Here is a 72,089-nt window from a genome sequence, read left to right on the forward strand (position 1 = left end):
GTACATTTGCAACAATTAGGCTAAGTGCATCCTGCTCTCCTCTCCTCCTCTCTAAAATACAACATAAGATGCTGGAAGCGTGGTGTTATTATAGTGTTTTATAGAGTGTGTCAGAATGATATTGTGTTTATGATGGCTGCACATTAAAGTCCAGTGTGTGGTATAAAGCTCTTGGATCCACATGTTAATTACAGCGCACTGTCAAATTTACTGGTTGAACATCATTGACAGAACAGCTGATCCAGCAGTTCCTATTTTCCTCATGTTAGACCTGTCAAATAACATTACATGGCAAAACAATGCAGCCATTTATGTGAAGTGTTTTGGTGACAAGTTTTCTTATCTTAAAATACAGCCAAATGTTTCACTCATCCTAAAGTACAGTCCACAGCGTGAGCCTCCGACACAGACACATTGTGATGTTTTGTTTCATTGTCAGAGTTTCAGAATTTAATTGAAGTAAAAACTCAGTAAATGCTTGAAAGCTTAAAACATATATATAGGTCAATAATATTGACATAGTAAACATATATAAATATTTCTAATTAATTACAATTAGTGTAATGTTATGTTTGACTGAGATCATTAATATGATGGGTCATGACTGCTCCTTATAGCACCGCTATCACAGGGAGGCTTGTACGTTTATAAGTCATGAACCATTTAATTATATGTAGTCACTGTGGCAGGATAGAGACCTGTGGGTGAGCCTGCCTAATTGGCAACATCATAGCCAACCACTAGGGTCGCACCGTTCTATAAAAGGGGTCGATCCCTCCCGGCCAGTTCTCTCTCGCTGCTCCTGACGGTGACGTCATTTCCGGGTCGGACCTTTGCGCGTGGACAGGTATTGCGGTTTGTCTGTTCACCTGCTGCTTTTGGCTCATGTGGCAGGGAGTTAATATCTGTGTGTCATGCAGAGCGGCTGACTTGGGGCTTCCAGAGACTCCTGTGTATGTGTCACCTAGATGGCCTGCTGCGGTGAGTTTCTCTCCCTCTCTGTAAACTAAATAATTGCTTGATTGTAGGTGAACGCCAGTAGCTGCGCGATTCTCTCCCTCTTTCTTTGGTGTGTCATATCCAGCCAACCCTGCTAACGGTATGTAGCCTCCAGCATTCCTAATTGTTGTAAGCAAGTGTGAATGTGTAGTTGATTATTTGTCAGGTCCTTAGATCCCAGCCGCCCAAGAGTGTATGAGCGTCGTTTGCCGAACCATGCGCAAGTGACGTCGGCATCAGCTGATCGTGTGCGCCGGATTTAAAGGGACAGATCGCCACAGCTACGGGGGCTACTGCTGCTTTGTCTTACTGCTTTTTGTCTTACCGCTGCTTTGTCTTACCGCTTTGTCTCCACTCTTTGTCTCTGTACTGCTGCTTTGTCGTACCGCAGCTTTGACCACTGCTTTGTTTGCAGCTCTGTTTTCCTTATTTTATGTGTTGCTTTTGGTGCAATGCTTTCTGTTTTGCTTTTCATGCGTTTGCTTTGCACCAATGTTTTAATTGGCATTTAACGCACCTATTTTAATGACGTGATTGAATAGTGGGGTTAGATCCTCTCTACATTGTTTTATTTCATTTTTGTCCTCATTAGTTTATTCAGTTTCTTTGTTTGCTTACTTAGTTATTTAATTTCTTTGGTTTTGATATTTTGGTTGGGCAAAGGGCTATTCTTCCAGTATTTGTCTTTATTTCTTTCATTTGTGGTTGCTAGTTTGTATTGTTTAGTTGCTGATTTGTATGTAAGTTTGGGATATTCTGTTCATTGAATTTTGTTGTGACCCCACTTATTTCTTTTTGTTTTCCTCTTTAGTTGCTGAGGTCCGGTGGTGGTGGTGGTAACCTGGTGGCGGGGTCCCCCCCTTCTCATGTGCTGTGCTTCCCTGGGTTCTGGCTCTCCTCACTGAGTGCGTGCTGTGTGTGACTGTCACGTGTGCCTGGGTGTTTATATTTTTGGTTGGGGATTCTCTGCATCAGTCAGTAGCCCACGCACCCCGGTAAGCCTCAGCTTTAAATTAGTTCCCCCCTGTTGATTTGTCCCCATGTGAGTGGTGTTTTTAAGTGTTTTAAATTAATTTGTCAAAATAAAGTACATGTATTTTTGATTGGAACGTGTCTACCGTTTTGAGTAAAACGAACTGCGTGCCTTAAAGGTGAGCTTTGTTGAAACTTACTTCCTGGGGTGAAATTCCCCAGGTGGCGTTGTCGGTTTAGTGTACAATCTGACCAGAAACTCTTATACTTCTACTTCAACCCCCAATCCCGTGTCCCCCTCACACGCCACATTACAAAGAAAAAAAAGATCTTGCACAGGACACCAAACTCATTGCAAAAATCTAGCAATTTACAATTTATGATGACAGAAATGTCATATAAAAACTACAGTATGTAAGAAATTGTTGTAAATGCACACCCATAATCATGCAGGCAATTAAACTTTTCTGCTGATCAGCTGTTAAGGAAACAAATTCAACACATTTGTTAGACTTCAATTATACTCAATATGCACTTTGATGAGAAGCACTGGATGTAAACATAATTTTCTGTACACACAGAAATGCCACATGGCACCTAAAAGTCAAAATTAGCATATGGTATTGGCAATTGGCAGTTTTTTTTTTTTGTTTTTTGTTTTTTGATTTTGCTGAGTCTCATGTCACAAGACTACTTGTGTGTAAGTTACTTGATTCAAGAAAACTTGAGCTCATGTGGTGTGTGTGTATGTGAGGCTGGGGGTTGGGTTTTGTGTGTGCTCTCTCTGACAGTGGTGTGGCTTGCGGGTTGGAGGAGGAGCTGGCTGCACACACCTGTGCCTGATCTTCATCAGGAGCTTACATAAGGTGGGCCCGCCTGTGTTCTCGCTGCCAGATTGTCACCGCTTTGTGGTAGATCGTATGCTAGTGCCTCAGAGAATTTTCGCTTGCGATTTCCTATACTTACCTGTGTTTTTCTATGTTCAGGATCCAGCTCGTTACCCTCAAGCCACCCAGCACCTGTACCAGTCAGCTCGAGCCACCGCTGTGCCACACGGCCTCCCTTCCTCGCCGCCTGCTTGCTTGCTTGCCTCCCCAGTCTTCCCTGTGTCTGGAGACACCACCTCTACCTACGCTTCCCCCCCTAACCGCTGCCTCAATAAACCTTCACCTAGTCACCTTTCCAACGTCTGTTTGTCTGCATTTGGGGTCCAGCTCCCTAGCCACGTCACAGAACAATCTGGCCAACTATGGACCCAGCAGACCAAGACGCTCTTCAGCAAGCCCTCACCACCCAAGGAATATTGCTTGGAAGGCATGACCGATTACTCGCTGATGTCATGAGCTCCCTGCAGGATTTGAATTCCAGCGTGGCCTCAATTGCCTCTCAGCTGTCCACTCGGACTCCCCCAGTAGCAGTGAGTAACCCTGCCCCCACTCCAGCCGAAACACACCCGTCCTCAGCAGTTAAGGAACCTTTTGTTCCTCCCCCAGAGCATTATTCAGGCGATGTAGGCTCATGTGGCCGATTTCTTTTACAGTGCTCTTTGGTTTTCGATCAGCAACCTTCTAGTTATCCTTCTGATAAATCTTGCATAGCGTATATAATTAATTTACTTAGAGGGAAAGTGGGTCAGTGGGCAACTGCGTTGTGGGAGGGTAGATCCAGTGTCCTAGAGTCGTATGGTTCTTTTATCTCCGAGCTACGCAGAGTGTTTGACCATCCCGTCCAGGGCCGGGAAGCAGAAAAACGTCTGCTGTCCCTACATCAGGGGTCCTCATCTGTTGCTAGCTTCTCCATAGATTTCCGTATCTTAGCCGCAGAGTGTGGGTGGGACACCAGGGCATTACAAGCAGTTTTTGTTAAAGGACTCTCCGATGATGTAAAGGGCAAATTAGCTACTCGGGATGAGCCTAACTCGTTAGACGAGCTTATCTCCTTGGCTATCAGGGTAGACAACCGGCTGAGGGAAAGAAGCAGAGAGAGAACCAGCAAGGCCCGAGTGACTGTTCCGCCTGAGTACCATGACCTGGCAGCTGTTTTCAGTAAAGATCCGGCTCTGTCTCTCCCTCCCCACCGACCCTACGATTGTGCTATGGACCTCCTCCCAGGTGCCAAATACCCCGTTAGCCGTCTCTACAACCTGTCCCGTCCCGAGAAAGAGGTCATGGAGCAATATATTAACTCATCTCTGGCAGCAGGTCTAATCCATCCCTCTTCCTCCCCACTTGGAGGTGTTTTTTTCTTTGTTGAGAAAAGGACAAAATTCTTCGCCCATGCATTGACTTCCGAGGGTTAAATGACATCACTGTGAAGAACAAATATCCTCTCCCCTTTATCGATCCCTCTTTTGAACCCTTATGTTATGCCAGAGTTTTCTCCAAGCTCGACCTCCGCAATGCTTACCATTTGGTCCAGATTCGTGAAGGAGATGATTGGAAGACAGCATTTAACACCCCGTTAGGCCACTTTGAATATCTGGTGATGCCATTCGGTCTCACCAATGCGCCTGCTGTCTTCCAAGCCCTAATCAATGATGTCCTCCGAGACATGTTAAACCATTTTGTTTTTGTTTATCTGGATGATATTCTCATCTTTTCCCACACGCAGGAAGACCACGTCCAGCATGTCCGCCTGGTTCTGCAGCGCCTCCTGGAGAACAGGTTATATGTAAAGCCAGAGAAGTGTGAATTTTATCAGTCGGCAGTCAGTTTCCTGGGCTACATTGTGGCACAAGGTCAGCTTAAACCAGATCCAGCCAAGATAAGAGCAGTAGCAGAGTGGCCAACACCCTCCTCTCACAAACAACTGCAGCACTTTCTTGGTTTTGCCAATTTTTATCGCAGGTTCATTCGAAATTACAGTAAAGTAGCAGTCCCTCTGACTCTACTCACTTCCTCCAATGTCCCATTCACATGGCCTGCTGAAGCAGAACTGGCTTTTCTTCAACTCAAGACATTATTTACCAGTGCTCCGGTGCTCCTCCACCCTGATCCTTCCAGACAGTTTGTGCTGGAAGTGGATGCCTCAGAATTAGGAGTGGGGGCTGTCCTCTCTCAGCGAGATCCAGAGGCTAACAAACTTCATCCCTGTGCTTTTTTCTCCAGGTGACTCTCTGCTGCAGAACAAAACTATGATGTTGGTAATCGGGAACTGTTGGCTATTGTGTTGGCATTACAGGAGTGGAGACACTGGCTGGAAGGAGCTGAACACCCTTTTCTCATCTGGACAGACCATAAGAATCTGGCTTACCTTCATTCTGCCAAACGTCTCAATTCCCGTCAAGCTCGCTGGTCCCTGTTCCTTAGCCGCTTTAATTTCATGCTCTCATATCGTCCAGGTTCTCGTAATCTCAAACCTGATGCTCTCTCTCGCCAGTTCTCCCCAGATTCATCTTCACAGGAGTCAGTACCCATCCTTCCCTCCTCTAGTTTTGCGGGAGCAGTGCAGTGGGAGATTGAGTCCGTGGTCAGAGCAGCCCAACAGACCCACCCTGATCCTGGTGGTGGCCCGGCTAATCGTCTATTTGTTCCCGAGACGGTTCGCTCCTGAGTGTTGCAATGGGGACATGCGTCTACACTCACCTGCCATCCAGGGTTTCAGCGAACCCTTCAATTCCTCCAGCAGCGTTTCTGGTGGCCGGGCATGACACGGGACACTAGGGAGTTTGTGGCTGCCTGCTCTGTCTGTGCCCGAGGTAAAGCCTCTTATCGTCCTCCAGCTGGTCTGCTACATCCTCTACCCATCCCGAGCCGTCCTTGGTCACATATTGCCATGGACTTCATCACTGGTCTACCACCATCTGGAGGTAACACTGTCATCCTCACTATAATAGACTGTTTCTCTAAATCGGTTCATTTTGTTCCCCTCCCTAAGTTACCCACTGCTCTCGAGACTGCGGACCTCCTTGTGTCACACGTTTTCAGGATTCACGGTTTCCCAGTGGACATGGTTTCTGACAGAGGCCCCTAATTTACCTCTCAAGTGTGGCAGGCTTTTTGCACAGCTATCGGAGCGACCTCCAGTCTAACTTCTGGTTACCACCCTCAATCTAACGCCCAGACAGAGCGGGCCAACCAGGATTTGGAAGCAGCCCTCCGGTGTGTCTCTGCCAGACATCCCTCTTCATAGAGTTCCCAGCTGCCATGGATTGAATATGCCCACAACTCCCTTGTCAGCTCGGCCACAGGTATGTAACCATTCATGGCAGCTAATGGTTTTCAGCCACCTCTGTTCCCCACCCAGGAGCGTGAGGTAGCAGTGCCCTCGGTCCGTGCTCACCTCCGCCGAGTTCAAGAGGTGTGGAAAGCCACCCGAGCAGCCTGGGCAAAGGTATGGTTATCCCCCTGCAGCTGGAGTCACGGAAGCTTGCACCCCGCTATGTTGGTCCGTTTGAAGTTCAGAGGGTAATTAATCCATCCGTGGTGAGACTGAAGTTACCTGAGTCTATGAACATTCACCTGACATTCCATGTGTCTCTGCTCAAGCCTGTGTCCTCCAGCTCCCTTAGCCCTCCGGCCGAAACCCCCTCCTCCCGCCCTGACCATTGATGGCCATCCTGCCTTCGTGGTGCACAAGATCTTGGCTGTGAGGCGTAGGGGGCGTGGTTTTCAGTACCTCGTTGACTGGGAGGGGTATGGTCCGGATCCTGGATTTCTCGGCGACTCATTCTGAGCCCTCAGTTATTGAAGGACTTCTATCGTGAGTTTCCCCCTAAGCATGGGAAGATGCCTGGAGGCGTCATTTAGAGGGGGGGTACTGTGGTGTGTGTGTATGTGAGGCTGGGGGTTGGATTTTGTGTGTGCTCTCTCTGACAGTATCGGTGTGGCTTGCGGGTTGGAGGAGGAGCTGGCTGCACACACCTGTGCCTGATCTTCATCAGGAGCTTACATAAGGTGGGCCCACCTGTGTTCTCGCTGCCAGATTGTCACCGCTTTGTGGTAGATCGTATGCTAGTGCCTCAGAGAATTTTCGCTTGCGATTTCCTATACTTACCTGTGTTTTTCTATGTTCAGGATCCAGCTCGTTACCCTCAAGCCACCCAGCACCTGTACCAGTCAGCTCGAGCCACCGCTGTGCCACACGGCCTCCCTTCCTCGCCGCCTGCTTGCTTGCTTGCCTCCCCAGTCTTCCCTGTGTCTGGAGACACCACCTCTACCTACGCTTCCCCCCCTAACCGTTGCCTCAATAAACCTTCACCTAGTCACCTTTCCAACGTCTGTTTGTCTGCATTTTGGGTCCAGCTCCCTAGCCACGTCACAGCTCACTTGATGAGATGAGATGAGAGTGTCTTCCATTTCATTTTGCTGGTGATTGTGGTACCCAGAAACTTAAGGGACAATACCACCTTTACAGCTGCATTGTTGATGACCAAAGGGGATATGGGATATTTACTTCCAGAAGTCCATGACCATCTCCATCAGCTTGCTGATGTTGAGCTCTGGGTTATCATCTGTATATCATGTTGCCCATTGTGACACAGTGTTCTTGTAGTCCAACTCATCATTGATGAGGCCTATAGGACTGTGGTGTCATTAGCAAAGTTGACGAGTTTGAAGGAAGGGTGGCTGGAAGATCCGATATTGGTTGTAGAAAGCGGGGTAGACAGGTAGCTGCCAAGCTTCACCTGTTGCTTCCTGCTGGTTAGGAAGTCCATAATCAATTCCCAGCTGGGGCGGGGTACCTGCAGTTGTAGCAGCCTGATGTGCAGATGGTAGGGGAGGATAGTATTAAAGACTGAATGAAAGTCCACAGAGCTCTGACATCGGTGCTCGGTGTGCCCAGGTACCGAAGTATGTTGTAGAGGCTGAGGTTGGCAGCATTGTCCATGGAGTGGCTGGCTCTGTGTGAACTGTAAAGGGTCCAGAAGCAGAACATTGATTGGTTTTAGGAAGGACAGGATGAGTCCTTTAAGGCACTACATGAGAACATGTCGGACCAAAGGAATGTAGATTGATGAATGTATTTTTGAGTTTGGGGTGAACTGTCCCTTTAACTCTGATGGACGTCTCTTCGGTATTACAGTGGAACCTAGTTGCTAAACTCAGAATGCTAGAACTTATAATATTCAGCAGCCAGGAACACATGTTGCTCCATGTATACTGGATGTGTAACTTGGCCACTGTTTAAGGCAAAAAAAAAATGTCATTGATTACAGCTTGCTGTGCTGCCCCCAAGAGACCAAAAAATAATTTAATGAAGGTTTAATACTTTTTATTTTACACTCAGTTTTTCAGGATTAAACTTTGCGTTCCATTTTCCTTTGAGGGACTTTATCTTTTTACTTAAAGGCAGAATGAGTAGGACTTCTTGGTTGCAGTTTGGAAGCACAACAAAGTTTGCCCCTCCTCCCCATCTTGTAGCTTCCACTTGGATACATGCTTACAATCTGGCACCTGGTCCTGCCCTCCCACCCTACACACTATTTACTGGGATACACACACTACCCAAAAGACTGGCATCCCAAAACATCCCAAATACAGCAAAATAAGAAAAGATGGCATTTTCTCTCCATATAAAGTCACCGCCATACACCTCTAGTGGGTCATAAGTGATGATTGAAAGGGAGAGAGAGAGATTTTTTTAATGAAATCGTACTCATTCCATCTTTAATTTCCTTAAATGCAGATTGAGTAGGCCTGCCCATCACTGCATCACTCCAAAAACCCGCTCTTCTTCCCTCCTCTCTTATACTACATTGTAGTTCAATTTCAGTATTTTCACTGTTGTTTTTCATTTTTTCCTTTACCTGTCTTCATCCCCTCTTCTTTTCTCTCACGATGTCCTTCCTCCTTTGCTTATTCTCTCTCTATCTCAAATGAATCATGTTGAAGCTTGGCTTCATACGCTGCTGATGGAAGCCCTGTGGCATGCACACATATTGCATACATTCATCACTGCTAAAACTGAAGTTAGACACACAAAGCTACACACATAATAATCCATTTGCTCATGCATACTGTATGTTTGTGTATAAAAACTGTGATGAAAGTAGATACATGTGATGAAACACATTGTGTAATCCACAGTATAACTGAAATGTAACAACTGTCCTCAGTAGGAGAGGAGGCTGGCCCAACCGGTCGACCACACCCTGCAGTGATGCAAACTCAAACTAGACAGACAGGGTGGAACAGACAGGAGACAAGAGGAGGAGAAAAACACAGGAGCACAAAGGGGAAAAGGAGGGAAGACTGCAGGTCTCCACAATGCTTTCCAAGTAGCTTCCCCAACACTGATGTGTTCTCTGTTGATGTGTTGCTGCCTTATGTAAATGTTATAATATGTTATGATATACTGTAAGTTTGTTGCCAAATAAATGCTGTTGAGATGACTAACCCTTGTCTCACTCTGTGGATTAATCACATTTAATTTAATAATAACCTACATTGTGGGGTAGGTTATTCCTTCCAAAGCACATGTTGGCCTATATCTCGTTTTAATTCCCATTTGGAGTCAATAAACACGTCCATCTTTTGAAATATGTATTTCTTTTTTGTAAGATGTGTTGCTTTAGTGTGATATATATTTTAGGTCATACTACTCACCCCTAGGTAGAACCTGTAGTGGTGGACCATCAGTATTTCTCTTTGGAACTTACTGTACTCTCAGCGTACTTTTGCTCTGGTCAAAAATTAAGTCTAACATGTCTTCAGTCACTTAAGATTGGATATGTGTTTTTCCTTTGAAGCCTTAGGAGTTCCATCACTAGTGCAATCTACAAAACAGAAAAGAGATAACTCATCTTTAAACCTGATAAGACAGAATCTGTCAAAATGTATCCAGCATTTTATGTTGGTGTGGGCTTATAAGGATAGAAGGTCTTGCCTGGAACTGTTTATATTCCAGCAGAGCTGCAGAGCCCAACCAAATATGGGTGTGCCAAAGAACACCGTTTATGCTTAATAAGATAATGTTGCTTTAAGTTGTAGTCAGTTTCTTAAAAATACATGTGAACATTTAACTCCAGCAAAAACAGACACTCTCTCAATATGCCAATGGGTCTCTACATTCCTCTGCTTCTTCAAGAAGCCCCAAGAATAAATTAAACTGTCAAAGGGATAACGAAAATTTCACAAGAGTACGTTCAATGATAGACTAGAGAGCACTCAAACATAGTTGTTCTTCAAGACACAAATGAGCATGTTCAGAGTGTTTGAAGTCCATTCAGAATTTGGAATGTTGAATCACAGTGTCATGGAACTGCCTGTATTAGAACTGAAGGCCTCATGTCTTCACCAAGGAAACACTTTTCACTTTTCTTTTAAATTGACATGTGTATGTGTGTGTACATAAGAGAAAGGACACCAGTTGTAACCACAGATCATTGGCCAGCTTACAGCAGCCGCCTATGACATCATCACTGAAGGATAGGTCAATACTAATGAGGTCATAAGGAGGGGGAAAAATCTGATTATGGTCCCCAGTTCATGAACAATATATTTCTAATAAAAACTAGCTTGTACACAAGGAGAAAATGCCGGAGAGAGAGACAGAGAGAGGGGGGAGGAGAGAGAGAGAAGATATGAGGATAAAAGTAAAGGAAATGTGAAGGGAATGTGAAGAGCAGAAAGGGCTGATGGAAGTTGTAATTGTGAAGTATGTGATAATGAATCAGCAGCTTAACAAATGAAGGACCATACTGACTAACTAGATATTAGTAATTAAAACACTGTACGCTGTTGTCCCCATCAGTCCTGCTATAATAAACCTCCCCTCTCATGCCTCTAGGCTATTATAGCTTATTTGAAAAGGAACAGATACAAGTATGAAAGTCAACCAGCTGCTTTATTGGATTAAAAGTACAAGCAAATCACAGGTGCACAACAGCCGCAGACCATGTTCAAAATTCCACTATAAACACCATGAGAGAGTTATTCAAAAAGTTTTGAGATTATATAAGAGCACTGCCGTTCATGTTGTGCAGATTTCAATTCAGTCGATGAATAGACACAGTAAATCAAAGGATTGTACTGTAAAATGCACACATTCTGTACAGGTTTTAAATGTGCAATATGGCAGAATTTTAGTTAAAAGGTTCGAAAATTATCTCAAAGAAACAAAAATTAGTAACATAGTGTGAAGAAATTGTTTTTTTGATATTCCTAAGTATATTTTCGTCTGTGTATAATCACATGAAAATGGCGCATGCTCTGCTGCTCTGTACGTCTGTCTGCCTCGTGTAACTGTTGGTGTTTGCCTTGTGGAACTGTTCGTGTTTGTCATTTGTCAATTGTCTAGTTACTTTTCAGTTCTGCTTGTCATTATGTGGATCACTGGCACAAAGCAACATGGATCATATTAATTATGGCTTATCTGTGGATCAGATGCCGAGGTTGACCTCGACAACCTCGCCATTCTCTGGGCAGACCGTACGAAGGAGTGGGGTCTGTATGTATGTCAACAACAGGTGGTGTAACAACATTAAGATCCATAGCAAGACCTGTACTCCAAATGTGAAGATGTTGACACTGAGGGGAGGGGAAACACACTGGACTTATGTAATGGAAACATAACTGATGCTTACATCTCATGTGCCCAGCCACGTGGTTTATCTGACCACAATGTTGTCTTCCTATCTCCATACTACAGAACGGAAATGAAACGTCCCTAGTCCCAGACCTACAGTGTCTGCCAGTGGACAGACAGGGACAGTATTGTGCAATTGCAGGGCTCATTCGCCTGCACAGACTGGAACATTTTCTCGGTTGGAAGTCTGAATGACTTATGACAGATATTAAATTCTGCGTCTCTATGACAATCTCAGTTATATTTTTCAAGAAATATCCAAACTCAAAGCCTTAGATTACTCAACGTATCATGTACACCCTTTAGAGAAAAACCGAAAGCCTTTCAACTGCAGGACAGTGTTTCTCTAAAAATCACAAACGCCAAATCAAAAATGAAATCTTTAAAGCCAAACTCAAGTATAAGGAAAAACTTGAACTGGAAATCAGCACCACGAAAACAAGACAAGCTTTTCAGAAAGTTAGAACACTGACTGCTCAGGATCCAAAACCCAAGTTAGCTGCAATAACTAATTCTTTTGCCGAAAACTTGAACACCTTCTACACTCAATTTGACACCATGACTGCTCAAATGAATGTAAAGCATTACTGGAGGCCCTCCCCATCCCCCCTAGTCAACACACCTTGCTCCCTTCACTGTGGAGAATGTACACCGGCAGCTGAACCACTGTACCCTGGGGAAAGTACCAGGGTACAAACAGATGGTATCCAGGCACGGATGCTGAAGGAGTGTGCCACAGAGTTCTCATCTATCATGCACTCCTTCTTCTATGGGGTCCTACAGGATTCAGAACCAAACCACGACGGCCCAGTTGCACTCACCTCAATAATCATGAAATGCCTGGAGAAGCTGGTTCTCACCATCATCCTTGCTACTGTCAAACCACCCTCAGACCCAAACACCTACAAGGCCAAAAGGGAGACCATAATCCATTAGAGTGGGCATCACAACATCCTTATCCTCCATCAGCAACAATGGAGCCCCACAAGGTTTTGTCCTGAGCCCTTTCCCGTTTACCCTCAACACCAATGACTGTGTCAGCCGCTCACCCATTATCCAATACCTACCTACCTACACATACCTAACAATAACACCTTTGCTGTAAGCTACCATGGCTTCATCTCCCATCTCACACAGTGGTGCATGGCCACCTGCAGTTTAATGTTTCCAAAACAAAACAACTGTCCTTCAACTTCTCCAGCACACGCAGATGAACCTCAAACCCAACCCACACCCACATCAGCATCAATGCTGAGGTTGTTGGAATGGCGGAGATCTTCAAATATCTCGGACTTACCCTGGAGTTTTGACTCCCCCACCTTCTGCTGCTACTCTACAAAATAGCCCAACCCATCCTCCTTTACTGCTCCCCCCGCTTCTTTAATATGCCGTCAAACCCTAACAGGTACAGACTGACACAAATCACACATAAGGCCGCCAAGATCATTGGCCTGCCAACCCCCAACCTCCAAGACCTCAACAGCACAGCCACTGCACACAGCGAACACACCAAAGCACTTGACCCCAGTCACCCCCTCAACCCACACTTTGTACTCCTCCCACCTGGTCACCTTAACAGGTTGCTATTATAAAAAAAAGTGAAATTCAGCAGGAGTTTTGTCCCCTTTGCTGTAACAGAGCTGAATAGAAGATCCAAACTGTAATGGGCCTGAATTTGTGTGTTTGTGTATGTAATAATATATCTAATGTAATGCTCGTAATGAGCAGGTGGCCTAGCTACCATGGTGTGAATTGGTGAATGCAGACTTGTGCCGTAAAAGTGCTTTGAGTGATTGATTGTCAGACTAGAAAAGTGCTATTTAAATACAGTCCATTTATCATTTATCATACAAGATACTTTGACAGATGTAGACAATAACACAAACTAACCCAATGAACTGGAAGGCCACGCCCACCACTCCAGGTAGGCTAATATTAATGCTTGTGGGACACCTATTTAATAAATCGGGGACTTGATTTGATATTGGCAAAAACAAAACATTATCATTAAGATGTGACACAGAAAACTCAAAATCAAAAGCAATCTGTATAATAAGAACGTAGTACAAAGGAATGCAGTATAAAGAAAACATGCTGAAAATCTGTTCTTTTCTTGAGATACTTGTGATGCCAGAGAAGATGAACAACCACATAAAAAGCAGTATGACTTGCATGTGTGCCCGTGCAAAAAAAGAAAATTCAAAACAAAAACACACCTGGTCTTACCTGACATGAAGAAGTCTGCTTGTCTTTATTTAATCAAAAGCCTATGGGTGTTCATTCCTCCAGTTTTTAAAACATCCACATTTCTTTGTGTTGACCATTGAACAAAAGCAGTTGGCGCTGAACTTGTTCGCTAAAACTGAAACTAAAAAAATAAGCCTGGGAAGCTTTTAGTGTAATTTAAGACTACATTACACAGAGGCTAAAAATACATTGAAAGCTGAACACACTAAGATACTTAAAAATATTTCTTCTATAAAGTTACCTGCATGTTGAGCCAATACATACCCTGGCTTGGCCCTGGTCCTAAGCAATATATTTGTATGTTACCACACAATATTGCTGGAAGGCTACTGGATATAAAATGTGATGTTTTCAAACAGTTACCTCTGCTTCCTTTCAGACTGCTAATGTGCACAACTGACTTGTCCATCCTGAACAAATATTCAGCTGTGGGTCCCAGGCAGACTGCTACAAACATCTGTTTTCCTGTAAACATTAAGGCATGCAATCTGCTCCACGGTAAAACATTAAATTAATGATAACAAAAGGAGGAAGTTAGGACAGCAAACCAAGTTCTACACTGGTGCGAAATCACACTCACAAACACAGACAAACAAACAAAAAAAACACAGCCATGTTTTCCATCACATTTCCTGGAGACTTACCTACAGATAAACCTTACACGAAATTTAACCCAAGTCTTCACCGAAACACTTGTTTTACAGTACAAGTCACTCAGAATTGCTACACACAACACAACTCTTTGGCTGCCACCTGGCTGGGATCCCGTTCCCAGTCATTTTCCAGTGAATGAGAGTCTCCCCTCTTTCTCCTCCTGGGGTGTGTCTCAGTTCTACTTTAAACATTGTAACAGTTGAAATTGTGGAATGTACCTTTAACCCATGAGTTAGTTGAGCAGCGCTCTCACCAACAACGGATACCAGCGACCAAGCTCCCGCTTTACTTTTCACCTCTCAACTCAACAGCAACGTTAGGGTTCGTGTGGACACTATTTTATTTCATGTATGATGAGATAGTAGCCGTACAACCGGGCTTTGTAAGGTTGATGTGTGATTATTATAATAAACAACGAGCATTGTGGAAACCTCAGACGAGTGTGATTGTGCACTTTTGGTCGTCTTCGCTGACTCCAACGCTCTCAAACACATCATTAACCAGGCAGCACGGACCCAAACCTTCCAACATGCCTAATCATTTAATTGCAGACTGTCACAATGAGATGGTGCTTGTTTCCACAGTACACTGCAAACTCATGTTTCTTTATTTAGATTAGGACAGACTAACAGTACTGTCTGGAACTCCATTAATGTTTGCCACGTGTCACTAGTTATTATTAATGTATTCATCAGAATCAAACCTGAAATTATCCTCACATCAAGATGGCACTGTGGTTGGCAGACTCGGCAGCACCGAGCAGCACTCTCTGGTGTTTTCTTTGTTTCAGCTGAAAGACACTACAGAAGTCAATGGAGGATGCAGTCAGCATGGGACTGAATTACATCCCGCAGCACCTCGACCACAGAGGGACATAATGCAACGATCCTGTTTGTAGACCACAGCTTGGCTTTCAACAGGGTCATCCCAGTAATCTTCCACTCAAGACTTACCCAGCTTACTGTGCCATCCTCCACCTGTCAGTGGATAACAAACTTCCTGACAGAGAAGAAAGAGCAGAGGCTGTGAAAAATCACATCCTGCACCAGGACCATTAGCACTGGAGCACCTCAGGAATGTGTGCTCTCAACCCTGCTCTTCTCCCTCTATGACTGCACCTCAGGAGACCTACCTGTTTAACTCCTGAAGTTTGTAGATGATACAGTAGTCACTACAAGATGGTGATGAGTCAGCATACAGATGGGAGGACAAAGAGCTGGTCCTCTGGTGCAGTGAGAACAACATGGAGCTGAACATGCTTAAAACTGTGAAGAGGAGTGGACTTCAGGAGAAGCCTCTCAACACTGTCCCATATTCCCATCCTCAACAACACTGTTTCGGTTATGGAAACTTTAAGGTCTCTGGGATCCAAAGTCTCCCAGGGCCTAAGGTGGCCTTCAAACATAGCCTCAATCATTAAGAAGACACAACAAAGGATGTACTTCCTGCATCAGCTCACCAGCTGATCTAGAATGCAGCAGCATGTGTTCTGACAAAGACTAAGAAGCTAAATATCTCTCCCATATTAGCCCCTCTGCACTGGTTCCCTGTTAAATCTAGAATAGAATTTAAAATACTAATCATTCCCAACAAAGTCCTAAATGGTCAGGCACCATCATATCTTAAAGAGTTCAAAGTACCCTTTAGCCCTCTAGAACACTGCGTTCCAAGAATGCAGACTTACTTGTGGTCCTTAAAGTCTCCAAAAGTAGAATTTGAACCAGAGCCTTCAGCTTTCAAGCTCCTCTCCTGTGGAACCATCTTCCAGGGTGGCAGACACCCTCTCTACATTTGAGACTCTAAAGCTAAAAACTTTCCTCTTTTTTAAAGATTGCAGTTAGGGTTGGCTCAGACTAGTCATGCGTTTTGGGCTTGGACTGCCAGGGAACTTCCCATGATACACTGAGCTTCTCTTTCCTTCCCTCTCTATTTGTATGCATTCTTGTCTCAGAAATGCATGATACTAACTTGGCTTTTCCCATGGAGTCTTTGTGTTCTCTAATCTTGCAGCCTCCAATGGTTCATGGTCTCGACAACTACCATCGCCCTGCATGACTACGTCTGTTATTTTATTAGTGATATTGCTATTATTGTCACATATACTATCATGCACATAATATTATTTTATTTTTAGTTTAATTTCTATTATTATTATAGCTGTTATTATTGTTGTCATCACTGTGCAGCTCTCTCTCTCTCTTTCTTGTTGGAATTGTGTCTCTGTACATTAAAAAGTAAGGTCTAGACATGTTTTATATGGAAAGTGTCATGTGACAATCTTTGTTGTTCCAGACATGCTCAGTATACTGTATATATTCACTCTCTCACATACACACACACTCACAAAGCACACAGCCTGTGGCAGCAGCAACCTTGGCATCTGTTGCCCACTGAGTCAGCCTGCTGGAGCTGGAGTCAATTATAAACACATTAGACTCTGTTTCCCATAACACACAATGACAGAAATACCTGTACATGATTGCACACACATAAACAAAGCCCACTAACACCATATATACTGCATTATTACTTCTCACTCAGTTGGAAAAGAAAGGGGAGATGATGACAATAGAAAGATGGAGAGAAAGAGAGGGAGAAAGAGATGTGGGGGGAGGAAAAAGAAAGAAAGAGCCAACAAAAATGTACACACAAAAACAAGAAGCTGTTTTACTTTTGGTCAGCCTGTCTTCAGAAGTAATCCAATCTCTCCTAATACAAGCTGAGTGTACTTTTCACATTTGGCATGAATAAAGATTGACTTCGAAGCTGAGTAAATCATAAACAAAACATCTTCAGTCTAGTAATCTTATAAAACTCAATTTGTTGAAGAACCCACTTGTAAAATCACAGACATGCATCCAATTCCCACCAGACCCTAAATGCTAAAAGTACGCGCCCTCGAAGACGGCGGCTTTGGATTAAATGTAGCTGACAGGCTGAATAGAAAAGAATATCTCTGTCTTTCTGTGGGGATTCTTCCATTAACGAACTCGACAAGCCGTCACGAAGGAGGCACATGAAGGCGTATGGCATAAAGCTGCTTCAGTGTGAGATCACATGTGCATCTTTAAGCGTTACAAGAATGTGTGTGTGTGTTTGCTATGTACTGTATGTGGGTGTATGCCTCTTTGAGAAATCTGTGTGTGTCAGAGGGAACATTTCTCCCCAGAGCAGGTGCAGAGCAGATCTTTAGCATTTTTCAGTGAGTGTGTGTGTGTCTGACAGCTGACAAACAAGTTTCACTCCCCCCGAGACTGACTGACGGGAGGACTGAGGAAGAATAAAGAACACACACACACACACACACACACACACACACACACACACAGGTACAGATTCCAACGATACAGGTACACAAAGAGACAGTTAAACTTGTTACAGAAGGTTGTTATCACATCTGAAAATTATTCACAATTACAGATTAGGAAGACAGAATTCACAGAAAATTAGAGAAGAGTTGATGCATGAACGTATGCACCAGAAAAAATGTGCACAGAAATACACACAGAGAAATCATCCGCAGCACACACACATAGCTGGTGGGTGTATATGGCGGCCTGTCATATTTAAGAAGGCTTTATGATCACACTGCTGTCAATCAATATGTGTGTGTGTGTGTGTGTGTGTGTGTGTGTGTGTGTGTATGAGGATCAAAATTGAATGATCCAACAGTCAAAACACAGGGAAGCTGGAGGGCTCCAGCATCTTTCTGTGTGTTTGTATGTATTTTTGACCTCACCAGTGTTTGCTCACTTAGTTTCTTTAAATCTCTGGTAAACAAGGATGAAATGTTTTTGACACAAAGACATTTGGTTGAAGCCTTGGTCAGCAGTTCATTCAGTCAGAAGTCCGCGTCAGTCAAAGCTGTTTACCAACAGTTGAACATGTCACCATGAAACCAGTGCTGGCTCCAACATCAGCTGGCGGTCCTCAAGTCCAGTAGGCTACACTGAGGTTCACCTGCATAGCATCTTTCACTACTACTCCAATGAATGACCATCCCTAATGTCCCAAGTGTCAGACATACTACTACTAACCCATTTCTGTTATAGTAATTTTACTGACAAAACAATGTCACCTCAATGTCCATTCAGTAGCTGTTCTGGAGCTTTTGACCATATCACATCCAGATATTCTCGGCAGTTTAAGGATTCTTTTTCCTCTCACTGTAGCAGTATTTTGTTCTCCTGTATCTTTGCTTTGTCCTTCGACTCTCTCTCATGGCTACAACAGTCTGAAGAGTGCAACAGAACCACAGCCTCCTTTGGTCTTAACAATAATGCTACCAGGAGCCCCATGCCTCTCTCATCGTCAGCTGAGGTAATCCAGTCTCATGTGAGACAACTGTGATGGTGTCAAACAGATCTGAGAGATCCTTGCTCAGAGGACAACGGGCCACTTCCTCCAGCCATGCTTGGGACGAGCAGAAGACTTATGGGCTGTTTACCCACTAGAGTTACATTTTTTATTAGTTAAGTTGTGAATGAAGCTGAAAATCAAAACTGTAATGTATTTTTGTTAGATTGCTTTTTGGTCTAAAATTACCTGAACACAATCTAAATCCATATATTTCATTTTGGTGTTTTCAAAAGTAATACAGATATCTGAATCTGGTTTACAGTGACTTCAATTTCTGGCCTAATTCTATTTGCTTCTATTAGTTTTATCAATGATAATGTAAAATCTGAGCAGACAGGCCACAGAAGAGCTTTTAGTGCAGAGGGAGCTGCATGTGTGTATGTCTTCATAAATACATGATGTCTGCACCATATCCAGTGTTGACCAGTTTGTTATTTTGCTTGTCACAGGCAGTGTGTGGCTGGTCGTTGCAATTCCCAGGTCATCAAATACCATTTTGTCACACCCCTTGGCGTCTCATGAAGATGCACAAGATACTCTTTAGCATTTGTATGAGACAAACTAACTCCAATGTAAACCCATTCATGGCATGTTATGTTCACGGCAAGTATATGGACTCAAACACTGTGACACAGACAAAGAAGCTGGAGAAGGGAGTTTAAACAGTTTAACAGCCTTTTCCTCAGATTGTCAGAGTCTGTGGAAGAGAATCAATCCATAGAGCAGGCAAACAGGTCAGAGGTATCGTATCCAAAAGAAAATCCAGGGAAGACAGGTCCGAAAGAGCATCCAAGCTGTTACTCACGATGCAGACAGGCATAGGCTGGAGCATGTGGCAGGCATCTGAGCACAGAGGACAAGACTAGGTGGGCAGGTGGGCAGGTGGGCAGGCGGGCAGACAAAAAGGCAAGAAGTTCATTGGGTCGATCATTGCATTACCAAATAGGTGAACAGACGATTCAACCAATGCTGGTGAGGAGACGTTGATGCAGCTTGATTGAATGATTGAGATCAGGTGTGCTCAGGAGAGGAGGGGCTGGGCCACACCTGTCAGTCATGCCCTGCAGTTAAACACACACATGGGGTACATCCCATTTCTCAAAATTGCATCCTCGTTTCCCTCACTTGCGTCTTTTCCTTGCGTCTTAGTCCCTCCCACCAGGGATGCATGAGAGGACGCAAGGAAACCACGCAAGGAGAGAAGAAACGAGGAAACATGTTTTATGAGAATTGAGACGTCCTTTCCTCTGAAGCGTCACGTGAAGCGACGTCTGTTTCTGATGACGCGACACAGCTGGAGCTGCTGCAGTTACCGTTATATTCACACCCCCACCGCCCCCCGCCCTCGATATATTTACATTTCATACTTATATTTACATTGTTAAAAAGTCTCCAGCACTAGCAAGTAAATATGAAACACTTTTATTAACACACATGAGAATTAATGAGTTCATTCTTGGCTGGACGCCTCTTCCAGGTGAACAGGTGTCATTTTCTGACCTGAACTTTATCAGCCTCGCTGTGTCTTCTGTCCCGTTCAATGAGACACATTTCAGACCTGTTAGTGAAGAGAAACCTACGAGCCATGAAACACATTATTTCACTCAGATAACACGCAGAAAAAGTGACGAGAGGCCGATGTGTTAGTGTTAGAACAGGTTGTAGATTAAAGACTGCTGAGTGGAGACAAAACTGGAGACAGATGTTTTAATGTCTGACGCTGAACGCAGAAATCAGCTGCTGCGGGACTTTTACCCATCAGTAGAAATAATAGCGGTAAACCAAACTCTGTCTCCAGCTACGTCTCTCTCAGGTCTGGGATATTCCGTCTCTTCTCCACATTTGACATGATTTCTCTGAATATCTGTAAAGAAATAAGTTTCCCTGCCTGCCGACCTGCGCACATTGAGAGGCGGTTGTTACGCAACGTAAGTGTTTTGCTTTCAGAGCCGCTGCGCAGTGAGAGCGATGACAGACGAGAGTAGACTCATTTTAAATCAATAAATATGTTTTAATCACTATTTTGTGTCACTTTGTATTGAATGCTTTAGTAGTGAGCAGAGTTCAAAGCGGGATAATAGTGAGCAGGTTCCTATGGTCCCTGCTCACTATACATCATCTCTTACGTGATTGAAACATGACGGATCCTCATGTTCTTGTATTATCGCTCTTTGGAGAACGTAACTTTAAGTTAGGCTCATCTGAATTACAGCCATTCACTGCAGGATATTTACACTAGCGCACTTTCTCCACCTCGTTCAAACGTGCCAGCTGTGGGGGCGGAGTCTTCATACCGTTCAGTTGACAGACTTCCGGGTAGGATGCACTGATGTATCCTCGCTCATAGCTCCTCCGAGAGCCCTCCTCGCTCCTCGATCCTCGCTCCTCAGAGCCGCAATTTTCGCTTTGGGACGGCCGGCAATATGGCGGACCAGAAGTACTTCCGGTTCGAGCGAGGATCGAGGAGCGAGGAAACGACAATTTTGAGAAATGAGATCCACCCATGGACCTGTGGTAGCGTTCCTTCTTACAGAGTGGTTGCAGCAGTCTGTTGCTGAAGGGGGGCGGGGGTAGTCAATGATTGATGTCAGCTTTGCTAACATCCTCCTCTCATCTGCATTCTCAGTGGTGTCCAGAGGGCAGTCCAGTTTGTTCTTGAAGTGCATGCTCAGGTATTTGTACTTCCCCACAATCTCAGTGTCCATACCCTGGATGCTCACTGGTGTGATCTGTGATCCCTTTACCATCTCCTTGGTCTTGCTGGCGTTGATGTGCAGGTGATTCAAGTAACGCCGTCTGGTCTCTTGAAAAACAGGTTCAGCTCATTTGCCCATTCCCTATATCCAGATTCTGGGCCCCTGCCGTTCTCGCTGCTGTGCCCTGAGGTGGTTTTTAAGCCCCTCCAAACCTCTCTGGCTTTGTTCCCCTGCAGTCAGTCCTCCACCTCCATCCTGACCTTTCACCAAGGAGACCAAGGGTTCGTGTTACCTGACTGACCAAAAGTTTACGTACATGAGTTCAGTCACATAACCTCCATAAACATACTTATGTCAACTCAATCCTTGATATTTTTTCCAAACCTAACCAAGCTGCAACCATTACAAAATGTTAACAGGTTAGAAAGGTTTTCTGGCAGGCACACTGTCTGTATGAGACAGGCATGACAAACTGTTGTTGGTATTTGACAGCCTGGGAATGAAAACAGGTTGTGTGCACATATGCATGTATTCTTTGTATGTTTAGATTTGTATTTATATGCACCTTTACTAAGTGTGTGTGTGTATATGTGTGTGAGAGAAAGACAACACAGGAATGAATAAGAATCCCTCACTCCTTCTATTAGGTGTCCGAGGATGCAGCATAGTGCCCTGGGAGAAAATATGTTTGTGTGTGTGTGTCTGTGTGTGCGTGTCTCTGTGTGTGACAGTGTGAATGTGATAAGTAATATGGCAGTGTCATAGAGAAAGCCATTGTAACCTTTATACAGCTCTTTACACTGTCACTTCCGATAAAAACACACCTCCATCACCTGGAGAGGGAAAAGAGAGGGAGGAGGGAGAGAAACAAGGAGAGGAGCTGGGAGAGGGCAGAAAGAAAGGTGGAAGAAAGAGGGAGGTGTGGGGGAAGAGGATGATAAAAGAGAGGAGGAGGCAAAGCATTTTAAAAAAGAAATTGGACAGAAGGAGGCAGTGTGCAAAGTAAGATGGTACAGACAAAAGGACAACGGAACGAAAAGGAGACAGGAAAAAATTAACTGAGGAGGACAGATGGACAGACTTAAAATGACAAAGAGGTGACAAAATATGGAACGGAAGTACTGAGGGGGGAGAGCAATAGATGGGGATGCTTCATATTTTCACAAGGTCAAGTGTGGAAATGGGCTCATACTTGCTGTGCATTCTCCTCTCATCACATGCTGTCAGCTGGCCTGCTGTCCAGTAAAAATGAAATGAGCGAATGGAAAGGAACACCGAAAGACCCAGGGAGAGCAATAGAAAGCAATGGTGAGTGGTGGAAAGTAAGAAGGGAAGATGAGAAGAAGGATGCAGAGGGATGAGGTAAACTTGTGTGTGGAAACGAAATAGACTAAAAATCTATATGAAATAGATTCAAGATTCAAAAACTTTATTGTCCATTAATGCAGGCAATCATGGATCATCAATCATTTGTCTTTTGCTGGTGCATGGGCATCAAATCAATCCAAAAAAAACAAAAAAACAACAACCTCTAAATATAGAATGCTGTATGCTGGCTCAGCTCAGTGAGTCCATAGGTTGGCTCCTTAGTTGCAAATGATTTCTTAAAACAGCATTTCAATGCTCTTGAACCTCTGTCCCGATGGCATAATCTCAAAAACGGTATCAGGGATGTTTCATCGCAGATTTTGTTCGTCATTCTGTTTATTGTGTTTGCATAATGTTTTGAGAGCTGGGTCAGTGTGCAACCTGTGATTTTGGAGAGTTTGGCTTCGTTCCTCACAGACAAGTGGCAAAGGGGGAAAGACACAATGTTGAAGGTTAATAGCCTTTCAATCGTCCATTGGTTGACACTGCTCAGATCTCCTTTTTTTTTTTTACACTGAACCCTCTTGGTTTCTGCAGCAGCAAAAGTTGCTGGTGGGCCTTTTTATAAACAGCCTTGCCATTCCCCGAGAAAGAGTGGGTTTAGTCTATTTCAGTGCCAGGGTACTTCAAACTGTCTTAGTGATTAATCTGCACTGGTAGTGGTAGTGGGTAGGGCATGGTGGTCCTGTTGTCTCCTGGGTTAATCGCCTTGGATTTATTTACGTTGAGTTTAAGATTGCTTTTATCAAACCACTCAGCTCTGCAACATAGTCTACAAACAGTGCAAAGAACACTGGTCAGCCAAGGTACCAGAGCCATATTATCTGCGTACTTCACAAAGATTAGGTAATTGTATGTGTATCTGATCTCATTGGTAAAAATATGGGAAAACGGGAAAGACTACAGTCCTGAGGGACCCCTGTAACAGAGAGAAACATCAGTTCAGATGACATGACATGACTCAGTTATGTAAAAAGTCTTTGATACATAAAACCAAGGCGGAGAGAATGTGCAGGTTACAAAGACCCTTGAAAAGTGTATTTGCACGCATGGTGTTAAAAGCTGAAAAGCCCATGTATAAAACTGCATATGCATATGATACAGCATGAAGAGGTGTCAGGCTTGCATCACCTACTCCCCTTTTTGCCCTGTATGCAAACTGCAATGGGTACATTTGGTATAATGTCTGCTTGACATCTAAGAAAGTGAGGACGTGCAAAGTCTTGAACACTCACCGGCATTTAATGAACTGGTAACACATACTCAACACATGGAAAACACACACTAATTCAAGTACTTCAAAGTCTTGAGGTACACACCACTCTGTGGGTTGTGTCATCTTTTTTGTGCCCTGCATTGCACTGTGTCCCGTTAATCAAATACATGACTATTTTTTGTCTCTGTACACAGTATTAGTTTTGAGCCACCCTATACAGCTGAGCTTGTCTTTACACTTGTGACAGTCTCATCTGCCCCGGTTCTATCTTAAAGCTTAGGAGTTTTTTTTTTTCAGTGTCAAGAGTAACAATCCATTCATCCAGGCTTGCTACCTCACTAGCTTCTCACATAAACTGAAACTGTCCCATACTTTCTATGACCTCATCCAGTGTCCAAGGTCATCCCATTTTACATGTACACTTAAAAGAAGGACATTTCGTTTAACATAGTGCTGGTTGTTTCAACACTTACCGCAGTTCTGGACACTTTTAGGAATGCTTCTTCCTTCTCATGCAGTGTTTCCTTTCCAGCTTTGCTCCCCATGCCATCTTTCAACGTGAACATTAACTACTTGCAGCTCTGGTGGCTGGGACTGGGAGCATATTTGTTTAGCAACCTTCTTGGGCTGGCGCACTTGCTAAATAACTTGCTAGCATCAAGTCTGCGGTGAGCTGGAACTTCAGATACAACTCCTTATCTCTAATGCCCATGACGTATAACAAATATGGGAGGGCACTCAGAAGGTCTGGCACAATCAGTGATGTTAACAGTTTTTTACAATTGCTTACACTCTAAAAAATAACACACAGTTAGTGAAACCCGAGAGTGAAGGAGCAAAACCTCAGCCCAGAGCTGCACAACAATGAGCACATTATCAGCCTCACACTACACACACTTCTCTACATTAGACACTGAAATCGAACATGATGTCACTTCCTTACCATTTCAAGGCATTACCTTTCAACAGAACAGAGGTTTGGGTGTCATCCCCCAGCAGCCTAATCCTATGGCAGCATAGCTAAGGGCTGATCCAAGGCAAGCCTGAGCCAGCCCTGAATGTAAGCTTTATCAAAAAGGAAAGTTTTGAGCCTGCTCTTAAATGTAGAGAGGGTGTCTGCTTCCCAGACAATAGCTGGAAGATGGTTCCACAGGAGAGGAGATGATAGCTATAGGTTCTGGCTCCCATTCTGGTTTTAGAGACTTTAGGAACCACAAGTAAGCCTGCATTCTGGGATTGCAATGTTCTACTGGGGTAATAGGGTACTATGAGCTCTTTAAGATAAGATGGTGCCTGACCATTTAATGCTTTGTAGGTAAGGAGAAGGATTTTAAATTCTATTCGAGATTTTACAGGCAGCCAGTGGAGAGCGGCTAATATCGAAGAAATATGGTCTCTTTTCCTGGTTTTTGTCAGAACACGTGCCGCAGCATTCTGGATTAGTTGAAGAGTATTTAGCAACGAATTGGGACAGCCTGATAGTAAGAAATTGCAATAATCCAGCTGGAAGTAAGAAATGCGTGGACTAGTTTTTCTGCATCATTTTGAGACAGGAAGTGCCTGATTTGCCATGCACTGCTTTACACCGGTGGACGTGGAACTTATCAAGAAAGTTGTCTGTGAGTTAAAATCCTCTACCTGTGCTCTTGATCCCATTCCAACTTATTTAAAAATGGGTTCTAACTGTTTAGCAGAGGAGATTTTAACAAAACTTAATCACTCACTGTTCACAGGCACCTTTCTATTGGGAAAGTATGGGAAAGGACTGGAGCACTTTACACATGAGGTATAAAGACAAACTAGCACAGACTGACAGAACACAAACTTAAATGCACTAGGGAGGGAATGTTAAGAAAGGACAGGTGAAACAAATCAACAATCACAAGGCAAAAAAACACAGGAAGTGACGCAAAAAATGACATATGACAAAAACATTTTCAACATCAAACAGGAAATAACTAAACTAACACTCAAAGCCATGGCAGACATTTAACACAAAACTTTTGGTTTTGTGAAATGTTTTTGTATTTTGTGAAATGTCAGGTTTTTTTTTTCTATGTTGTGTTTCCTGAAATGTCATTGTGTTTCACGGCAGTCCATCCAATATGTCAAAGGACATTTAACTAACAACCCCAAATGTGAGCCTTGTGGTGGTGCTACAGGAAAAGTGGGGGGATCACTGAAGACCTTAGGCTCCATCCCCTTGTAACCATGGAAGTCTGTGCAAAATGTTGTGGCAGTCCATCTTGTACATGTTGAGATATTTAAAGGACAAGTAAAAACTGTAACCTGCTTGTGGTGCAACATGACAAGTCAGGAATTATGAAAGTCATTAGCATTCATCATCTGTGAACCAAAATTTCGTGCCAATCCATCTAACAGCTGTTGAGATATTTCACCAAAGTGGTACACCAACCAACAGACTGACCTACCTACCTACTGAACAACACTGCCATCCTAAGAGCCAGGCTGCTAGCATGGCTAAAGATAAGTGATTGAATCTGAAAGGGGCCTGAGGAAAGTCATACATTGCCCAAAATAGACCTGAGGTTAATAGCACCTTATACAAAATGACGAACAGACCCAAAATAGAGACAGACCTGGAAACAGCATGATGTTCCACCAATTAATGAGCAGTGGTGAAAAGAACATGTCCCCCACCATTCACACTCTTTGTCTCTCCTTTCGCTTCAATAATGATTTCCATGCACCTCGTGATCAGAGCTTATGGAAAGGCACTCAGGTGTTACATAGTGACAAACAGACCTGAGGCCCATGGCAATAAAACCAGACTGTACACAGGCAGATAACTTCAGCGCAGCCCGACTGAGGTCTCAGTTACCACGAACTGAGTAGAACTATGAAGATGCAAATACGCACAGCTCATCTTGTGGTGATAATTGAAAAAAAGTTTTACTTTGGGATTTCTTGTCTCTATGACTCTGTTTTTGTTTTTTGGACTGTCACCCTGACCAAATTACTTTTGAAATGACTACAAAGAAAGAGAAAGAATAGTTTTCATCCTACCTTATTGACAATACAGCTGCAGAGTGGTGCAGAGAAATAGCAGGACCATTTAATAACAAGAGTTTCTAAGATTTCTAAATCCACACAGGGTTATGTGGAAAGTGCATGCCCATACTAACATTTTAACATCAGCATCTCTGTCAGCACCACATGAACCTTTTCTCCAGCTTCAGTCACGTTCACGCACTGTCCATGACTGATGTAGAATCCAGTGTTTCCAAAAATATTGACCTGCTGTTCAGAAAAAGAAGCCCAATTTTTATTCCTCATTTACATTTGGGACAAAATGGAGAATTTGTGACATATAATCTCCCTCACAGCTGATGGGTTTTGTGAAGCAGCAACTTGAGAAAAATGAGTTTTAATGATATGTTATGCCTCCTTCCTGCTTTAATATTTTACTGTACATGCTTACAAGATGCAGTGTTTGCTGCAATGCAGGTAAAATAGAGGAAGAGGAGAGAAAACAATGTGATACACACATCTCTACGGGCACATAGACATGATTTGAAGGAATAATGACAGAAGATCATAGTCTATAGCAATTTTTTTTTCCTAATTCACCAGGCCTGAGATATCGGTGAAGGTCATGAATCGATGAATCAGGTGACATTTTATATTTAGTCAAGATAATTCTTTTCAAACCAACTAAATGTGTGACTAATAAAAGCTGCCCACATAAGAGAAAGGTACTGTAATGATAATATCATGTATAGCCAGTGAAAGAGTACATACTTTTGTCAAGGCTGTACATCTGCACATCTTCTGTCATTGTTATTGTGTTTTTTTAAAAAAAGAAAAACTATTTCCAAAAAGACAATTTTTTCCATGTCTTTCAAAAACACTATTGTTCCAATAAATTGCTTTAGTTATACATGCATTTGTTGCCTTGAAGAGACTTGAGAGGTGAACAGTGTTTGTTTGAATGGTTTTTAATAATACATGTCCCACTGGCCACATAAAGCGACAGACACAGAAGTTCTGTCCAAATTTGTGTTTAAGCCACTAAAATTCAGCTATGGATTAAAAGGTGAAGTGATATGAGAATGAATTTACATTCAAAAACCTTTCTGTTAATTCAAATGGAATATTAACATAATTTGATATTGCCATTCACTTCAGACAACCTGTTACGTTTCAATCACACCATAACCAAACTTACCTTCCACCATGCCTCCTCGACCTTCAGTCTGATCCTATAACAAAATGGTGGAACTACTGCACGTTGAATTTAAATTCATTAATACAGTCCTGAATAAGGTTAGCCTGCAAATGAGTTTTTCTTGTTAGCTTAGGGTCTATCCTTTCTCATTTCATAATGTGAGGATTGTGAAGCTCTTTCACACTGTAACAATGATTAAGAACTCCACAAATAAAGATGACTATTTACTGTTCTATTAAGTTGTTCTATGATCAGTAATAAATGAATTATTTAGTACATAATACAAAAATTATCTGCTGCAGGGACATACATGATAAATCACAACCAGCTTAAAAAGGTCAACTATGTTACCTGTATGAAGAACCAAGCCATTACAAATCAGAAAGGCTGCGTAATTTTAATCTTTACATTTCCCCTCGGTTAGCAATGCCCCTAAACCACTGACCCGTCAGACTCTCATAAATAACACATTTGAAGGACAGATAATCCTTTGAATCACGTCAATAAATACATGAGCCAGTGAGGTAAGTAGCTAAACTATAATGCAGCAGATGTAAGCACCTCAGCTAGAACAACTTGTGCTACAGCTGGGCTATGAGACTTTAGTACAAATAAGCTGTTTCAGTGAATCAAAGCACAAGCAAAGTTCTACACAAGTGCACTTATTCATTCTGGGTTTTTGTTGTTTTTTTAAGTTGTTTTTAACAATCATCACTTTGTGATAATTATTTAGGCCGTCCAGAAATAGCTTAGCATAAAAATGGCAGTTACATGTTTATGTACAAATAACCATTATCAAATTCAAAGAGAACAATTACAACCAACCTTTAAAAAAATGAAGCTCTTCACTGACTTAATGAACACTGACCAATGTGATCCTAGAATGTCGCCATCTATGTTGGCCACAACACAGAGTTATAACTTAGCAATTTTGGTGTTGTTGTCACTATTTAGTATATCTGATTAATACACTAAAGACACACAATTTTATAAAACAAACAGTCTGACATTCTGGATTATACGTGTGTTTACGTTTTGGCAGAGAGCAGGATGAGAAGATCAATACCATTCTCAACTAATTATCAAATTTAAAGCCAGAGCCTGCAGGCGTTTACTTTAGTGCAAAAATGGAAAAAGGAGGAAGCAGCTGGTCTGGCTCTGTTCAGGAAAAAAAAAATCCGACGAGCACCTCGAAAACTCACTAATTAACATGTGATATGTTGTTCATTTGTTCATTTTTTTGGCTGGACCAGTAAGTAGCAATACCTGGAGAGAACTCTCTCTCTGTATTTTCTTTCTCTGAAAGAACAAATGCTTGTGATGACATATGAATATGCTGGTGACTGTGAAAACTCCTTCAGGCACTTAATGTGAGGTTTCAAGACATGAAAAGCAAACAAAACGAACTGAACATATGTGCTACGCTGCTTAATGCCTAATGTGGAACCAGCTGATGTGCCTGACAGCCTAAGACATGAAATAATTGAGGTGCAAAGCAATGACCTGCTAGAAGTTTTTTTTCAAAACGAACTATTTCAGGCTCAGAAGGCAGAAGATCCTTGGTTCAAATCCTGGCCTCAGCAGTCTACATGTCGAAGTATCCTTGGCCAAGATACTGAACCCCAAATTGCTCCTAATGCTGTACATTGGTGTGTGAGTGTGTTAATGCTCGTAATGAGCAGGTGGCCTAGCTACCATTGTGTAAATGGTTGAATGCAGCACTTTGAGTGGTTGTCAGACTAGAAAAGCGCTACATAAATACACTTCATATTCCATTTACTCTCTCCAAAACCCTGTTTCACATGCACATAACCACTATATAATGAAGAGAACTCAGCTAATCAAGTTTTGGTCATTATTTGACCAAGGTAAAAACCTTGGTCAAATAATGAAACTTCTTCCTATTCTGTAGCATACCTATGTAATGAACGTACTGAACTACACATGGGGAAGATGCACAGGTATGGATGACTGTTTATGAAGTGCTGAGAAAATGGCCTTAAAGCTAATAAAGAAGTTAGAGTCACATTAGCTGAGCTGAATCCTGCGAGGTCAGCATACAGACAGCAACAGAGACTTCACAGGAGACAGTACTTTTGTAAGTGATCCAATTACCTCTGGCACATTGATTCATATGACAAGTTAAAAACTTTTGGTGTGTGTATTAAGGGATGCATCGACAGCTACTCCTGGAAAATAATTTGGCTGAATACCTACAAAATCAGCAGTGACCTGAAAGTTATTGGAGGCTATTTTGCAGAAGCTCCAGAAACACTAAATAGCTGTCCCAAACTTGTGTGCATAGACCATGTTGTGTTTGAAACAGGAGTAAACAGACCCAAATGCTAAAACTCAGACACAGAGGCACGTAAAAAGTACGTAAAAAGTCAATGGGTTTTTCATGAGTGAATCTGGGAGATTCACACACTGAAGCTGACGAGTAAGCAGAGAGAGGACAGGCCGAGAGGGAATCCAGTTCCAGATTACTCACAGTTCATACTGACAGGGCGTAGGCTGGAGCACGAGGTCAGCACCTGAGCACAGAGAACAGGAGTCGGGGAGGCAGACAGACAGGCAGGCAAGGCAAAAATTCGCAAAAAGGTACTTGGAAGATTGTTATCACTTAGGTGAACAGACGATTTGACAAATACTGGGATTTTACGTATCCTGTAAATTTAACTTATATGTCACAAATAAAGTTGTCTCAGGACACTTTCCATATAGAGTTGGTACAGACCATACTCTTTACCTCTTTATTTACAGACACCCAACAATTCCCCCTTGACCAAGCACTTGGCAACAGTGGTGAGGAAGAATTTCCTTTTAACAGGCAGAAACCTCAAGCAGAACCAGGCTTTTGTGGGTTTGTTGTTAAAGAGAAGGATTTTAAATTCTATTCTGGATTTTACAAGGCACCAATGCTGAACAGCTAATATCAGAGAAATATGATCTCTTTTCCTTGTTTTTGTCAGAACAGGTGCTGCAGCATCCTGGATCTGGAGAGTATTAAGCAACAAATTGGGGCAGCCTAAAGAATTGCAATAATCCAGCCTGGAAGTAATAAATGTGTGGACTAGTTTTTCTGCATTGTGTCAAGATAGGATGTGCCTGATTTTTACAAAAAGGCAGTCCAAGGCCAGCACCAGTGTATCCAGAGTTGCTATATCATCAGAAGGTGAGTTTCTAAGGTGTTTAGGGCCAAGTACTGTAAGTTCCATTTGGTTTGAATTTAGATTCAAAAAGTAGCCAGCAGGTCTTTAAGACACGCTTGAAGTTTAGTTAACTGATAGGTTTCATCCAGCTTCATTGATATATATAACTGGTATCATCTGCATAGCAATGAAAATTTATAGTCTTTCCTGATAATATTGGAGCAAGAGCACACATGGGGCAAATGCTATCAGTCCAAGCACAAACACACACACACACACACACACACACACACACACACACACACACACACATACACACACACTTGCAGAACTCCATGACTAACTTGGAGGACTAGGATGCACAGAGGAGTCATCATTAACATGTACAAACTCAAATCAGTCTGCAAAGTAGGAAAACAGAATTTAAACCAGCTTAGTGCAGTTCCTTTAATGCCAAGTAAGTGTTCCAATCTCTGCAATAGGATACTGTGGTCAATGGTGTCGAATGCAGCACCAAGATCTAACAAGACTAGTACAGAGACAAGTCCTTTGATGCAATTTGAAGGTCATTTGTAACTTTAACCAGTGCTGTCTCTGTGCTATGATGCACTCTACATCCTGACTGGAAATCCTCAAGTAAACTGTTGTTCTGAAGAAAGTCACACAGCTGATTGCTGACTGCTTTCGCAAGGATTTTAGAGAGAGAGGGGAGGTTAGTTATAAATCTGTAGTTGGATAAAAACCCTGGATCAATAAGAGGCCTTTCAAGAACAGGTTTAATTGCAGCTACTTTAAACTGTGGTACATAACCTGTTGACAAGTTGATCAAATGATTAAATGTCACAAAAACAAAATAAAGAGTGTGAATTAGGCCGGTTTCCATCAACTGCTTTGGAGCAAATAAACTAGACTACATAATCCATAGTTTTGTCAGAAGTGGGCAGTATAAACTATGTTATGCATGGCTGTAATAAACAGAGTTGAGGAAGTAGGTGCAAACCAGAAACAATTCAATTCAATTCATTCAATTTTAATGTATATAGCATAAAAGAGAGGTCTTCGATCGTTGTGTGCATGTTTTTATATTTTGGAAACATCCTGGCAGACGCCAACAGCGGAAACAGCTTCCTCTTCTCTCGGAGCTGAAACAGCTGATTAGCAATGTGTGTGTAATGTTTGCTACTCTAGAGATGTTTCCATTAAGCGCATTAATTCTTTTTTGAAAAATGCAAAAACCACCTCAAGCGAGCCTAAAAACTTCGAGAAATTGAGGACAGTGTTTCCATCCGACGTTTTGTAGTGCGATATTTCAAAATGTGCATTAAAATATGATAATGGAAACACAGCTAGGGAGGCTGGGTTGAAATAAACTTAAAACCCAGCATAAAATGTTTTTTTTTAACCCTTTCATGTGACATGTGAGGAAAAGCCTTCATCACATAAAGACAACTGTCCTGGGGTGGAGGCCCAGGGGGTATTTTACTACAACAGATATGGAAGAGGGTATTAATTGAGCTTGGGCCATGTATTTCTCATGTTGTGGGGACATAAATCTATTTACATAGTCACAATGTTGGGGCTTGTCTTCCTTATACGGACATAATGCATGTAATGCCCGTAATGTAAATCATTAACTTTTAGGGTGTAGACTTTGGCTACAGGAAATGAATGTTAGTCTATGTAATGTCCCCAAAATGATGGAAATGTGTGTGTGTGTGTGTGTGTTTCTGAGAAAGAGAGGTGATGTGAGTAAGAAGAAGGGGGTGAAGAGAGAGAAAAGAATGCAGAGACAGACAGATGCAGAGAGAGAGAGAATCATGCTGAAGGGAATAACAGTGAGTGATGCTCATTAAAACTGATTATTAAAGCAGCAACACTGAAGAGCTGCATTCAGGCATAGCCACAACATCCCAAATGTGTTTGTGTGTGCATGTGTTTGTGCATCTGTTGTTACTATAAACAGATCAGCCTCAGAAGTATTGGTGAGAATGCACACGGTTAAAACATACAGCTGATTTTCATAAATTAAACATTTATCCTGTTCTCAGATTGTTTCAGTGCAGAGTCACACTTCCTCTTGTGCCTGTGCTATTGTGTGTATGATTGAGCAATGCATGTCACATCATCCAACAGCTGTTGCCAAAGTGCACTCGAGCAAGGCACTTCAGTCAGGCCCCTCAATTGCCTCATTGCTAAATGCGGGAACATGAATCACGCTGATCCAGCAGGGAATGTGTGCAAGAACTGTTCTGTAAAAAGGGACTGTAAGTGTAGTTGCATTTACAGTATAATAAAACCACAGTTGAGGTATTATACAAATATTAGTTGGAATTAAAGAATTAAAATGGATTCAGATTGCAAACATCATTGTAGGCAGGGGCTGTGTTGGTGAGGGCATGTTGTTTAAGGTACTGATTAGAGGTCTTTATGGGTACACCCAAACATAAGGGCCTGAGACCCAATCTGGGAACCATATGGACATAGATCCACGTCATATATGGTCAATAAGGTCCAGATCGAGTTCCGTCCTATTACCATGGGTCCTGGGTCTGTTTAACATTATACCTGAGTGGATCCGAGAAGTTTCAGCCGTGAGCCGTGTGTGTGTGTGTGTTGGTGTGTGTGTGTGTGTGTGTTTTTGTGTTTGTTTGTGTGCTTGTATTGTAACATTACGATGAAAAAGTGTGGATATAAGGTGAAAAAAAACACAAGAACCACAACAGACGAGTCTCAGCTAGCACAGCACAGATGATGCCAATTAGCAATGTTAATGTTAGCAGCAGTGGTAATCCACAAGCAATTGTTATATTAATTTATAAGGGCAAACAGTCAGCATTGTATTTATTATGCTAGATGCAACAAAACTGTAAAGCTGATTTTAGACAATTCTCATTTGTCATTTGTCATCTGTCACTGTGACAGCACATGGACTTTTAAGATAAAATAATGAGTGAATTAGCCATGCTGTTTTTTTAATCAGCAAAAGAGGAGTAATACAAAACCTGTGCTCCATACAAAACCCACAGTTCAGCTACTAATGAATGAGTCCTTATCTCAACAAAAAAAGTCTTCTTCAGGACCCCAGAAGGCAAAGAAAAAATACTCAGTTTGAGACCCAAGACAGTAGTTTACAGTAGAAAAACAGAAAATAAATCTGAGTGATGCCTCTTGCATCTAATGGAAAAGGTTCCTGATTATTTGTACTCTCCATAGAGTGGGTGAAATACTGAAATCAAATACTGATCAAGTAACACTCTCAGGAAGGACTGGACATTTTCCATTGGTGCATAACATTAGACATGCACATTTTCTGAATTTATAAATATTCAGTGGGCCAGATGGGAATGTGGTGGGCTGGATGTGACTTGCGGGCCGCCAGTTGATGACATGGGCCCTGTCTGGATTGACTTGCTGTTCGATTCAAATGCGGACTGGAGTCCGGACATTGAAAAGGCCTGGCTTATCAGACACTAAAACACTGCACAAAGGCTTGTACTACTCACATACAGAGTTAGAAAGTTATCACACTAGTTCCTTTCTTCACGACATCTGAGATATAAACAGCAGAAAAAACAGAATGTGATTGGTGTCACATAGACTGCGTTGCAGCAAACGTTGTGCCTTGTACAACTATTTTGCTGGACAACCATTGCATTGTTTTATTCTGCCACAGGATTGTCTCCACTCCAATGATGAGTCCAAGATGGCGCCGCACGAGTTGCAGCCAGTTACAGCAGCTCCGATCATTTTTCTCTGTTTAAGTGTTTTCTTGTGTGTTTCTCGTCTTTTTTCCTTCACTAGTCTCGGTCGATCGTGCGTTCCTACGGATGTACAACTGGTGAGACTAGTGATTTGCTTTTTACTCTTTTGTGGACGCAATTGCGTGATCCATTCAGCCACGGCTCCATTGTTTACACTCAGGACCAGCTGTTAGCGCTGAACAACACTGGGGTACTCCCAGCGGAAAGACCGGAGATCTCCGGGAGATAAGGAGACAGAGAAGGGGATGCAGAGTTGGAGTTAAGTGCCGGGACAAGCGACAACGTTATAAACCATCCATACCATCTCTTTTGATGGGGAATGTAAGATCTCTTGCTAACAAGATGGAAAAGCTAACAGCGCTAACTATACTGCAGCGAGAGTATCGGAAGTTTAGCGTCATGTGTTTCAGAGAGATGTGGTTGAACGAACTCACGTCGGACACGCATGTCTCTTAGGATTATTTTCATCTGCTGTGAGCAGACAGGCGAGCGACAGAGTGCTGTTAGAGGAAGGGTGGAGGCATGGCGATATTTGTGAACAAGAGATGGTATAATCCAGCACATATGAGTGTAAAGGAGCAGCGCTGCACAAGAGACATTGAGCTGCTAGCTGTTAGCATCCGGCCGTATTATTTGCCGAGAGAGTTCTCGCATGTCATCGCGGTAACTGTAAGTGACCTTTTCCCTGCAGTAGTGGATCTGAATGTTTATAATCAGACAAGAACAAATTAGGACAAACGGAGCAAAAAATGTACAACTGTGAAAGTTTAAAGTGACTTTTGCCCTGCAGTAGTGGATTTGGATGTTTTGTAATCAGAGAATAACAGAGGTTATTGCACATTATAACTGTACAGTGGAGTTGTACAGTCTGACAGCGGTGGGAATAAATGACCTGCGGTAGCGCTCCTTCCTGCACTGAGGGAGTCTCAGTCTGCCACTGAAGGAGCTGCTCAGCTCCTCTACAGCCCGATGCAGTGGGTGAGAGCTGTTGTCCATGATGGCTGTGAGCTTGGCCATCAGCCTCCTCTCACCCAGCTCCTCCACAGAGTCCAGTGGGCAGCCCAGGACAGAGCTGGTCATCTTGACCAGTTTGTTTAGTCTCTTCCTGTCTGTGCTGCCCGGGTTCCAGCAGACAACAGCATAGAGGATAGCAGAGGCTGCCACAGAGTCATAAAAAGTCCTGAGCAGGGGTCTGCACACTCCGAAGGACCTCAGTCTCCTCAGGAGATGGAGGCGACTCTGGCCCCTCTTGTACAGGGCGTCAGTGTTGTGAGACCAGTCCAGTTTATTGTTAAGACGAACACTTGAAACTATCCACTGTCTCAATGTCCTCCCGCTGGATGTTCACTGGTGAGTGTGGTAGTGTCCTCCTTCTGAAGTCAACCACCATCTCCTTTGTTTTACTGGTGTTCAAGCACAGGTGGTTGCACTCACACCAGTCCACAAAATCCATAATGACTGACCGGTACTCCAGAATTTCTAAAGATGGCAGCTGTCCGTGCTGTAGGTGAAGTCCGAGGTGTAGATGGTGAAGAGGAAAGGTGAGAGGATGGTGCCCTGGGGTGCTCCCGTTCTGCAGACTACCACCTCTGACTCACAGCTGCACATTCGTATGTACTGTGGAACGGCCAGTGAGGCAGTCGATGGTCCAGGCAGCAAGATGTCTATCCACTCCCACGTCCTCCAGCTTCCCCCTCAGCAGTGCTGGTCTTATGGTGTTGAAAGCACTGGAGAAGTCAAAGAACATAACCCTGACAGCGCAGTCGGCGGTCTCCAGATGGGTGAGCGCCCGTTGCAGCAGGTAGATGACGGCGTCCTCTACCCTGATGTCAGGCCTGTAGGCAAACTGCAGCAGGTCCAGGGTGGAGCTCACCACAGAGTGGAGGTGGCTGAGGAGGAGCCTCCCAATTTCTTATTGTCACAATTCGGGAGTCAGAGGCTCAGGTGCAGACACAAAACTCGGCAGACACAAGAAGGGCATATAAGATTTATATATAAGATATATATAATATAAGATTTATTTACAACACAAAACGCTGTGCAGGTCAGGCATAGGAAAAAACCAAAATATAATCAACTGAAAACCAACACAGTCCGCTAACAGGCTGCTGGACAATTATAAAGGTGAACTACCTAACACTATACTAAACCTAACCAGAACTGAGATACTAAATAACTAACACAAAATCCCTTACCTAGGTTTATTGTAAGGATGAACAGAAATGGTCAAGCGCAAGCACACTGGGGATAGCGAAAGAGCCAGAGATGATGGACTGGAATGGAGGGCAGGAAAAACTCCTGGATGGCGGAGGGCGAGGGTAGATGAAGGTGGTACAGGAGCCAGTAGAAGCAGCAGAGCAGGTTGTGAAATGGCAGGTGATGAGATGCAGCGCGGAGGAGGGTATCTGGATTACAAATAAACCAAGGTTAGAGCAGAACCATTCACAAGCCAGAGGACCAAAAGTGCTAGGCATATGCAGACAGACTGACAAAAGAACTTTTACGATCCGGCGTTGAGTCGTGGGCAGCTGGCTTCTTATAACGAAGGTTGGAGTGTGAATAATGGAGGGCCAATCCTCGCCGCAGCTGTAATCATCAGTTGATTCAGGCTTGGAAACAGGTGCGCCCCCAGCCAGTCAGAATGAGCAGGATCAGGATAACAAAATGCTCCACTAGATGGAGCCCGAAGTGGAGGGCATGACACTTATCTTATCTTTTCATATCTTATCTTCACCCAGTACATCAAATGCCACATCAGAGACAATAAAACACTGGATTTACTGAATGCAAACACCAAGGATGCTTACAGCTCTTCACCCCTCCCCCCACTGGGCAGATCTGATCACAACCTGGTTCATCTGCTACCTACTTACAGACCATTGATGAGTAAACAAGAGGATGTGTATTACAGGGGAATGATCTGGAATACAGGGAAGTTATCGCTAACTTTGCCGGCTGGTGTGGACTAAACCACCTGCACATAAACGCCAGCAAGACTAAGAAGATTCTGATTGACTTCTGCAGGAAAGCAACAAAGACTACACCCGTGTGCATCCAGGGATTTGACATTGAGATCGTGGAGGAGTACAAATACCTGGGAGTACACCTAAACAATAAACTGGACTGGTCCACTGACACTGATGCCCTGTACAGGAAGGGCCAAAGTCGTCTCCACCTGCTGAGAAGACTGAGGTCCTTTGGAGTTTGTAGGACATTACTGAGGACTTTCTATGACTCTGTGGTTCATCTGTAGTCCTTTACGCAGTGGTCTTCTGGGGCTGTGAAAGCTCTGAGAGGGACAGAAAGAGACTTAACAAACTGGTCATAAGAGCTGGCTCTGTCCTGGACTGCCCTCTGGACACCACTGAGGATGTAGGTGAGAGGAAGATGTTATTCAAGCTGACATCTATCATAAACAACAAGAAGGAACGCTAACGCAGGTCCTTCATTCCATCAACTGTCAGATTATTCAACTCCAGCATCACTCAACAAAAGACTGTGTTGATGTTGTTTGCCAAATAATTTGTTGTTTTTTTTCTCGTCATTTATGCCAACATACGCTCATATCCTTACAATGCAATGTTGCATATTTTTAACTGTTGTGTGTATATTATATTCTTCTGTGCAATAGTATTAACACTATTTATTGTTATTTTTGATGAGAGTGCTGAGATTTTTCACACAGAACCGAAGTCGGTTTGAACATGGCCTTAGGTCAACATTTGGGGATATTTGCTCACTTTGTAAGAGCAATCTGATAATTTTGGCACCATATAATCAATCAACTCTTATGTCTGTGCATTAACCTCGAGCTGGAGCTGGGAGGTGATAAGCCTAGCTTAGCCAAAGGACTGGAAGCAGGAAGGGTACTGTATACCATACTGAAAGCCACAAATGGAATCACCTCACAAAGCTTCACATTTTACTGAGGAACAAAAGTGCTCATCCTCTCCATCTTTCCTTAGCATCTTCATTGAACCACTCGCTAGCACAATTAGACAAAACAGTAGGATGAAAGGAATTTGCACCAGCAATTCATTCAAATCAATTTTTATGCAGATCTTACAACACATAGCACATCATGACACGTAAGTCCCTTTAAGACTTACTTAATTTACACAGCCATTGCGGGTGAAATTCCTTCTTATCGCTGTAATCTTCTATCACTCAACAACGTGACTTTAGCTCCTCCAGATGGCTGCTTTACCAGGTACCCAGGATTTGCTCAGAACTTGGTAGGGCAGCTTTCTCCTATTCTGTGTGCTGGTAATGGAATAATGTTCACACTACAGCCTAACGATTTGTTGCTATTCCTAAACTGGATTTTATACTATTTATCTGTTGTCCCTTGTCTATTTTTAACATGCCCATTTTCAGTCCTTTTCACTGTTCTTGACATGTTCTACTTTAGCATTTCTGTGACTTTGTAATGGTATGCTATCTTGACCAGGTCTCTCTCAAAAAAGAATTTATTCTTAAGGGAATCCCTGATTAAATAGAGGTTATAGAAATAAAATAAATTGATTATTAAATGCCTCATTTAAGAAATCAGCTCTAACAACCACTCCAGGTATGGGGAACTTTGGTCATTAAAGTGCCTGCTCTGAGATGTGACCTTACTTTCCATACTTGAGCACAGAGACTGATTTCTAACTGTGACTGAGAGTTTGCATGCTGCTGCTGAAGAAGCACTAAAATGTTGCAACAATTTTGTATATTTTTTCAAGCAGATGTAAAGCTTTTTATATTAATCCAGTTCCCCAAAGTTTTGCATTGTTTTCCTTATTAACCAAATCTCTTCTTGAAGGTTGCAGTGTGGAGGGAAAACACATTGGGACATGTGAGTAGCCTCCTGACATTCCCACCCATGTTACCACAACTAGCAGGTGTAACATGGAATCACTCCTTACTGAAGAGCACGCTGTATTCCTTGGTTGCTTCTTTGCATGTGTCACTATGCAATTTCTGGTAGCGAGTGGGAGTGTGTTAGGAATGCTCTATATCACTATGCATAATAAGGAGGAATATTTGTGTCTTGGAATGTTGGGGGTGAAAGAAAGGTAAACTGAAATGTCTTGCTGGAATGTGTTTTCTGTTGCCTCAGAGGTAGCTGTGTGTGTGTGTGTGTGTGTGTGTGTGTGTGTGTGTGTTTCAGAAGAAAGTCAAGTAGTCAGGAGTTGTACTCACTTTTGCCTCAGCTTTTGCCAAGCTAAAAAAAACTGGATTCTAAGTGTCTATTCAACTGTTATATTATTATTGTACATACATATTATTGTACATTTTGGGAAGCTCCCTGCAAAAATATTTATATTAATATTTAAGATCCATCATTAATCCAACTGCCTACATAAGAGAGTATATTAAAAGTTTTAGTGGTGTAGGAGCCAAAATGTATGGTTTCTTTATGAGTGTAATTTATATTTGTCCACTGGGTGGCGCATGATAATTAACCTTTTGCCAGGTATACAGGTAGGAACTATCTGTTGTTGGTCAGGCGTCCTACCCGGAAGGGCAAAGGGTTTTGACTGCTGCGCTGCACTGCACTACGCTACGCTAAATGCTATGCTGGCTTATTTTGTTGTTGATTTTGGCTTGTGACTACGGTGCTTAACCGGATGTATTGGACTTGTGGAATAAATGGAACATTCTTGATTCAACAAGTACAGTCGTTTGTTTTTGATCACAGTAAGTCAACAGTGGAGTTAGCAAATAGCCTCAGGTACCTTCTAGTGCGTCAGCCTAGCCACCACCCCTGTCAGTGACGCCTCAGTATAGTTCCGTATTAGGACAGAACTCCTTTAATAAGTGGTATGAAAATTAGATTAATCAGACTAAGAGGAGAGTGTCACTGTGTTACTGATTGTCAAAACTGGGATGGATAAACAGGGATTGAACCCAAATTCAGACCCAAACGACAGTACTGGTGCAATTCAATGACAATTGACTAAGACTAAACAAAGTAAAGCAGGGAGGAAGGCGAGAATCAAAACCAAAGACACCATTTAAAATGGTTATTCCATTAAATAAATAAATAAAATCAATGTTGAAAGTTGTAGAACATTACTTTAACATCACTTAGTTTAATTAAAGAGGCAGGGTTTAATCTGAAATACACTTCTAGATAGTTTAAATCACAAAGAGGATTTGCAATGGAGAGAAATGTCCTCTCCACTCCCGACCATGTACAATTCTCCGTCCACAGAAAGTGATAAATCAAAACTAATACGAAACCACAATGTCTTCTAAATAAAATCACAGATGCAGTCTTTCCATCGCGTGCCTACAAAACTGCACTCATCAATATCCTAACAATAGATTAAATGACTATGTGTAATTAGAAAGGTGTTGCCTGAAGTAGCAAATCATCATAGAGTGACCACCCCATTCTGCTGTTCTCGTTAGCTTCCAGCCTTTTATCTTCTTTTAGCTCATTTTTTTGGGGTTTTCCTACATCTGACCTCCATTGCATCAACCTAATTTCTAGCTGAAGCTGTTTTCAGTGAGAAAGCCCAGCTAAACCCATGTTACAGTACAGTACACCTGCCCAGCGCCAAATAGCAGACACAAAAAGTTACAGACTAGCTGGTGAATATTGTCGCACGGTTAGCAGAACAAAATAACATCGAATATGTGAATGCTAATCTTGCAGTGTCCTCTGCATTTTTAAATTGGAAATTATTTACCAACACATGAACTGTAGAGATGGCTGTCCCTACGTGGCCCAAAACAAATGAATGCAGTTTTAAATTATATAACTGAAATACTTTTATTGTCCCAATATAAAATATAAAATGCGTGGTGTTTTACTGTGTATTTTTCTGGCTCGGTCACGTACAGTAGCTTTTGATTCGTATGCGCTGTGAGCACTTCAGCATGCTCCGCTCATTTATTAACAACCCAAGATATCCACACCATATCATTATTCATCAGTAAATCATATTAATTATCTTCTCTCTTGTGTACATAGAACCATCCCTCTGCTGTCCCTTACTCTTCATCATCTATTTGCTCCACCCCCCCTTACCTTGACTTTATTCCAATTGACCCTTTGCTCATCTTTGAATCCCCAGTGATGGTTGTTAACTTGGACAAGTCATTACAGCACACAAAGAACTGATTGGACGCTTATGGTGTTTGCCATTACATTATTTGCTGAGGCCGAGGAATGGCTGATGCACAGTACTGTTTAGGATTAAATCCCCAGGTAGAATCACCAAAGAATGAAGTATACACCTTCCAAATAGAGGGGAAATAGAAATCACCTATCTGCAGTTTAATTGAATGATGCATTAAAGAACATATTTGGATTAAATGCTATGTATTTAGTCACACTAATGGTTTTGCACTGTTGGTCCACTGCTTTGGTACAGACTAAAATATCGTGGCAAGTGTTGAATGGATTGCCATGAATTTTTGTCCACACAGGGTTTTCAGAGAACAGTAAACGAAAAAGATGAACATGTAAAACATTAAACTGTACATCTTAACAGCATGTTAACATTGTTATTGTGAGCCTGTCCACATGCTGATGATGAATTAATTAAGTAGATTGGTAATTGAAAATGTTCAGCTGTACTGTTGATATGATAAAGTTTTGACACTGACATCAAGAGTAAATTTCTCCATTGTGAGATTAATAAAGTCTTATCTTATCTTATCTTAACGATGTCAGTGATTCTGTTTCAGATCCTCTGGCAGGGAGTTCCAGAGGTACCAGAGTCACCTTAAGGAAGAGGCAGAAAAGCCCTGCTTGAAGACTTAAGGCTTTGTTCTGGCTCATATGGCAGCAGAAGTTCAATAATATAACAGATAGCTCAACCAAGTGCTCTTAAGGTATTCAGTATAATCTTGAAATCAGTTCTAAAACTTACTGATCACCAGTGAAGAGAGATTGATATGGTCTGGTCATATCAGCCCTGTTTGTTGAAAGCTAGATAGCTGCATTTTGTACCAACTGAATGTGTTTCAATGAGTTACAATAATCTAATCAAGAAGAAATAAAAGCATGAATGATGTTTTTTGAGAAAAGACCTTGATAAAACATTGATAAAAACAAGATTTAACAACTTTTGTCATTTCTTTTTTAAATGAATGGTCACTGTCACTGCTGGCTGCATGTTTGACATTTGTAGACAGGGAGCCAAGATATTTCAATTTTTGACGCACGGACCAAAAATAATAATTTCAGATTTTTTTCATTTAGTTGGAGAAAGTTTTCAGGACACTATTTCTCAAAGACCAGATAATGTCTGAGGAAAATTGCCTATTTCATTGGTTATTAATGGGACACAAATTTAATCAGCATAACAATGATACTGAAATTAGTATTTATTCATGTACGGACCCAGTGGCAGCATGTATACACAGAATAACAGCCAAGAATGGAGCCATGGGGAACACCACAAGTCAGACAGGCCACAGAGGCATCACCGCCCCCTCTGAAAAATTTCTCTTTGATAAGTAACTGAGCTGAGATTGAGAAAAAATAAAATCGAAGTAGAGTCAGCTGTAAGTAAAGCATAATTTGTATCTATTTTCTTTTTTTAAGAAATGGATGCACTACTGCATGATTAAGGCAGGATGACACTCACCAGTGGACAGAAATAGATACAGTAGATAAAACTGTAGCACCAGCAATGTTAAAAAAATCTCCTTCAGAAATCTGGTAGGTATCCAGCCTGTCTTCAGCAGAAAAAACAGCCATATAGGACGTCTATGCAAGGAGGTTACTGTGACCCATATTTACATTTATTGTTAAGCTGAAGCCTAGTGGCCATTATGATGGGAGCAAAGGAGGAAGCCAGGTGACATGGTATAAAGAGCAAGAAAGTCTGCATGTGGTAGGGTGGGTTTGTGGATGGATAAAACACAGGACTGTGTTTGGCAGGAGGCCACTGTTCATGTCCCATATGAGACTAAAAGTCAGTGTTTACTTAATTTAACACACACAAAAAAATTTTTTAATCCAAACATAATCTTTTCCTATACACAACCACGCAGTTTTGTTGCCTAAACCTAAGCAAACTGCAGCCATTTCACAATGTTAACTATGTGACTCCAATGCTAGACTGTATATAGCGGTTTATAGTCTGCCCACCATTCAAAGCAATGCAAGCCTGCATTCATCCATTCACAAAAGGTAGCTAGGCCACCTGCTCATTTCAAGCATTAACACATTCACACACAGATGCACAGCAACTTGGGGTTCAGTATCTTGCTGAACCAAGGATACTTCAACATGTAGACTGCCTAGGCCAGGGATCAAACCACCGACCTTCTGATAAGTGAGCCTACCTCCACAGTCAGCCCAAAAACAAATACAGATTTACGGTACTCTCCAACAGTAACATATGTTGTTTGTTGTTTTGGGAGTCACTAGCAATCAACCTATACAGCCATTTAGGTATGAGGGCGTGTTGAAGGCATCACATCTAAAGGACTAAAGGACAGTTTGAATTTGGCAATTGTGTCCTTCAACACACAGTCCACAGTGAAAGAGCATCGAAATTACTGAGGAAGCACAAAAGGTCACAGTGTGGAGAAGATGACCAGAGACATGACTAATCTAGACTTTGATTTCTGGTATTTTGTTTGTAAAATATATATATATATATAAAAGTTTATGGAGAAAGCTCCTATTTGTTGACTAGGCAGAGGGTTCATCATGGACCATCATCATCATGGATGACGATGCATTGACATAAACCATCTGATTAATGTTTCTTTACAGTGAATCATGGCAACAACAAAGAGGGAGAGAAAGAAAAGGAGGTGGATGTGTGGAGTGTCACCGCAGTATTCATATGTTTACAGCAATCAGACTGAATGCTTCACACCTTGCCAAAATTATTGCGACAGTTAGTAGTATCCCCCACTCTGCGATTTAATTTAAAGACATAAGCTTGACAGTTGAACACATTTTTTTTCTTTATATCAGTTTTGTGGTGGTGAATTTGGTCTACCTTATGAGAAGGATTCAATGAGGATATAGAGAGTAATGATTTTGTGACCGTCACTGACATCATTTCCAGACTTTATTCATTTACACAATTCATACTGTATGTACTGTCAGCCTCAGGAAGTGGACTCACCAAGCAGTCTCAACACAATTAAAGTTCAGAGGCTTTAATGTCTCTTCAAACAAAACAGTACATCCAATCGATGCATGGACAGAGCGTCTTGTCCGTCCTCCCCCGCAAAGAAGAGCCTGGCTCCTTCCAGGGTCGAAGAGAACCGAATAATACCTGCTGCCAGAGTGATGTCTATGTAGTCTTTTATAGCCCAAATCCACTGCAACTTCTATTACTATTAGCAATGCTACCTTTATTATTAGATCAATGCTGCTGCATTATGTCCATATACTATGCCATGTGTACTTCACATAGCTATAAATCTATTAGAGCTGTCAATACTGTGATTTCTGTCCATCCCCAAATCTCTCTCTCACAGTAGCTGACCATCCAGAGCGCTAACATTGAGGGGCTGAGCAAAAGTTTGGGAGTTCTTTTGCCAGACTATAGTCCATTAAATTAGCATCTGCCCCAGAATCAATGAGGGCTGGATGGCTGAGGGAGAAAGAGGAAATGGTGAGTAGAACCAAGGTTAACTGGCAAACAGGGCTCGAGAGAACCAAGTTAGGACCTCACTATCTGTGCCTCCAAATTCCCCATCTCCAAAGTGTTTGTATGCATGTGTCAGAGTTTATTTTAGATTGTTTTGATAGATCACAAATTTGTCGCGTGGAATGTGGCATATGCCTATCTTAGGCCCTGTTTTGTGCATACCCAACAGTTATAAATGAGACCCTAGATTATTGGTCCAGTTGGACCAACAATTGGACCAGTTGCACAGCCAAGTGGTGGTCACTGGGGGAAATATGGTATTTTGTTTCAGGGACACTTAGGACTAAGCAATTGCATTGAATTGTTCCTTAAAATAAACAGTTAACTAATCAGTTCCTAGTCAGGCTGAAACATCATTCATGCCAGCATGAACAACAACAGGACCACAGTGAGATATATTTTTTATGAGAGCATGCCGTTGATGTGACCCTGAAGTGAGCTTGAAGGAGACACTTGACAGCTTCCTGGCTGGAGCCAACAAACCCATGCCTCACCATGGAGTGCCCCAAGATGAGTATGGAAAGGCTGGTGATGCACCACCTGGTAGTGGCAGCAGCCAACATGACCATATGTGTTCCAGGGTCAGTGTTTGATGGCAGGGAGGAAGTGGTCTGAGGTGCTGAGCTGCTCAGGCTATGTCTGGACGGCAGCAGGTTTTTATGTCTGCTTCTGACAACCACTTCTGTATGTAATAATAATAATAATAATAATTATGAACTTCATATCACCGACCACTTCCTCCTCACATTTAATGTCACTCTCCAGCTCTCCATCTCCAAACCACCCCGTGTCATCTCCTTCCGTAATATAAAGGACATTAACATTGACTCTCTTTCCTCCTCCATCGCCAGCCTGACTATGGACTTTCCCTCCACCCCTGATGATCTTGTCTCCCAATATAATAATGGTCTCACCAACATTCTCGACTCACTCGCCCCCATCAAGTCACGCTCTGTTTTCTTCACTCGATCTGCCCCCTGGTTCACTCCTGATCTCCGCTCCATGAAATCAAAAAATCGACAGCTTGAAAGACTCTACAGGAAATCTGGTCTCACTATCCACAAAGACATGTACACAGCTCAACTCTCTCTTTATAAGGACTCCATCTCTCGCGCTAAATCTGATTATTACTCTGGACTCATCTGCTCTAAAGCGGGCAACCACAAGTCTCTTTTTTCTGTATTCAATAGCATCATTCAACCCCCTGACTCCCTCCCCCCCACTTTTACTCCACTGACTTTTGTAATTCTCTCCTCCTTTTCTTCAACGATAAGATCATCAACATCCACCAGCATCTAGGCTCCTCCACCTCACCCGCTCCTTCCTCTGAACCTTTCCCTCCCTGTCAACCATTGTCCACTTTTGCCCTCCCTCATCCCTCTGAAATCTCTGCCTTCATCACCAAGTCCAAACCATCATCATGTGTGCTCGATCCCATCCCCAGAGCTCTGGTCAAATCTTGCCTCCCCTCTCTACTCCCCCTCATTTCTGTCATTATTCATTCATCACTCTCATCTGGAATTGTCCCCACTCTGTTCAAATCTGCAGCTGTGAGTCCCATTCTCAAGAAACCTGGATCAGACCCCAACGACTTCAATAACCTCCGCCCCATTTCTCACCTTCCTTTCATCTCCAAAATTTTAGAAAAAACTGTTGCTTCTCAACTTCACACCCATCTCACCAACAATAGTCTGTATGAGCGATTCCAGTCTGGTTTCCGTCCCCGTCACAGCACAGAAACAGCCCTCATAAAAATCACCAATGACCTCCTCATGGCATCTGACTCTGGTTTAATCTCCATTCTCATCCTTCTCGATCTGAGTGCGGCCTTCGACACCGTCTCTCACCCCACTCTCCTCAACAGACTCTCCTCCATAGGCATCACCGACACCCCCCTGCACTGGTTTCACTCCTACCTCACAGGCCGCACTCAGTTCATCCAACTTAAATCCTTCACCTCCCAGCCCTCCCCTGTCTCTTCTGGTGTGCCCCAGGGCTCTGTCCTGGGGCCCCTCCTCTTCATCATTTACCTTCTCCCTCTCGGCAATATCTTCCGCAAATTTAATATCCATTTCCACTGCTTCGCGGATGACACCCAGCTCTATATTTCCTGTAAACCAACTACTGCTCTCCCACCCTCGTCCCTCACCCTCTGCCTCTCTGAGATAAAGTCTTGGTTCACCTCTAACTTCCTCAAACTTAACAGTAACAAAACAGAACTTCTTCTGGTTGGTACCAAAGCATCACTATCCAAAACTGACAGTTTCCACCTCGATTTTGACAGCTCCACAGTGTCCCCCTCCCCTCAGGTTAAGAGTCTGGGTGTCATCCTCGATAGCTCACTGTCTTTCCACTCTCACATCAATAACATTACCCGGTCTGCCTATTTTCATTTACGCAACATCAACCGTCTCCGTCCCTCTCTCACCCCTCACACCACTGCTATCCTGGTCCACAGCCTCGTCGCTTCCCGTCTTGATTATTGTAATTCACTCCTTTTCGGTGTCCCTCACAAGTCCCTCCATAAACTTCAACTGGTTCAAAACTCTGCAGCCCGCATCATCACCAAGACCCCCTCCTCTCACCATATTACCCCCGTCCTTCAACAGCTCCACTGGCTCCCGGTTAAATTCAGAATCTCTTACAAAATCTTGCTGTACACATTTAAGGCTATCCACAACCTCGCCCCCCCATATCTCTCAGACCTCCTCTCCATAGCCACCCCCTCTCGTTCCCTCAGATCATCCTCCTCTCTCCACCTCTCTGTACCCTCCGCCCGTCTCAGCACCATGGGGAGCAAAGCTTTCAGTCGCTCTGCTCCCCAACTCTGGAATTCATTACCGCCCGACATCAGAAACATTGATTCTCTCTCCATTTTCATATCCAAACTGAAAACTCATCTGTTCCGGACTGCCTTCTCTTTATAACTCCTTGTTGCTTGATTTTACTCGTTGGGTTTTATTTATCGTGCTTGTATTTATCCTGTGTATTTGTGGTTTTTTTATTGTGCTTATCCTGTGTTATTTGTGTTTTACCCGCTCTGTAAAGTGTCCTTGAGTGCTTTGAAAGGCGCTTCCAAATAAAATGTATTATTATTATTATTATTATTATTATTATGTCTGGACGGCAGCAGGTTTTTATGTCTGCTTCTGACAACCACTTCTGTATGTAAAAGAAGAAAGATAAGTTGAAAAGGAGCCCCTCTTGCTGGGGAGTGGCTTCCTCCAGACAGCAGACAACAGACAACAGAGGTGACAAGAGGATGGTGGAATCACAGGCAATCACATCGTCACCTGACAAGAGCTTTTTCAATGCATCCAGCTCAGACTGTAGACTGTAGCAAGCACCCAACAGTCCTCGCCCAGAAGCAGTTGGTTGGCAAACACACCTTTACATGCCCTCCTCTCTGCTCCTCCCTTATATTTTTCTGTACCTAACTTCCATTTCCTTAATTTCCTCTACTACATTTTTCCACATTAAATGAGCAGGATAATACCTCGATAATAATATGTAATTTGACTGCATATTTTCTCTTAGTATTTGGCAAATACTGTACACATGCAGACGTGAGCATGATTTGATTGTTTGTCAAAGGCATTATTGGCCGAAAAGTAGGTATCTCTTTAAACAAGTGCAGAGGTATTTTCCATAATGATTAATCAATTATGACTAAACATTATCACACCCTGCCCACACCCTAAAACACCTTCACCCATGACACAAACACACACACACACTGATGGCACAGATATTGGGGGCAATTTGGGGTTCAGCATTTTGCCCAAGGATACAGACTGCAGGAGCCAGGATCAAACCACTGATCTTCTGATTAGTGAATAACCTGCTCTACCTCCTGAGCCACAGCTGCCCAAAGAGGGCAGAGCTGTAGGGTGCCACATCTGCCAAATAAAAAAAGACATCGAAAAAATTGAGGGCTTTGTGAGTATTAAAAGAAATCTGCACAAAAAAGGTCCGGAAAGCGACAAAAGCTTTTTGTGGAGAGCTGAGCACAATATGGTGGTGAAAGGAATAGAAAACAGGAATTCAATGCATACATCTGCCCCTCCTCCACCCTGGCTGCGTCCTTCCTCTCATCTGTCCATCCCCTCTCCTCCTTTTCTCTTTCCTCTTCCATCCCCATCTCTCTGCTCAAAAGGTTACTAAATGTCAGATGGGAGTTGTCATCATCTTCAATGGCGTCATCTTTCTTCATAGAAACACTGTTTATCTATGTGTGTGTGTGTGTGTTGTGTGTGTGTGGAAGTTGAAGGGAATACAATTGAACAGAATGAAATAGAACATGATATTGAAAATGGGAAATTACTGCTTTCAACAAAGGGCGGACACACACACACACACACATTCAGGGACTTGAAATGGAGCTGAGGATGTACAGTATATAGAGTATATTCTTCATACCTCACAGTTACTTCTCTGTCTTCACAGTCATTTCCCCTTCAGTCTCCTTCTCTGTGTTAATCATAAAGAAACCACAAAACTTCAGTGAACAACAAGCATGAGTGTAGCTGCCTGTGACTTATCCAATGCCCATACACACATATTTGATCTCTCGGTCTTGCTCCTGCATCTTCATCACTTCATTGTATTGTATTTGCCTCTCGACTGCATATATTTTGTGACTAATGGAAGGAGCAGGCCTTTGTGGTGATGACAAATCCCCACACTCAGACAGTTTTACAGCCCCTAAAGAGCCCTTTGACAAACGACAGGGCTGTAAACCTAATATTCTAATGCTATGTGTTATTGTAATGGCATACGTGTGCATGTTTGAATATTTAGGAGATGTTAAGTATTGCTTATATCTACCAATTATGAAAGCGCTAAAAAAAAACTTACTGCAGACACATATACAAGCACACTTAGAATGGTTTATGTACTGAGGGTATGTCTGTGCAAATATGTATATGCTCAGTAATATAGTATGTGAAATAAACACATTCTGCACACATGCATGTGCACACAAGGACTCACATGTATTCGTTCATATCTTGCATGTCTGAAACCGCCAGCTACTCTTACATGAGAACTGGAGAAGGAGTATAAATCTGGACACTAGGGACAAATGTGCAGAAGATCCTTTTTCATTAAGAATATTGATGAAGAAGTGAGTGCTTAGTAGCACGTATATATGGAGATGCCTGTGATTTGTGACCACAGATACAAGTATAATCCAGGGACAACATGGAGAGAATTGGACAAGAGGTTGGAACAAAATGGCTACATTTTTTCAGTTTTCATTATCACAAATCTGTTGCACATAGTTTTATTTACTTAAGGGTCCAGTGTGTAAGATTTAGGGGGATCTATTGGCAGAAATGGAATGCAATATTTATAATATGTTAATTTGTTCTCATTAGTGCATAATGACCTGAAAATAAGAATTAGAATTTTCTTTACCTTAGACTGAGCCCTTTATAGCTATGAGGGAGTGGGTCCAACACGCTTGGAAGGGGAGGATGATTGTAGGGATATTCAGCTGGGTACAAAGTGCAACCTTACTGCTAGATGAGACTAAAAATGTCACACACTGGCCATTTAAGTGATTAAAAAGATTGCATTCATTTGTGTATTTAAATGCAATATTACCACTTCTGTGAATAAAGCTATGGTCTATATTAGCTGTTTAAAAATACAAAAAACTCAGACCTCTCTGTAAATATCCCAAATAGAAAATAATTTAATAATAACTTAAATTAAAGGCCTGATGTCTGTGCACCTGTTTTATGAGAATCACCTCAAGAGATTTAATTTAAAGTAAGTATTTCAGTAAAATTAGCCTAAAACAACTATTCAAGGTGTACCCAAAGTAAACTGAAAGCTGTTCTTGTACCATTTGGAGTAAATTCATGATTTGGTCTCTTTGAAATGGAATGGGGCTGGGAGTGCTGGGGAAGGTTTTATCCCCAGCAGTCCGAATCACTGTAAGTGCTCCAGGCACCATTGAGTAATGGTTTGAACACAGTGAAGAACGTTTTCATATTCGCCTGAATACAATTTGGAATATGAATATGATTTGTTTTGCAAATAGATGCCTGAAGATGACTATATCTGGGCCTTATTAGTTGGAAAACACAATAGGACCACAGCATGAAGTCCTACCCTCGTCCATGTTTGATAAAACTTGATAACAGTACAACAGAAAACGAATGTTTTACTTATGTTTTTCTAACGGTCCAGACATTCTCTAAAAAAGGCCCTTGACTGCATTTAGAAATATATGTTATATTATTTGATATATTAGAGATATCTATATTCAGGCAGCCTATATTTTATATTCATTTATATTTAAAAAAAAAATATGTGTGTTACTATCCACCCTCACATGGAAGATTGGTCAATTAGGATGTGCAGCAGCCATTTGAGACCAACATGCATTATCATGCTTACTGGAGTTATAATGGTGAATTATTGCTTATTTCCTGTTAATTGTAGGTGACAAAACAACTTCATGTGGATTGTTATAGCGTTTTGGACAAAATATTTTATTGGCGATACGTAATTGTCTTTGGGGTTGTCACTATAACCAGCCCCTCTACCAGTACATGTAGTCATTTGATCGATTGTTGATATAAAATTTTTGATTGGTGGAGCTTTAAGGTAACCATGCCCTGAAATTGCACAATGCTTCAGTGCATCCCTCAAATTGGAGCAATCAGATAGAATGCATGTAGTTTTCCTTCTCTGGTATGATGCTACCTGTAATTAATCAGCTAAAAGGGAAGGACCAGCAGTGGGTGACATTATTGGTATGAATGACCCATTAATCTTAACTCTTTGTTGCATTTTAATACACATTGTACAATATATACTAATGCAAGCTATGAATGAAAGCAAAACTGTCAAAGATATATCTTGTAACAGGTTTATTTGATTTTGGAGAGATTTGTATGTGTTCCATCAACATTTTAAATAACAAACCTTCCAAAAAAAATTTAACTGCACCAATGCCCAATTTACATTGTCTACTGAAAATGACTGAAAAATGAAGACTGAAATGATGTGTATGTCCTTCATATTTAATTTGTCCAAATCACTAAGAAGGAGGTGGATTTCAGAGAAGCAGGTGAGAGTTTTCAGCACTGAGTAGTATAAACAGGGATCAGGATTAAAGAGGTTGATTCAGGAAGATATGCAGTGTATTCCAAAAGCAATGTAATCACTGTCATATTCACAATATAAGACACTTATTTGATGTTATTCCAACATACAATAGATAGAAATACATGGCTGAGTGTGTTCTTTAGTGCCGAACTACACTCTGTCATAAACTATAGACTCTGGATCCATTTGAACCTATGTAAAAAAACAAGTCTTTGAAAATATAAGATGTGTCCACTCATAATTTGCTGGTCCGTAGTGATAGAACATTTTTGTTTGGGGTAGAATGTGAATTGGTCGAGTCATATTAATTCTTGATAAATCATGAGCAAAGCCTGCCAGAATGTCCATAAGGCTTCGGGGCCCACAAATACAATCCTCCACTCAAAGAGTCTTACAGCGTATGTGTCTGAACACCTTTTCTTCCTTTACTCATTCATAATCCCCTAATGGCTACATGCTGTTATTTCCCCAGAGGGCCAGTGAGCCACGCACCGCTGCGGGAATGCATTAAATTCAAGAGTTGTTGACGCATGCTCAACAGAAAGCAATAACCTGTGCAGGGTCATTTTTTCCCCATTCCATTTCATTTTCTGAGGTCAACCAATTGCATTTTAGTGCTAGTATGATTATGTCCCGTTTAACATGGGAATTATGAGAATTACACACATAAATGTAGTGCAGCATTCCTCAACAAGATTAAAAACAGCTGTATGGACAGAGAGAAAGACACAAAGGACAGGAGGGGGCGCGAATATAGACATGGAGCTTTACAGCTTTAATAATATCCGGTCTTAAACTTTTTGAGGATGAGTTACATTTTTAGGATTGCGATCATCAATCCTGTGTGGGTTACATTTCCTGACTGCATAAATGAATGCAAGACAGTGACTGCTAGCTACTAAGCCTAAAAATTACTGAAACTCCTGTAGGAAACACGTTAACATTTATAGTCAGGATGTTTTGCCTCAAGTCTGTTTTTGGGATTATATATTTTATATTAACAAGACACTCTCCTCCTTCCCCATGCCACCTGCTGTCACCTGCTAAACACTTCTGGCATGTCAGAGACTGTATTAAAGGAAATAAGCTGTATTTTTTGTGTGTTAGACACTGAAAGGCCCACACAGGAATTGGACAATTTACAGCGCCGGTCTGTGACTTGCACTTTGTGCTCAATCATCAATAAACATGGAAAAAGATGGAAATTGCCTGCCAGTTACCATATTGTGAAACCCTTCCTGGAGGAAATCACTCAAAGACTGGTGGGTCAAACAGCCATCAGTGAGAAGAGGAATCCCTGGTAATATCACCCTGAAAAGCATAAGCCATGTCCCCTCTGGGCCTCAACATAGAGCAGCTAAATTAAATGACTGGTGAAAATGGCTGTAAAAAGCTCACTCCCCTCAATACTAAGTAACTTAATTATCAGAATCAGAAGAGGAGCCCCTGGCACAAAACAGTTCATTAAAGACACGCCACCACATTGTTACCCCAACAACTGCCAGGGATCGATGCATAATGCGCTTTTTGTTTGTGGAGGTGAAGGAAAAAGGGGAGGAGAGAGGACAAACTAATTGAGCTTCTCCAAATATTATCCTGATAGCCTTGTGGCCTGCTTGATGGCAAGCCAACGCAGCAGAGAGTTCCTCCCTGCGAGCAATTATAGGTGCATTTCCAACTCAAGCTGGGATTGTATGTAATTGTTCCGGGCACTCACAACTTTGTGAGTGTTGAAAGAGTCGTGTCACAAAGTCTGCGTCTTCTCAGCAGAAAAATGAAATCACTTTTCTTTACCTCACTTCTCCTTCTTTTAAAGAAAGCCAATGGTCTCTAATGGCAGGTATAATTGAATTTCACAGTTTTCATACTCTCTCACACAGACACACACAGACACACACATACACACACTTACACACACAAACAGCTGTTAGCTTCTGAGTCAAAATAAACAGCACTAATATGGTGTCTCACACGCAGTAATTACAACCCAATCTGTGGTGTTTTCCCTTTTAATTGCTTCTCTCTCTTTCTATCAATCCCTTCCTCTACTTCTCCTTCTTCTTTTTCTTCTTCTTCTTCATGTTCTTCCTCCTCCTCCTCTGCTCTCCTTCCATCCCAGTCTGTCGCTCTTCACCATACTGCATTTGAAGAATTAGCCGCACTAACGTAGGCCCTAATTGGCTGTCACTGTGTGCTTAGAAATGTGAAGCCACTTCCTCAATATAATCGTGTTTACACGCGAGCGCCGGGTGCCAGACTGCTGGGCTTGTCTCTATCAGGCTTGTTTAGGAAGTAATTTACTGTAAAATTGGCTATGATAGTCAGTCACAGAAAAAGAGGGAGGGCCTAGCTCAGCGTAAAATGGGTGCTGTTGAGACACAAGGACTTCCTGAGCTTGCTGGTTAATATTATTTTTTCTTGTTGGTGATTTGGGGGTGGGGTCATACTCTAGTATCCACCTGTGAGCCTCATCATCACCATATTACATGTTAATCAGTTTAATAAAAGTAAAAAAGGTTTAACAGTGTTATACAGCAACTACAAATCACATGTTGGGACAAGATGAAATATCCAGTTCGAGAATCAACCAACAATCATTTGTTCACACATGCTTTCCTTCTGCAACTTTCTGCAATTTTCACACTAATTGAAGGAGGTAAAATGCAACTATTTCTGAAAAAAAAAACAATGAAAATGCAGAAAAAAAGAAAATGCAGAAAAAAAAGAAAAACTCACAGGCCCTTAATTCATCTATCGCTGCACTTCCATACAGAATAAAAGGCCAAAATTATCAGATGGGTTTCTTCACATATAACAGTCAACGCCTCATCTTTCACTTCTAACAGTATAGGCGTAGTTTTCCATAAGTGTCAAGAGTATTTCAGATTAAAAGCATCTTCATTTGGCAGCACAGTGACCAGAGGGCAACTCTCTCAGGAACAGATTCCTTATTTACCGCTCCTGTTAATTCCCATTCCTTGCACAGCGAGGGTTGTGGGGCCACTTGAGAAGTCTGCACACTGTGAAGTAGACCTGACATTTTTCTCCTCTAATTGTGTTTTCTTCTCCCTTTGTTGGATTGCAGTATGTGTACGTTTGTGTTTATTTGGTTTCAGTTTGCGTGTGTGGCTGTGCAGCAAAAACTCTGTGTGTGTCTGTGTGTGCATGTGTGTGTGCATGTGCGCAGGCATACTTATTCATCTTGCCGTGTGTGTGCAGCAACAGTGTGTATGTTTTTTGCCAATTAGGCACTCAATGACAGGACATGTGGTGAAGCAGCTAGCTGGGCTATTCATGGATCAGCAGTTATGGGAGGAAATTTCAAAATACCACTGGATACACACACACATACCCCCCCCCCCCCCCACACACACACACATACACACACAGAGAGCCACAGAGCTCCAGTAATTTTTAATGCTCAGTGTATGAAGCTGATCTTAGGCTCAGACAGCAGGATGCTGTCTGTCAATGCATCACGCGTTGACACAGTTGTTCTCCTCTTGTGTCAAGTTCACTTGTTCCCTCGGATTTGCACATTTAGAGTTTTGACAAATTACCTCAATGTTCTTATTTTTTGTACACTGAGTAAACGTTTTGACACCCCTTCCAGGTTAAAAAGGTTTTGGAAGTGAAATACAGTTGTCCAGAATCTTACCCATACTCAAATGAGTGAATTGGTATTCATTTTATCTTGGTGGGTTTCAGTTTAGGTCTGGAAATGTTTTGGCTTGGCTTAGCACCTAGCTGAAATCGATATTAAATGTGATGGCAAACAAAAATATTTCCTGAAATTCAAAGCAAGTTCCAAAAAAAGGTCTGAAAAGGTGGAACTCTGGGTAAAACAGAAATAAAATCAGAATGCACTCATTTGTATACAAACTGTTTACTGACAGTGGTTTTGCAGAGTGTTCCCGAGTCCATGTAGTAACCTCCCTTATCCAATCATGTGTTCACTAGGTGGTGAACCTCGCTCCGTCCTGACTTGGATCCTTATGACTGAGCCTGTCCAGGATGCCCCTTTCATACCCAATCATGATACCATCACCTGTTACTAATGAACCTGTTTACCTATAGAATGTTCTAAACAGGTGGTTTTTGAGCGTTCCACAACTTTCCCAGTCTGTTGTTTCCTCTGCCACAACTTTTTACCGCAAATTTAGAATAAGCAGATATTTTCAAAAATCATTGTTAAGGGGTATGTGGTATTTTAGTTGAATGTATGTTAAAAAGGGACTAGCAAATGATCACATTCAGTTTTCTTTGTTTTACACAGCATCCAAACTTTTTTGGAATCACGGTTGTATTTGTTTATTGTCACTTAGGGCTTTATTTCACATGCTCACTCTGTTTACTGACCTCTCAGTGTTCCTAACATGTGCTGCAACACCAACAACAAGGAACATGTTGAGTTAATTTGGCCAATAGAAACATGGCCTGTGCCCTTTTCTCCAGATTTCCCAGTCCAGCCAGAGAAGCACCCTCCTCTGTGGAGAGCCTCACTCCTGTTGAAAGAGCTGGAGTTGCTGCTGAACTGAATACCAGGCCATAGGTGAAAACTTTGAATTCCTTGCTCAGACGTGATGAGAAAGTAGTGCTGGAGAACAACACCAGTCTATGCACAGGATCCTTTGTCATCACCACAGTGCTTATCCTCAATATTGAAAAGTTGAATGTTTGATATGACTTATCAAAATTAAATACAAAAATGCAAACAATAATTTCAACTTGGATCAAAGAATCCGTTATGTACTGTAGGTGTAATTGCAACTTCTGTGGAGTACATGATTATTCTACTCAGTGTACTGGCTGGACCCAAGCCCCAATAATCATAACCAATCCCCTTTAAATAATCTATTTTAATTTAATAACATATGGACATTTGGTCTGACATACTGGTTGGATGGTCAGTAAACTTATATAACCGACAAGCTAAGCTCATGCTGAAGATTCTCATTCCTAAAAGTTAAATCTACTGTTGATCTTAACACAGAAAATAAATTACTTCTTTAGCCAGACAACAGCCAAGTTGTTTTTGTGATATTCGCTACTATAAGTACTACGGATTTTGACGATAAAATCTCTCCATAATTTATCATTTTGTAGTAAGAAGACAGTTAACAGACTCTCGACTGTGTGTCCAAAAATACAACACAAAATGAGTGGGTTGAACGGAATAATGATCACTCCGCTTTAGTGTAATCTTCTCTGGAATAAATAGATGTACAATGTGCTTTATACTCAGGATTTTTCTCTTGTTTATTTTTGTTATGAACCAATCCATCCAGTTCTGAGTGGACGCTGTGTCCCACCCACTGGACCGAAAACGCACTAAGTCACTCCTTCCTTGATCAATCATCTGAGCCTCCGTCTCCTGAAGTGATGCCATATGGTGTCTCTGCCTCTCTCCTCCCACTCTGTTCCTCTGTCCTGTTAAATTTCTCACCTCCTTTCCTCCTCTCTCCTTTCCCCTCTCTTTCTCTCCCCTCATCCCTACCTCCTTTCTTCATCTGGCCATTCCACGTCAATCCCTTCTTCTCAACTCTGCTCATTTCTCTTTCCCCTCACCTGCTTGAACACATGGATATACGGACACACACTGCCCAGCTTGCCTTCCTGCCACCAGTCTTTCAGGGTTAGATTTGTTTCATGTATGTGTGGCCACTGGGCACGACATCTCTCCCTTTTCTCCCTCCCCCATCTTCCTGCTCCCATGTCTGCTCTGACTTCTTTTTCTGTCTCTCCTCCCTTCAATCTGCCCTCTCTTTGATCAATAGAATAGTTGTATCTACATTCTGGATAAAAGCAATCATGTCAGTAAAAGTTGCTCACTGGGCGCATACTTGCAAAACACTTTCATGTCATATATGAGTGACTGTAATTAAACAGTGTAAATAACACAGAAGACATTGTTACGACTGGGAAGCTCTGATTTTTCTGACTTGAAAATAATGAAGTGCCTGAAAAAAAAAATAAAAAAATCACCTATTGGCCAAAGACTGTTGCTCAGTGTAATTAAACCCAAATTTAATGCACACTATTTCAATCCTCTAATTACATAACTCTTAATCAAATGAACAGAAGTCATAAGGGGTTGACCCCAAATGCAGACACAAGGGGGCGCAGATATAAATTAACAAATTTATTTAACACAAAGAAAACCAAGGAAAACTAAAACTCCGGAAACTATGAACACACACTAAGGTAAAAGGGATTACACGGAGAATGAAGACAACACAGAGAAACACTGATCAAACACAACACACAAACACAAAACTCAACAGGGCATGGGTAAAGACGAAGACAGCACCAGAGACTTACTTACATTGATCGTGACATGACTTTAGACAAAGACAAGACTAGCAACTCGCTAACAAAACACATGGCATGACTAAGACAACACTAGGAACACACTTACATGAAACGTAACCTGGACGTGAACAAAGACAGCACATGCACTTACTAAATGTATGGGGCAAGGCAAGGAATTCACAGACAAAGACGAGACTAAGAAACACTTACATGGACACTTTAGGGCATTCAATCGCAACTGGGCCTCGTCAGTTTGTCTTAGAAGACGTTTCGCCTCTCCTCCGAGCAGGCTTCATCAGTTCATGCGCAACCAGACTAGATAGGACAGCTCTAGTCCAATGCAATGGTGTTAGGTTCAAGTATTTATCCCCTGAGTGAGGCCAACCCCCAAAACCAAGAATGGTATCACTGTATTGTGGGGCAAACGATCCCCCCATTAAGGCGGGGTAGGGTGCAACCCTTGGATGTCAACGACAGTCGTTTGCCTCGTTAGTGTCCCATCGTTGTCATTGGGGGGCTCCTGGAGCCATGTGTGAATGGCTTTGTTGTTTATCCTCAGAGGCTAAATCTTTGAATCTCTTTGGGAGAGATGAAAGGACAGCATTGTATGTGGGAGATAGGTGGTGTCTCAGACCTCCCCCTCTGTTCAGAGATGGTTTTTCAACCTTGACATAGATGGCTTCACGTGAAGCCATCTATGTCACGAGAAGCCACCTATCTCCCACATACAATGCTGTCCTTTCATCTCTCCCAAAGAGAGAGCCGCCGCCAGAGCCATCACCGCCAGAGCCGTCGCCGCCAGAGCCACCGCTGCTGCCCCCGCTGTTGCCCCTGCCGCCAGTGTCAGAGCCAGAGCCGCCGCTGCAGGCAGAGCCACCGCTGCTGCTGTTGACGCCGCTGCCTCCTGATCCCGAGTTGCCGCTGTTGCCGTCGCAACAGTGTGTGTGTTTAATCATAGTTAGTTGTAATATGCGCCCGCATGTGTTTGTGTCTAGGTTCAACCCTTAGTTCCCCCTTAGATTCCCACATTTCTGACAATATGACATTTTCCCTTATGCATTTCAGTTCTTTGTTTCACTAGATCCATAGCCTAAGTTCAGTAGAGTTCATAATCAATCTTCTCAGTTTCCACAAACACACATTCACTATCAATATAGTCATATATGTCTGTGTGATCAACACAATTACATTTGTATTCAATAAACAACTTCATTTATGGAAGTATTTTCACAGTATGAACACTGGTTTAGACATTAACATTTTCTCTAACTGTATTCCAGAAACATTACATATTCTTTACATGTTCTAAACATGACAATACCCTTCTGTAGTAACAACAGGTTACTGACAAGAGATGCTTCTGCTATATGAATTTAACCCAAAATACACTGTAATTTACAAAATAAACCAAAAAAAGAGAAGAACTTTAATATCTACAGTGTACAGGAGCCCTCAGAAACACCCTTCTGTCCTCTCTGAACCCTTTGTAGCTTGCGCCAAAATGGCGTAAAAACTTTTCTGGTCTTTTAAGCATGTCAGACTTTCTATAAACACTCTAAACTGTTAGTAGACTATCGCCTAATCGTATAAGGTAGATATTTAGATATATAGATGGCGGCGCGTGCACACGCAGCGGCTTCTCTCTCTCTCACTGTGACAGAGTTTTTGTGTTTTTCGTCGTGCGAGACACAGTGTCTTTGTTCGTCTTCGTCGCGTCTACCTGTATACAGGTAGACGCCTACTACAACACCGCCCCCCAGTCCTGCACCTCGCCCACAGTGGAGGCGACACAAGCGGCGTCAGAGGAAGCAGAAGCGGGGTAAGCGCGGAGGTATCCGAGCCAGGCTAGCAGCTAGCCCACACAAGCCGGCTATCCCCACCATCATGCTGGCCAACGTACGCTCTTTGGACAATAAACTGGACTACCTACGCCTTCTACGGACAACCCAGAAGTCTGCGGGAGAGTGCTGTGTGTATGTTTTCACGGAAACTTGGCTCAACAACAGCATAACGGACCACGCCATTCAGCTCGAGCGGCTAACCTGCTATCGAGCAGACAGAGCTCTCGCTGAGGGAGGTAAGACACGCGGCGGGGGACTCTGTGTTTACATCAACAATGACTGGTGTCGTGACGCTGTTGTGATCTGCAAGCACTGCTCACTACTGGTGGAGTTTATGTTCATAAAATGCTGACCCTTTTACCTCCCGAGGGAGTTTACAGCCATACTGCTTGTGGCTGTTTACATCCCTCCAAGCTCCAATGAAAACATCAGGAGCAAGGCATTGAATGAACTGTACCAACACGTCAGTGAGCAGCAGACTGCCCACCCAGATGCCTTCCTCATCCTGGCTGGGGATTTCAACCATGCAGACCCAAAGAGGATGTTTCTGAAGCTATACAAACACATAGACTTTCCAACACGTGGACATAACACATTGGACCAGGTTTACACCACCCAGAGAGGAGCTTACAAGGCCCTTCCCCTCCCCCACCTCGGCGCCTCTGACCACATCACTGTTATGCTAATGCCAGCATACAGACCACTGGTTAAAGTCGCCAAACCAGTTCTGAAAGAGGTGCGAGTGTGGCCCGAAGGGTTTATGGAGGAACTTCAGGACTGTTTCAACACCACAAACTGGGACGTGTTTAAACAGGGTGCCACCTACAACAACATCACCGACCTCCAGGAGTACACAGACGTCGTCACTGCTTACATCACCAAATGCATCGATGATGTAACAATAACAAAGACCATCACTGTCCGGGCCAATCAAAAGCCGTGGCTGACAGGTGAGGTCCACAGGCTGCTGAAGGCCCGTAACACGGCCTTTAGAGAAGGAGACGAGGAGGGCCTGAGGACAGCCAGAGCCAACCTGTCACGCGGCATCAGAGAGGCCAAGAAGGTGTACTCCAGGAGGATAGCTCATTGCTTCAGCGACAGCAGGGATACGCAGAGCCTGTGGCGAGGGATACAGACCATCACGGACTACAAACCCCCACCGCAGACCTGTGACAGCTCCACCCCCCTGCTAAATGAGCTGAATGACTTCTTTGCTCGCTTCGAAGCACACAACAGCACACCTGCACAAAAATCCCCATCCCCTCCCGGCGAACAGGTGCTGTCGCTGTCCCCTGACAGTGTGAGGAGGACACTCAGCAGGATCAACGCTCGCAAAGCTTCTGGTCCTGACAACATTCCTGGTCGCGTGCTGAGGGACTGTGCCGGAGAGCTCACGGATGTCTTCACAGACATCTTCAACATCTCGCTGAGCCAAGCTGTTGTCCCCACATGCTTCAAAACCACCACCATCATCCCTGTCCCGAAGAAGTCGTCGCCCTCCTGTTTCAACGACTACCGTCCGGTAGCACTCACCCCCATCCTCATGAAGTGCTTCGAACGGCTAGTGTTGAAACACATCAAGACTGTCCTCCCACCCTCCCTGGACCCCTTACAGTTTGCTTATCGGCCCAACCGCTCGACCGATGACGCCATCTCCACTGCCCTCCACTCAGCCCTCACACATCTGGACAAAAAAGACTCTTACGTCAGAATGCTGTTCATAGACTTCAGCTCAGCATTCAACACAATCATCCCACAACAGCTCATCACAAAACTGGACCAGCTGGGACTAAACACCTCCCTGTGCAACTGGCTGCTGGACTTCCTGACTGGGAGACCTCAGGCAGTTCGGGTCGGCAGGAACACATCCAGCACCACCACACTGAACACGGGGGCCCCCCAAGGATGTGTGCTGAGCCCCCTCCTCTTCACCCTGCTGACCCACGACTGCACACCGTCCCACAGCTCCAACCTCCTCGTCAAGTTCGCCAGTGACACAACTGTGGTGGGTCTCATCAGCAACGACGACGAGGCGGACTACAGGAGCGAGGTGAGCCGCCTGGCCTCGTGGTGTGAACACAACAATCTCTCTCTGAATGTGGAGAAGACGAAGGAGATTGTTGTGGACTTCAGGAGAAGACGCCCCCAGTATGCCCCCCTTACCATCAATGGTGCTACGGTGGAGAGGGTAAGCAGCACCAAATTGCACTGGGTGTGCACGTCACTGAGGACTTCTCCTGGACCACCAACACCACATCGCTGGCCAAGAAAGCGAACCAGCGCCTCTACTTCCTCCGCAAACTGAGGAAAGCTAGAGCCCCGGCCCCCATCATGCACACCTTCTACAGAGGCACCATCGAGAGCGTCCTGACCAGCAGCATCACCGTGTGGTATGGCGCCTGCTCCACGTCCTGCAGGAAGAACCTCCAGCGTATCATGAGAGCAGCTGAGAAGATCGTCGGTGCTTCTCTCCCCTCCCTCCACGACCTCTACACCTCCCGCCTCACTCGCAAAGCCCTCTGCATTGCGAGAGACCCCACCCACCCGTCACACAGCCTCTTCAGCCTGCTGCCATCAGGGAGGAGACTGCAGAGTCTGCGGGCCAAGACCAGCAGACTGCGGGACAGCTTCGTCCACCAGGCTGTCAGGATGCTGAACTCTCTCCCTGCCCTCCCCCTCCTCCACACAAACACTCAACCTGGACTATAACTTCCCCCCCAACACACACACACACACACATACAGGCATATGTGGTTTAAGAGACCATTTTTGCAGATTCTTGTATGGCGGTGGTTTATGAGACCACACCTAACGCAACATGTGGTGAACTTAAAAAACACATCAAAAATTTGTATTTAATGTGTAGAACACAAATCTGACTTCAAAATCCTCATTTCTCTTTTAAAAGAATATGTGACATTTCACAGGCTTACGAGGACACACAAATAGTGGTTTATGAAACCAACTGTGTTTATGAGGCCTGTTTACATGTAACACACAAACACAGACCAGCTAATGGTATAAGAGGACTGACATACATTACAGGGTCTGTATGCATGAAACACACAAACACAAACCAGGTAATGGTATGAGAGGACTGACATACATTACAAGGGCAACAAGAATACAATACTATATTTAATCTCTTAAAAAACATTTAAAGACCCACTCCAATCCTCTCTTCTAACTATTTTTATTCTCAGTGGACTTTAAATTGTTGTTATGAAGTTTTTAGCCAAAATAACAAAACCTGTGCCATTTTCCAAGACTCTCCTTCTGCAGAGTGCCAGTTGCTCATTAGTAATGTATATATATATGTATAATCTCAACCAAAGAAAATCCAAAAAAATAAGTTAGTAGCAAAGTTAGCATATTTTACAAGTCAAAGCATTGTGATCCCTGCATCCGCTGCTCTCTGCTGCTGTTGCCCTCGACGCAGAGCCTTCGGCTCTGGCTGCTGAGCAGCAATCAACCAAAACTGCAAGCTGTGGTTGCTGGAGAGTCAGTCCAAAGATTACATGCAAAACTGCAAGTTTTTAGTATTGCATAAAAAAACGTATTCTTCAAGTTAAGAAAATATACAAATAAATCTTTGTTAGATTAATAATCGGATCACAAATGAATGAATGAATGACAACCATTACTTTTTCAACTTGAGGAGAAACCACAGAGACAGTTGGTACGTGTGCAGCTCATCATCTATTGTTTGATCTATTATTTGCTCTGAGCAGCACGATCATTAATATGCACTGGGTCAAACTAGGTTGCAGTCATGGCAAGGCCACACCAAACCTCGGGTTTAGACAAAGTCTCCCCTTAAGATAGCAGTAAGTGGTGAGTCTGCTCCTTTTGGGGAAAGCAGGAGGCATTCTGACAGCATTGCTATAGCATCCAAAGTCAGATATGTGTTTGACTGTGTTCCCTGAACGGGGTAAAGGTTACTGGAGTCGGAGGTTTGATATTGTGTTGGATGGAGGACAAAGGTCCTGAGTGGCATCTAAGAAAGGTTTTGTCTTCAGACCAGTTGACTAAATTCTGGATATTGTGGATGTGTTGGATCATGGCTCACACCAAGGCATTATCTGTGAGGTTTCACCTCAGAGGACCAGACACTTCAGAATTGAAAGGAGGCATCAGAACATACTGTGTACTGATCATTCATTCACTTCTCCTTCATCAAGTAAATAAACCTTCCTGGACATCCTGGAGTCCTGTCTCCTCTCTTCACTGACATACAGGGCTGCGTGATTCAAATCTCTAACAGCAATCTTGCTTCTTGAATGGCTTGTTTCTTATTGTTTATGGAAGCTGATAATTCAGTAATTGCATTTTTCCTTTATGATTCGTTAAGGTTATCTGAATTAATTAAATAAAGTCAGAAAAGAAAAGGAAAAGGAACTGAGTCTTGGTATGTTAAAGAAGAGGGAGAAACTTGACAACACAAGCTGTTGTAGGACACCATAGACATATTCTAAAAAGACAAGACAAAAAATTGAGTGTAAATGCTGCAGTTGTTGGTGTTGGAGCCTTACTCACCCATAAAAATGTGGTAGACGTTAGAGGTGCTCCTATCAGGATTTTTTGGGCCAATAACCGAAACTGATCACTGGGTCTCTTTGAAGCCCTCAATTTTTCATGCAGCATTACATATTGATGTAACTATTCTTAACAATTAAGAGATTTCACTTCCAATTTCAATCATTTTTTTAATGGGACAATGTGCAACATTGAACATATTAACAAAAAAACATCATTGCACCCAAATGCAGCCAGAGGCTGATGTACATTGGTTGTCCCCCTGCAACTTCCTAAACATTAAACAGTCCACTTAATAACTACAACAACAATCATAAATTGAACACTGGCTGTATTGGTTCCTCATCTTCTGTGTCAGTTTCTGAGCCTGGAACGTTTTCTGGATCACATACATCCTCCTCCTCTTCACTGACATCACTTTCATTCTGATTAAAACACAAGGAAAGAAAAGAAAACATAAGGCATACATACCACCTGCAATAAGCACTACATGACAATGAACAAGCAACTGGACCTCATACGCTTCTCATTGTGCTTTTATAAACGACTACTCAGCGCACACACACACACACACACAAACTAGGAGTGTTCATGCAGCTTAAAAAAATATTTTTAAAAAATCTATTTTGATTATTTTTATTATAATTTTTGCAACAAAAGACAACAAATGTATTTACAAACCTCCTGAGGGAGCACTGTGGAGGAGACGTCTGGTGTGTGGCCTGTATATGGAGAGACGACTGGTGTAGATGGACAGACGACTGGTGTAGATGGACAGACGACTGGTGTGTCACTTGTAGATGGAGAGACGACTGGTGTGGATGGAGAGATGACTGGTGTGGATGGAGAGATGACTGGTGCAGATGGAGAGATGACTGGTGTAGATGGACAGACGACTGGTGTAGATGGACAGACGACTGGTGTGTCACTTGTAGATGGAGAGACGACTGGTGTGGATGGAGAGATGACTGGTGTGGATGGAGAGATGACTGGTGCAGATGGAGAGATGACTGGTGTAGATGGACAGACGACTGGTGTAGATGGAGAGATGACTGGTGTGTGGAGAACAGGTTTCTGCACTGTAGTTGGAGCTACATGCTGATGGAGAGGCAAAACGTGAGAACCTGAGGAGAACGAAAGAGGGAGACATGGCAGTTATTTCAATGGAGAACATCTGCTGCTGAAATACTGAATCTGATGTTATGAGACAGTGAATATCATTTCCACAAATTGAACTTCACTGATTCACTGTTGGTATGTAACAGTGCAACAGGCAACACTGAGGCTTCAAAGCTGCTATTCATAAAATCTACCTACTCACACACATCAAATACTATCTGAACAAATGTAGCTAGAACTTTCACTGAGCAGACTCACAATATTTATGTTTTGCTCAATGATGAAAACCTTGTGAAATTTGATCCTATAACTGCTCGTAATTGAACTGCAAGTTTTGGAAACGTTGTGCTTAACACATAATGACAAGTCACTGCTGATTTTGCCATGACATTTTTGGTGTAGTAGACTGCTAGGATTTGTTCAAAATTCATGTTCATCATCATTATCATTCATCATAATTTCAAATTTAATGTGTGTTTTGTTTTAAAATCAAAATAGAGGTATCAGCATCTTTGAGAGTCCCTAATTAACGTCTATACCACAGATATGAACGTTTGAACTCACACTTTAAACCTTTGGGAAAAGCATTTGAATAAATATCTGTTTTTGCCAGTTCTTAGTGCTTATGTGGGTGTAGGTGGTAAAAGTTCCCTTCCAGTAAAGGGTTACCTAAGTAACTACTTACCGAAGTCTTTTGTCTTTGGAGTGAAAGCAGCATGTCTGCCATACAGTACTGCAAACTGTTAAAACAACAAAATACTAAGGTTAGTGTTAATGTTGTAATGCTTCACAAATTTCAGCGCCACCAGTAATGTCAACTGTTGCTGTAAACTGTTGCTCTACTTATAATAAGGTTTTGCCTGGTATATCCTTCCTCTATTATGTTTTAGGATTTCTTACTTATCATTGCAACTGCCTGGCCTCTTGGCTTGCTGCTGTGATCAAACAATATTTCCATGTGGAAAAATAAAGCAAAACCACAATTAAACTCACAAAAATCATACAGCCATAACCGAAACATCAGTCATAAAAGAGTAGATTACAGGTAGTCATATAGAAGAGGAATGAAAAACTCATCAGTCCTGGAAGAATTACATCTCCAATACCTATGACTACAGTACTTTCAGGTCTACTGCTACTGTGGCGAATTGGCCCAAACACCATGAATAAGCACACAAACTACACAACAAGGGTTATAGAACCAGATACAGAAGCAGAAAGTGAGCATCATTTCAGGTCATGTCTGCATTTAAAGCTACACCAACAAAGAGTAGCTAGAGTAGCTAATCAGATCGGCCCAAAAAGCTCCTAGATGGGGCTTAAGGTTCACTGGCTGATTGGGTAAAAGCAGAGCAGGGTGTGACGTTATTAGAAAGCACCGAATCAAGGAGCATTTTTAAAAGCTAGCAGTCCCCCTCCCCCTTACCATGTGGGTACACTATCCACCGAAAACTGCTTTTGTCATAAGCCAATATTTAAAATCATGCAAACTGTGATGTGACATACTGTATTTTACTGTATGACCTTGTATGCCTCACTCTGTCCTTATAAACCATTAATGGGCCACACACTAACACACACAAGTCTTTGTAGTAAAAAGTATTGGTTCACACCGTCTCACTGTTGTCCTCATATGCCAAACACTGGCCTCACAAACCATGATCATGCAAACACAAAAACACACAAGCCATACTGAGTCTTTGTCATAGACAGACGCAGTATTTCGTATTGTTTCAGGTCATTTTAAGCACTGCTTGTGTTTGACTCTTACCATGCGGTAAGGGGTGGGGGACAAGAACTTGCCAAGAACTTCCCCTCACTCAGTCCTCTTGACTGGCGTTTCTCCACACGAGTGGTTGATGTCCCTGTCATCGTAGTGCCACTATTCGGCCCCATAGTGGAAACACAGCTCATATGTGGTTCAGCTTTTGACCATGAATAACATCCTGCAATTCAGCTTACTCACCAATATTCTGTTCCTTTATGCTTGAATATGTATGTGTACTCATTCCATGTTGCAGTCTTCTCAGTCTTCTCAATCTTTTTTAAAACTTCTCTATACTCCAAAATGAATGAGCCCTTATAAATTGGCTCCAGTGCAAACACACCTCTTCCTGTCAATAAAATAAATAACAGTTAATGAAAATGAGCATAATAAAAAAAGTGAACCCATTAGGTGAAAAATTGAAATTATGATATGACAACCATGAGGAAAGAAAGTGAAATTCATAAGGTCTACTTCACTTATCAAATATCATCTCCACAATACTGTACAGACCCAAATTATTTACTATTTTTCCTCAATGAGAAAAGGCATAACTTGATGAAAACATTGTGAAATTTGACCCTAAAACTGCTTTTGTTATAAGCTAATATTTAAAATCATGCAAAACTGTGATGTGACATACTGTATTTTACTGTATGACCTTGTATGCCTCACTCTGTCCTTATAAACCATTACTGGGCCACACACTAACACACACAAGTCTTTGTAGTAAAAAGTATCGGTTCACACTGTCTCACTGTTGTCCTCATATGCCAAACACTGGCCTCACAAACCATGATCATGCAAACACAAAAAACACACAAGCCTGACTGAGTCTTAGTCATAGACAGACGCAGTATTTCGCATTGTTTCAGGTCATTTTAAGCACTTCCTGTGTTTGACTCTACACTGACACAGTGTACTGACAAACCTCTTTCAGCAAGACTGTGAGAGACATGGCTGCTGTATGCAAAACTTGACTGCAATTGACCAAAAACTACTAAAACTGACCTAAAAGTGAAAAAAAGGAAATTAATAAGATTCAAGCTTATCCTGTTTTGGGAGCTTTGAGACATCTGACTTTATCGAATCTCAAATCAAGTGCTTACAGTACACAAGTACACACAGGGTTTAAAGCAAAAACTTACCCACAAAAAAAGCCATCATCTATGGAGCTCAGATACAGTGATTCACCACAGCAATGGGTAAATAAAAAAGGACCCTCAATTTTAATCCAGTAGATATATTAATGCATGTTTACGCTGACTGTGCACATTTAACCCCTTGATGCCTGAATTTATTTAGAATTATATTTAAAAATTAATTCTTTGTGTTTTTGCTTTCAAATTGATCCTAAATTAAGAAGAGTTTGTTAATTTTTCTGTAGCACATACAATAGATAGAAATTTAGGTAGGATCACCAACTAGAATAGGGTTCAAACAAACAGTATATGTCCCAAATGCAGTAAAAACGTATTTTTTGTGTATTTAAAATTCATTTATTTCATCAAAACAGCCACATAATTGGCTTACAACCATTACATTTTAACAACATTTAGAACAGGGGTTCTTTCACTTTGACTGGTCCGACGAGAAACCAGTGCTTGCAAAGGTTCCTAGGTGTGTGTGTGTAGGTGAATGTGCACAAACCGGCATTAGAGGAATCCATGCGCGATTCGGCTGCAATGTGGATTAAAGCGGTATGATGCCAATTCGTGACAATCGGCGTTAAGAGGTTAATTTATTGTGGGATGTGACTGTTTGGGGCCACAGAAAAGGAATATGGTGATGTTATACATCACTAGAATCAGTCGGACCTGGTCTAAATGCCCCAAATACAGCTAAAATCATAACTTCATATCAAACTTCATGAAGCAGATCATAAACGATAATTCGGGATAATAGAGCAACAATATTTTATGCAAACAACACCACCGTAACACAAAACTAACGGCATTGCCGAATGCTGGTTGTATGGTGTAACTGTGATGAGCCTACCAGATAACTTCATCGCTAAAGCCGTTTACACGAGCTCCGGTCCGCCTGTAAAAGACGTGATCCAACAACCTACAGCGGCACTACGGAGTGTGTCCGGCCGGGGGTGGGGGAGGGGGGTCGGGGAAACTACTGGAAGTCAAACGTTGCGTTCAAGATCGTCTTGTTGAAAACCAAACAGACAGGACTTGAAGCGCGTGTAGACAGTGTGTAGTTATCAGATAACTCCCAAACGTTTTAAAGTAATCTGCTAGCTAACAACCAGCATGAACACTAATTCATGCTGGCAAAATAAGAGATAAGATAAGATAGAATATAAGAGCAGCAATAAGAAAAAGAGTAAAGAACAGTAATATCAAGCCTGTCAGTCATATATGTACAAAATATAGAATATGAAAGTCTTACTTTCAAAGTTCGCCCCACTCGCTGCATCCGGCTGCTCCACACTGTAAGCCCGCCGTGTGTAAATTTTCGCGGAATTGTGTAAAATTTCCCGCGAAAGTGTGTAACTTGCAATGTCTCTTGCAGCCTCTGGTGTCACTGTCGGACACACACTGCTTGGTCTCACAAACCAATCCTCCCTTGTGAGACCAATATGTGTGAAGGTCAGAAAGGCAGGGGGTGGGCCATAACAGTAGAACAACTATATTAACTGATAACACTAGGAACTATGTAATCACACACACACACCCTGGACTCTGATATGCCCCCACCACACACACTCACACACTCACACACACACACACACACACACGTATACACCCTGGACTCTACAAACTCTCACTGATGTGAACCCCTCCCCTCAGGAAAACAACACACTGTCACTTTATTCACCACCAGTTGTTAAGCTAATTCTTTTTGCACTACCGTTTACATTTGCACTATTACATTCTCAATGTTTCATTGTTTAGTTTGTACAATTTTTACTTAATTTGTACAGTTTTTATTTAGATTGTACAGTTGTTGTTTTTTTTTTATCTCTTTTCTAATATATGTCCTGTCACAAAGGGTTGAAGAGTAACGCAATTTCGATTCTCTGTTTGTCCTGTACATACTGCAGAATTGACAATAAAGCTGACTTTGACTTTGACTTTGACTATTTACAGTTTTAAAGCCTACCGACCTCTATTAAACAGGAGCAGGAACAGGAACAATGAGGACATACTCCCTCCAGATTGCTTCTGAGGAAACAGCGGAAATGGACCCCCACATTGGTATCCCACAACAACCGACGTAAACACGAACGTTATGTCTCACAGCTACTCAAAAAACATATTCACCACTCCATTATAGTAATGACAGTTACCTTAGACCTCAGAACTATTAAAATAAGATAAGATACTATAGACTTTATTAATGCCCAGCCGGGGAAATTTGGGTATTACAGCAACAATTTATAGCAGTTGGAAAAAAAAATAGCAACAGAAATAGAGAAATTCAAAAACAAAATACAAAATAAAAGCTGACGAGATACAGTGCTGTGAAAAAGTATTTGCCCCCTTCCTGATTTCTGTGTTTTTTGCATATTTATCACTCGCAAAGGTTTCAGTTCATCAAACCAATTTTAACATCACACAGAGACAACCCAAGGATATATAAAAAATCATATAAATGATGAATTTGTTTACCAAGGGGG

General features: G+C 42.5%; 1 pseudogene; it reads right to left on the reverse strand.

Annotated features, from left to right (window-relative positions):
* Window positions 1–15,380: 15,380 nt before the first annotated feature.
* LOC121607635 lies at window positions 15,381–32,263 on the reverse strand (annotated as a pseudogene).
* Window positions 32,264–72,089: the final 39,826 nt, after the last annotated feature.

The sequence above is a fragment of the Chelmon rostratus genome, chromosome 6, assembly GCF_017976325.1.
Source record: "Chelmon rostratus isolate fCheRos1 chromosome 6, fCheRos1.pri, whole genome shotgun sequence".
In the NCBI taxonomy this organism is placed as follows: Eukaryota; Metazoa; Chordata; class Actinopteri; order Chaetodontiformes; family Chaetodontidae; genus Chelmon; species Chelmon rostratus.